Consider the following 72,089-nt stretch of genomic DNA (forward strand, 5'->3'; position numbering starts at 1 on the left):
TAAAAAGAAAGTTTGTTTTATATATCTAATTTTTATTTTCTCTGAATGATTTTTGGACAAGCTGGTCGTATATTAAATGTATGATGTTCAAAACCATAAAATATATTATAATACAATTAAATTATATATATATGACTGTTAACTATGTAATTTAATTGTGTGTGTGTATATATATATATATAGAGAGAGAGAGAGAGAGAGAGAAATGATTGATTGCAGTTTCTTATTGATAAACCAATTGCTTATGACTGTTGACTGTAGACCCAAAAGTTCCATACCCTTCAATTAAGCTACCTGAATGCATCTAATGGATCTAAAATTTCAGAGACATCGAGAGGCATTGAAGAGCTTGCCTTATCTTCCTCCAAATGAAATTGCCGCAAATGCTTCTGATAACAAAACTCATACGACCACCAACCCTCTTGCTGCACAAGAGAGCAATGTAATTAATGGCATTTCAAACTGAATAGAAAACAATATTTCTTGAAACAAAGAACGGTTTTGTTGTTATAAAATTCAGAAAGTAAAGATGTACAGATTAGAACTCAGCAAGTTTGGTTTCTGCCTGAAAATAACTACATAAAGTTGAACTTTGATGGGAGTAGTTATGGCAACCTGGGATCTTCAGGTGTTGGAAGGTGTTTTCAGAGATAAGGAAGGTCATATATTAGCTATGTTTTCAGGCCCCTAAGGTTTTGGAGACTCTACAAAGGCTGAATTAATGGCTGTTCGCTGTGGGACACAAAAAGCAAAAGAGATGAATTTAGAAAGATTAGTTGTTGAGGGTGATTCTCATGTGGTGATAGGGTGGCCCAGAGATGAGAAGATAACAGTTTGGACCTATGTAGATGTGTTAAAGCAAAACAGTTTGGACCTATGTAGATGTGTTAAAGCAAATCAAACAGTTAACAATGAATATGGTAATAATCTATCAGTGGGTACTCAGGTCGGCAAATAGCTTGGATGACTCTTTGGCCAAGCAAGGGGTAAACAGGGAACAGATTTTCTAGGCTCAATTGTAGTTGTTTTTCTCTTCTTTTGGTGAGATAAACTTATCTACATGTGGGTGCTATTAGTGTACATTATCTCCTATTCATATTAATAGAATTCATCACTGTTATCTATCAATAACAAAAAACAAAGATGTAGTCTTAAAAAACAAGCCATTTATGTGGTAGTTCCCAGTGATAGATTCTCACTCTAATGAAGCATCCCTCCTTTAGCAATTCAAGTAACTCATCCGGTGTCTTCAAGTTAGCCCGCCTCTCAGTTTCCACAATCATGTTGCTAGTATTGTGTTGGGTTACTTCTTTTCCAGTTCTGGATTTCTCAACCCTGGGCAAGAAACATTGGAATTTCTGGCCATCTTTGCTTGACATTACAACTGATTCTTGATCTTCATCCTGGAAAATAATGATATTTGGTCACAGACACTACTTTTCCTTCCTATAATCAAAATTTTGAAAAGAAACTTCATCACATGTAAGAATTTTAGAAACTCAAATAGTAAAAGGTAAAGCAACACATCAAGGTAATCGTAAGATAAGACAACTTAGCAATAAATCCACCTTAAACAAACTAGAAAACACAATTCAATGGTTATGCTTGTAAGTGATGGGAAAGGTAAAGGTTGTAAAGGATACATGTACGGATGTACCAAGAACCTGAAGCCACTGTTAAGACCTACATCTAAAAGTATAGAACATGTGGATCACTCCCACTGCTCATCCCTTTCACGAGCAGGAGAAGCAAACCCCAACCATACAACTTGAACCTCCATTGAAGAAAAAAACTAGCAGAAAGGTAAAGCTAGAAATGCCAAGACAGAGAAAGTTGACTCAACAAGAGTAGCAGAAAGCAAGTATTATGGTACATTTGGGAGGAAAGGAATGTGAGACTCTTCGAAAATAAGATTAGAAGTGTGGAGGAAATGATTGAAAATATTATAATCAAGGTGGGACACTGGGTAAAAACTCTGGAAAATTTTTCCCTGTTCACAACAGAAAATTATAAGAAATTGGAGATTAGTGGCAGATTCATCCTCAAAAAGACTATCCTTTAGAGCATTTTGGCAGGCACCTCCATCACCACATGTCAAACTTAATTTCGATATTTGCAACCTAGGAAATTGTTGTCTTTCTGGGATGGGAGGAAATGCAAGGGTTGAAATGCAAGCAGTGCTGTATGGACTTCAAAAAGCCAAGCGACTGAACTATAGGAACTTAATTATTGAAGGAGACTCAAGGGCTGTCATAAACTGGTTACAAACACAAGAAGGAACCTGTAATATACATATTTTGAGGGAGCCTAGATTTTCATTGCAAGAGTTGGGAGCTGAGGCTGTCTGGGTGTACAGATCTTCTAATTACTGCTAGATGGGCTGGCTAAACAGGGGGCAACAAGAAAACATATATTTTGGGGTGTGGTTCCTTGAAGGAGTTTGTAATTTGAGGGTTTTCTAGGGGTTAGCTGAGGCCAGCCTCCTTATTGTTACATGATCATCTTCAACTGATTAATAAAAAGTTATCTGTTACTGATAAAAAAAAAAAAAAAAGCAAGTATTAAACATAAACAAATAATTCTATATGATTCTATAAAGAGTCCCTTTCATAAGACAAAACTACTGTTCACACACAAATTAAGGTGCTTCTGGACATGTGCATTGTACCATCCTGCTTATGGAAGTACCAAAACTAAAGGATTGCCAATTGAAAACAAAGAAGGATCAAAAACAAAAGCATAGGCCAAGTGGTTGCAAAATATGGTTCGGTTGTGTAGCAACAAAGTTGTCTAAGTTCCTGATCATATTTGATGATAATTATCAAACAAACCCTAAACAACAAAAGAATTCGTCATGAAGACTAAATAAACCTACCCATCCCATCACAGAGAATTTCATCAATAACCTATCAGACTCAGTAGTTAGTACAACCCTTCAAAATACAGCTAATGCATGAATAAAAACAAATATATGTCCATGCACCAAGGAAAATATGGAATTTAAAAAGTCCACTCACAGGATGAAAGGGTGATCCCACTGAATGAAATTCAATCTTGTATTTTGGTTCACGGGAGCTATGCCCAAATGACACACCTGCTAATCAAGAGTGAGGAGCATTAAGAGAAACACATGCTTGCAGTATGCAAAAGGATTGGCATGTACCTCATCTCTACCGTAAATTGCAATTGAGGTTAATTTAATGCATAAACAACACCAAATTAGAAAACAATTGTTAGATGGACTTATGGAATATCTTCCTTTCTTGAAAAGAACATAAAGATCATACATAAGTGTGTTAATGTATTTCTGTGCGTGAAGATTGAAGATTTGGTCTACAGTGAATAGTTTAGGCCCTGGTTTTACAAAATTATTCCATTTTTTAGCTATTGGAGTCCAGATATCATCTATTCTTTCTATTTAACATCTTGCTTTTAAAGTCGCATTGAAAAGAACAATTCTGAGATTGAGACATCGAAAGTAAACAAAAATATAGTATTGATAAAAGAAAGTACCCAACAACATAATATTGTCATTCTCAAACGGTGCCCTAATTGTATTTTGAAGTCACACAGAGTAGTGCACAGACAGTGCGTTGCATCACCCGTGGATTGACTTCAAGATGAGTAAATTACAATATGGTAGTGTTGCTTCCCCATCAATGTTTTACAGAGTAAAGTTCTTCCCGAGTATTGACTTCTGATCCCTGAAGCCGCAATTGTTTTCTATAGACATTTATTTTCGATTTCTTGAGGCGAGAGGGAATTATCAAAGAATTTCCTTCATGAAATAATTTTCTTTACCAGCCTAATTTCAAAAAAAAAGAAAGAAAAAAAGAAAACACCCACAAATCCTTCTTGTCTTCAGAAAAGTAGCCAAAGTTCCCTCTAGATGCAATTTCGGGACTGCTAACGACCGTAAAATCTTAAGCAGAAGAAGAAAAACAAAGAAATATTGCTCGTAAACTAAGAAAACAAACAACCCATATAGGCATTCAGTTAAATAATACAAAATCAAGTATTTACAAGTTTGATTGATGAACTGCTTATAAATTTAACCGAGGATCCCCACAGAGCACCGAACTTTTATGTTAATTGACACAGATCAAAAAGTACCAATACGAATAGAGAACATAAAAGGTTTCAGAAAAAAATGTCGAGGCATATAAAAAAGAGATGAGACTGAGGATTTCCATACCAGGATGGGTAGCTAAGATCTGCTCGGCCGAGACATAATTGAACAGATAAAACAAAACAAGGAGAATTAGGGACGACAAGCCCATCTCCGCCTCTCTCTGTCTCTCTGTCAGCAATTCAAAACTCCAACTAAAAAAAGGAAAAATAGATAAAACGGATTACAGCTTACAGTAATCCTCCTTCCTCGGTTATAACTGGGGACCCAGTTCTATTACTTATGTGTTTTTGAGTCGAGATGGAGAACAGACACTTTCCTGGTCGGACTGGAGTTTTCGCAGAAAGGTTTGATCGGTCCAGGCCACATTATGTATTTTTGTTAGGTCAGCCCAGCCCAAAACTGATCCACAACTTCTTGTTTACTTTTTTTTGTTGGAATGACGCTCTTCGTCCAATCAACGAGTGACGGCTGTTAGCGCAGGAAGCCGAATCGGTATCGAGTTTGGATCACCTGACACCAAACACGTTCCAACCCTCTATCATCTCACACCGCACAGGCCCACCATGTATAAGACGTGTGGTGTGAGATGATATTGGTAGAGGGTTGGAACGTATTCTATTGGCAGGTGACTCGGATTTATTAGGATCTACTAGATACTCTTAATACACGGTGAGATGGGGCTGTGAGCCTGTGAGATGCCCTTGTGAGGAGCGGATTCAAGGAAGTCAGAACCTTATTCTGCAACATCTATGATGGGGTAAAGATAAGATACCACAAGAAATTTGACAAAAATTCTCCTAAAATGAATTTTGATGAATATCAATTGATTGATAATTATTTAAGTCTCATTCTTTTATAAAAAAGTTATTTAATTAGTAAGTGTATTTGTCCATATTCTTTTATAAAGGTTCAATTATGATATCAAAACAAATGAAAGTTTCGTTGTTGTCTTGTTTCTGTTAGTCTTCGCTATCAGCAAATCACCATTTAAGCTGATAGGATTCCTCCTTTCCGCCATTATAGAAGCTTCAATGCCATTTTTCTTGCCATTATAGCAAGATTCGACGGTTAATGCAACGATGCTCATCGTCACCAAAAATCTTGCCGCCTCAATTCTTTCTTTCATCCCCTCAGATGCCGACAAATCACTTATTTGGGAAGAAAATCCTTGAATCGATGAGTCTCTGGTAATGTAGGGGTTTGAACTCTCTGGAGCTCATTGATGCATCCAAGTTTTCATCAGATTTGATCGAGTGTAGTAGTTACTGGCATATGCAATACTTATTCATTTTTTTTTACAATTGAATAGTTATGGAAATATTTTTTTGTTAAATCTTCTTTTAATATTTTTCTATTCAATTTGTTATGATTATTTGAATGATGGTGTTAATTTACCATTTGTCTTTGAATTTATTGCTTTTTTATATATTTTTTTTTGAAAATTTTCTTGTAATTTTTTGGATTTTCATGTTTTTCTATAACTTTAGTGTTTTAGTAATTTTTGTTGTTTTTTAGCAATTTATACATTTTTCTCTAGTTTTATTTATTTGCAAATTTTAAGTTTTTCTATATTTTTGTCATTTTTTCCACAATTTCTATTTTTCATTTTTTCTTAATGTCTGCATTTTTGTATTTTTTTCATTTTCTATTTTTTTACAATTTTTTGTTTTTATGTGAAAAGATGCTTTAATTTTTTTATTATTTTTAATTTGCTTTATAATTTTGTTGTTTTACAAGAAATATATTTCTTATTTTCAGTATTTTTGTACATTTTTTATTTGAAAATATTTCTTTGAACATTTTATTATGTTTGGGTCAATGTGGGGTGTGATCCATTAACATCAACAAATACTAGCGGGGACCCATGCAATGCACGGGATTTGTTAAGTTAAAGATAAATAATAGGAACATGTAAGAGTATACAACTGTTTTATATAATAATTAATAATCATTTATATTTTATATACTACTTTTAATAAATTTTACAATACATAAATAACAATAATTAATTTTAAATAGGGTTGTTTATCAAACTTAGGGATGGCAATTTTCCGCATTTCCCCAATCCCCGTGGGGATCTGTTCCAAATTGGATGGGGATGGGAATGATTTCCCCCCATGGGGACGGAGATGGAGAAATTTTCGTCCTCGTTGGTGGGGACGACATGACGATAGGGAGAGCACTCTTCGCCCCACAGGGACCCCAATCCCTATCCCATGAGATTCCCGCTAATATATGTATATATATATATATATATATATGTATGTATATGTGTATACATACGTCTATATGTTAATATTTTTAAAAACATGTTTGAATAATTTCTAATAGGATTGTAAATTTTAATTGTTTAATTTTTATTTTTTAAATAAAATAAAAACAAAAATGTAATGGTTGACATTATAAAGAATCACGGGGAATGGGGATCCTCGTGGAAATAGGGATGGGGAAAGGCTCCTTGTCCTCACCCCACCCGATTGCCATTCCTAATCGAACTAATAAAACTGACCAACCCAATTTCTAGTATTTCCAGTTAGCTTTGGTTCAACAATTTCCTAATCCAAGTGGGTTGGATTAGTTTTGTCTTGGCCATTTATAAACTGACTAAAATCGAATGGCCCGACCATAAATATATATTAATATTTATATTTTAATGCAGGAAAGTGGGAAAATTCCAATATTCCCTAGGCTAAAATATTTTATATCATAAATTTAATTAAACTTATTTTTTAATAATGCCATTTTAATTTTTAATTTAAATTTAACTTTTTAAGTTTAAATCCTTTGAACCGACCAACCAAATTGAAAGTTGACCCAAACCGATATAACCTGAGTGACCAACTTCCCAACATGACCAAGTTGATTTAGTTTGCCAAACAACTTACAACTAAACCGAATCAACCCGTGAACAATAGCTTAATCTCTAATAATTATTAAACTCCAATAATTATTGAAAATTTTCTATTAAATAATAAAATAAAAATAGATTTATAGACAATTATTGAAAATATTTTTATCACAAAAGCAATAAATAATTACTAAAATATAATAAATATTAATTTTAGTATATATAAATATATAATAAATATAGATTAAGTTTTAAAATTATTATTAATAAACATTAATTTTTGAAATTTATTTTCAAGAATTATTAATTGGTATAAATGAAATAGTAATTTACAATATTATTTATTTATTAAAATAATATCATTATTTATTTTTAAAATATTAATTACTTGTTGAATTTAATAATCCATAAAATTATAGTACTATTTGTTGAAGTTTGGATTTTTTTGTGATTAATTTAGAATAGTTGTGTTATGTTAGGATTTAGATAGGTAGTGAAGACCACAATAGTTATATGAGTCCAAATCTTATTATGTTTTTGAGTCCTATTCATATTGTTATACTTTTTATTATAAATAACAAGAGAAGGGGGCGAACAGAACATTACTCTCCTACTTCTCAAAATCTTTTCTTCTCTTCTTCTCTTATCTCCCTTCTCTCTTCAATAAAACGCTTTTTTCTTTTATATTTTTTAATCCAACGGATTTCTACTTGGTATCGGAGCTTGGTTTAGGGTTCTTGAAGCATTCTCATGCAGCCATAGATCGGCTAATTGTATGAAGTAAGAAGCGGTTGATCGATTTGCTTTTGATTGCCCAATTCTTGGATTTTTTGGTGAGATCGAGTCATCAAGAAGGCGATATTTGTCTTGGCATCAAAATCAGGAGGAACTAGAGTACGAGTAAGAGTCCTAGAAAAGTTGGACTCTCTATTCTTGATCTAATCTTGGGTTCATAGGTATTGTTTGATTTCTTTTATTATTCTGTAGAGGACGGTTGGCTTTCTAGACCTTTCTAGGCCTATCGGAGTGACCATTTTAGTCTTCTCTCTCTTGGGAGACATTGGGAGGAGAGAGATTTCTCTATAGTTAGGGTTTTTCTTTTCCCATAAGGGTTTGTTTCTGTGTGTGTGCCTGGAAGCTCTCTACTTTCTTCTTTCAGTCTATTAAATTGCTTGAAGTAAGATGAAGAATTGAAATACCGAGTTGAAATCCACCGGTACCATGGGACTGGGTGTTGGAAGTGGTAATGATATTTTTGGGTTTGGAATTATTATTACAGTAAAACTGGATGGAACAAACTATTTAGAATGGGCACAATTTATCAAGATGGCCATTGGTTCTCGCAAAAAGCTAGGGTATATAGATTCCTCTCGATGGGTACAAGAGAATTACATGATGATGTCTTAGCTATGTAATTCTATGCTACCTCACATTGGAAAAAAAAAAATTTATGGGCTAATAATGCTAACGAGATTTGCGATGGAGTAATCAAAACCTATTCTCAGTAACACTGCTAAGGAGACTTGGGATGTTGTAATAAATACAGATTAATAGTTTAAAATTATTATTCATAAATATTAATTTTTTGAAATTTATTTTCTCGAATTATTACTTGATATAAGTGAAATTAGTCATTTATAATATTATGTAAAAATATTAAATTATTATTAATTTCAATATTATATTATAATTATTTTTTTACTTTTTATTTTTTTAATTTATTACATAATTTCTTTATTTTAACTAATTAAGTTTAGCTATGTTAAATATTTTGTTATTTAAAATATTAAGTTATTTAAATACTTAAATAATATGTAAAATATTTAAAAAATATTAAATATTTATTGAATTTAATTATCCAAAAAATCATAATTTATACTATTATTACATAATTTCATTATTAGTTTTGTAATATATTAAATTTACTATTAAAATATTATGTTATAATTAATTTTCTACTTTAAAGATTTTTTTAAATTTATTGCATAATTTCTTTATTTTAACTATTTAAAATCTAGTTATGAGAAATATTTAGTTATTTAAATATTTAAATAATCTATAAAATATTTAAATTTTTTTTATTTGAATTTTATTTATTTAAAGCTATTACATATTATTAAATATTTGAAAAACATTTACATTGATAATCTAGAGAAACATAATTTAAATTGTTGGTACATAATTTCGTGATATATTTTGTAAAAATATAAAATATTTTTTTATGGTTTTAATAAGTATTTTAAAGTTATTATACATATTTGTTAGAATATTTAAATAACTATTAAATGTTTTAATCCAAAATTTCTTTAGATAGATATAAATAAAAGGTAGGGGGTAGGATAAATAGGAATCAAAGATAATTTAGGAGAGAAACTCTATACTAAATTAGAGATAATTTTGAAGATAAATAGGAATTAGAGATAATTTTGGAGAAAGTGGGGGATAGTGGGAGAAGTAGTTTAGGAGATAATTTTAGGAGAAGAGATTATTTAGGTTATTGGGAAAGTGCATCTCATTGGTTGTTTCAAAAATGACATGGAATTAATAAAATAAGAAATTCAAAAAAGGAGAAAATTTCTAGACTTCCTTGTTTTACTATAGACTAACAGGGACCCGTGTGGTGCACGGGATTTGTTAAATGAAAGCTAAATAATAGAAAGGGCCATTTACTAAAATGCCCCCTATAGTTTCATGGATATACTAAAATCTACCCAATAGTTTGTATTTTACTAAAAACCAACTTATAATTTGTAATGGATTTAACTAATCTGCAGTGACTTCATCGACCTAAATAAAGCTTGTCCCAAGAACAACTTTCCCCTACCGAGGATTGACCAGTTTGTCGATGTCACGACGAGACATGAATTCTTGAGCTTCATGGATGCGTTCTCGAGCTACAATCAGATTCAGATGCACCCAGATGACCAAGAGAAAACCGCCTTCATCATCAACTGTAGATTATACTGCTACAAGGTGATGCCTTTTGGCCTCAAGAACACCGACGCCACTTACCAACGGCTAGTGAACAAGGTCTTCAAGGACCAGTTCGGCCGAAATATTGAAGCATATGTTGATGACATGCTCGTAAAAAGCAAGAAGGCTGAGCAGCACCTAGCCATCCTTAAGGAAGTCTTCGGCACCCTTAGGAAGTATAGAATGAAGCTAAACCCGACCAAATGCACCTTTGGAGTCAGCTCCAGCAAATTCCTAGGATTTATGATTACGTAGAGAGGAATTGAAGCCAATCCAAAAAAAATCCAGGCCATCCTCGACATGCAATCACCTTGGACCCACAAAGAAATGCAGCACCTCACCAGACGAGTAGTTGCCCTTAATAGATTCATGTCCAAATCAGTGGACCGGTGTCTGTCCTTCTTCAATACCTAAGCTCGCCGCCTCTCCTCACAAAACCGAGCCCAGGGGACGAGATGTTGCTTTACCTCTCAGTTGGGGACGAGGTCATCAACTTGGTGCTGGTCAAGGAGGAAGATCGGGTACAAAGACCGATTTACTACACCAGCAAGGTTCTTAGTGGCACAGAAACCTAGTACACCAACTTGGAAAAGGTGGCCTTGGCACTACTTACCTCAGTGAGGAAGCTCAAACCATACTTCGAAGCTAACAATGTCAGGGTGCTTATTGACCAGCCTCTCAAGCAAGTGCTCCAAAGTTCGAAAGCATCTGACCGCCTAGATAAGTGGAGCATGGAACTGAGTGAATTCAACACTGACTATGCTCCTTGGCCTGCCATCAGAGCCCAATCCTTAGCAGACTTTCTCACATAATGTACCTTTGCTACACAAGACCCAGCCCTAACACCACAGATATGGGCTCTCCGTGTGGACGGTTCATCCAACAGACAAGGCAGTGGGGTCGGTCTCATCCTCCTCGGCCCAAACAACACGGTACTAGAGCATGCCCTTAGGTTCGAGTTCAAAGCCTCCAACAACAAAGTTGAGTACGAAGCCCTAATCGCCATACTTCGACTTGCCCAAAACCTCGAAGCCTGATGAGTTGAAGCTTTTAGTGACTCCTAGCTGGTAGTCAACCAGATTCATGGACAATTCGAGACGCAAACCCCCACCATGGCGAGCTACTTACAGAAGGTGTAAGAGCTCACCCAATGGCTCGAGTAGTTCAATATTCAATAGATTCTCCGATCTGACACACTATCAAAGTTAGCTAGTTTGCCGCAAACCAACCTTGACTCGATAGTGCAGATGGACACCTTGGCCCAGCCTAGTATCGTGCTGACAACCCTCCTCATCCTCCCTATTTATCAAGGCCCATCCTGGATGGACCCCATCATACGGTACTTCTGGGATGACACACTTCTAGAAGACCGAATAGAAGCCAAAAGACTCCACAGATAAGCTCGGTACTGCCTCATTCAGGGACAACTCTACCGTTGCTCACATTCTCTCCTTTACTTGAAGTGTCTCCCCCCCCCCTCCTCTGAGGCTGACTATGTCCTTAGGGAGATACACAGGTATCTGTAGAGAACACCCCAGCACCCGAACCCTGGCTCATAAGGCACTCTGACAAGGGTACTTTTGGCCAACCATGAAATAGGATGCAACCTGACTCGTCAGAAAGTGCGGCAGCTGTCAAAGGCATTCGAACCTCCATCATCATCCAGCGATCCCCTTGAAGCCAATCACAAGCCCGCAGCCCTTCACATAGTGGGGGATGGATATCCTCGGCCCCTTCCCCACCGAAATCACATAGAAAAAGTTCTTCCTGGTAGCAGTGGACTACTTCACCAAATGGGTGGAAGCCGAAGCCCTGTCACGCATTACCGCACATAATGCCCGGAACTTCTTTTGTAAAGGTATTGTCTGTCGATTCAATATTCCTTGGGTTCTTATCACAGATAATGAAGCACAGTTCATTCACTGCAAGTTCGGAGCCCTTTGCACCGACATAGGAATCGATCACCAGACTACATCCGTACACTGACCTCAGAGTAATGGGCAGACTAAAGTGACCAACTGAACCCTACTACACGACTTGAAAACCAAACTTGACTAGGCCAAGGGAAGGTGGGTCGAGGATTTGTCTAGTATCTTTTGGGCTTATAGGACCACTTCCTAGATAGCCATTGGGGAGATGCCCCTTAGCTTAGCCAATGGGGCCGAAGCCATGATGCCTGTAGAATTAGGTTCGTAGACTCCGGACCGAGTTCTACAACAAGGAGCAGAACAACGAAGACCTACGCACAGAATTAGACTTGGTGTAGGAGGCACAGGACCGAGCATACATCAAGATGGCAGCACAACAACAAAGGATGGCCAATCCGAAGAAGGGAATTCAAAGCCGGCAATCTCATTCTTCGCAAAGTTATAGTACCCTCATCACAAGAAGGAAAGCTCAGATCCAAGTGGGAAGGACCATACAGAGTCACTAGAGTCCTCGGACTTGGTACCTATAGACTAGAAGACCTCAATGGCAGACCTATAAAGAGGAGTTGGAATATCAGGAACCTTTGAAGGTACTATCAGTAATTCAGTATCAATAAAAAAGTTCTTTGTTCTACAAGATGGTTGTTCGACACCTATTGCATGGCACACACCACACACACACATTGTGTATGCCACACTACACACACACACACACCACGTATACTATACGGCACATACTGCGCAATGCACATCACTCAGTTGAAAGCACAACGGATGGAGTGCCCGCACATTGACTCAACTAACGATCGAACGGCCAGAGCCCACGACACATAACTCGGTAGCGTATAGCCGACTAGGCAAACTGACTCGGTTGTCAATGGCTAGAGCCTAAAGCAGAAAAGAATGCTCCTGCCTCCAAAGGCTAGAGAGCGGTCATTGAACTCTGCACACTCTACTGATGAATTGTCAAATTGGAGCTAGCCAAGGAACGGGCCCACAAAGAGCTAAAAGCTCCTGAGACTAGTAATTGAGCATCCCCGAGAGATGAGAACTCAGACAACACTTCGGCCACATAAGCTAAAGACCAAAGATCTCGACCACTCTTGACCTCAGCCATGGTAAGACTGAGGCCTACAATTTAAAAAAAAAGGGGAGAAAAAGAGAAGTGCAACACACAAGCTTGGAACCAAAAAGCATATTCCATTAATTAACAAAGGTTTGCATATACTTTGGAGCTCAACATACCGAGCTGTTTACATCACCAAAGATAAAAAAGAAAGAGACAACATATATAGAGCAAAAAACCAGACAAGTGATAGCAATAGCAGGCAAGTACTTCAATCCTCAGCAAGGTGATCATCAGCCTCTTCATTCTCCTCAGGCACATCCACGGAAGCGATGTTATCTTTGGGAGGAGGAGTGGCAGCATCATAAGGACCCTAGCCCTGCGCGACCTTAGTGATGTCGGAAAAATTACGCAACGCCCTATTCTGAAAAAGATTGAACCTCGTCTTAAAGGAACGCACAACAAAGTCATCCATTTCATGCCGATAATCCTCCAAGCTCCTAAATCAAGCAACCACCTCCTCACTTGCTCGAGCTTCTATATCCGCGACTTCTTTTTTCAGTTGCTCTCGCACCTTTTTCAACTCGTAGATGCCCCCCTTCAAATTGTAGATGGTGTTCGTCCGCTCGTTAATCCCACTTTTCAACTTGGCCACCTCCCTCTCCAGTGTGGCCGTCCGCTCACAAGCCGCCTCGAGCTTGGCCAATTGAGCTCTTAGGCCCACAAGCTCGGTGTGTTCAGTGTCATAGAGGTGCCATAGTGACTGGAGGCGGTCGACCACTACGACCACTGAACAAGTGCTCTGTAAGAGAAACCGAGTGTCAACACAATCAACTTCAACCAAATAAGCAAGAACCGAGAATAAGCACAAACTTACTGAAGCAACTTGATGAAGGAGCACGCACTCTAGAACGCCGCTCGTGGACTCCGCGGCTTCTCACCGAATGGACTGTGTTAGAATACCGCAGAGAAGCTATTCAAGCACACCCTCCGCATCAGGACCATCCTCAGAGCGGATGTTTTATTGCGGCATGTGAAGAGCTGAGCTGCTAACCTTAGGAATGCTCATTCGCGAAGAAGGGGGAACGACAGACTAGTAACCCTCCTTCAGGTCAACCACCACAACTTCTTCTTCATCGTCCCGCTGCCTAGCCCTCTTCTGATGTTGGGAAGCCCTCTCGCCAGGCCTTGGCGACATCACTTTGGAAGGGGCTGGGCCCTTTGAGCACCTTGACTATACCTCTCTTGCCTAGCCATCATCCTATGAAGGATCTCTTCCTCGCTTTCCATATGAACACTTGCACAAAAATGAGCACTTAACCAAGATAAGTTGTAAGCTCGGAAAAGAGAAGATCAATGAGTGAACTGAAGCGAAAAAATGGACCGACCTCCCCGCTCATCAGCCTGGCGCAAATCAACATCGAGGACATATAGCATCATGTTGGCCTCCTTAAGCATGCCTATAGCTACCCGTCCTCTCCTCCTTGGTAAGCCAGGCCAGTGTGGGTTGTGACACTTTAGTCCTCGGCTCCTAGTGCACTGCCGAAAGGGGCGAACCTCTAGGGAAATGCACAAAGAAGAGTCCCTCCTTCCAGTGCTTCAATGAGGATGTGGCCCCTACAAGCACTTTAATGTGCCGCCTCACCGAAAAGTAGTATCCCTACTGGTGGTGCTTCAGTTGGAGGAAGTAAGAAACCATTCCTAGGTAAGCTTGACATTGTGGACAAAATAGTAGGACATCAACCCGATTAGGAACCTAAAGGAGTTCGACATTAGCTGCACTAGCAACACTCAGTACCAGTCAAACACTCCGACTACTCCCTCGTGCGATGGGAACCTTAGCTCGGACTCTAGACTCTTCTCGTACACACAAAGCTCGCCCATCTGAGCATCTGTAAGCCTTTCACCAACCCTTGGACACCTAAGTTCGTATTCTTCAGGAATGAAATATAAAGCTCAGATCTAAGCCATATCCCTGGGGTTCAGATAGAAAGGGGTGGTCCCAAATTGGCAGCCAACCCGCATAGGAAGCTTGACCTCTACAGATGACGGTCCTGCTTCGGCCCCCTTGGCCTCCTCTTCGAAATCTTCGGCCTCGGGTCCCTGGCCCTCGGCCTTAGGATCATTAAGCACAACAACCTCTCTGAAAGTCCTTGGCTCTGACTTAGAACAAGAAGTAGAAGAAGAGGAAAAAGAACGGAAGGACGAGGAAGACATATTACCTAGCACAAAGAACAAAAAGCTGTGAAACTGAATCAAACATCGAGCACTATAAACTACTCTTCACCAAGCTCCCCGAGTGACTTTTCTTCGCAAATGATGAAGGGGAAATGCTTTTCACCCACTTTTATAGGGCTCCGAACACTCCAGATCAAGGTAGGATCAACACTATAGATCAAGTGCCGCTTTGACAAGCTCGAAAGGCCAATCGACACAACTACTCTTTGCACGTGTAAAGTCTTGGGAAGCGAAGCGATGCCTTTGACAACTCATCTTGGGGATGGGACCAACATCGAACCAATCGGTCTAGCTTTGAGAACTGGTCCAAGTCAAACCACTTGACCCCGGCGATGTGCTCAACCAAAATCAACTTCAAGTTCCTCAGCCTAGGACCAAAGTACTCTTCCGCTATACATGTTGGCCGAGTACTTCACTCTTCAACTCCAGACCTAGGGGAGTGGTGTTCAGGTTATGGTTGAGTTGGCTCCAAACACCACGTGGACACCCTATTTCCTTGGCCCATCAGCACTGCATCATCTCTGCGGCCTTGTTTAACTCTTTGGCCATGTCAGCAATGCATCATCTTCGTGGCCCCACCTTATTCTTTCAACCGCATCATAAGGATAAGTGTGACAACTCCGTTGGGGATCAAGTCTTATTCCAAATACCTTAGCGGTTAACCTCATCCTGATAACCTCGAAAGCCTCATCCGATCAGGACATGGATCTTCGACTGTAAAAGGTATCTCTCGCTCAAGGTAAAGCATCCATCCCTTAACTTCCATACCGTTACTTTGCTCGGTCCAACACTGCTCTCTAATTGCTTGGCCCAACCACCCACCTTCTTTTACTGACTTGAGCGTCGGAGTATCTACTCAAGGATAACTCCTTGGGCCTTTGACTTCTTTCTTGGTTTTAGATCTCATTGCGCGGCTTCATCCTTCCACCTCGGCTCCGCCTAACTAGTAAGGATTATCTAAGTGTGACCTCTGTTCTTGCACTACCTAGGATCGAGCAGAATCAGTATCAACCCTAATGTTCATTTAAATAAATTTAGTAAAAACAAAATTAAAATTAAAATTCCATTTTTCCCTTAATAAGACACAGGCAACCACTTTATTGGCTATATTTGGTCAATTTTGTTTTTTGTACAAAAAAGTGTTAAGGGTATTTTTGGAATAAAAAATCATGGACCTAATGGTAAAACAAACACTCCTTAATGAAAGGTTGATTAAATAAATAAGTTATAAAATATATGGAATATTTTAGTAAAATGAAAACCATAAAATAGGTTTAAGTAAATATGTAAAACTATAAGGTGTGTTCTAGTAAATGACACTAATAGAAACACATAAGAGTATACAATTGTTTTATATTTTCAACTTTTAAAATAATTAATAATTATTCATATTTTATATACTACTTTTAAAAATTTTTATAATACAAAAATAACAATAATTAATTTCAGTTATGTTTATTCATCAAACTGATGAAACTGACCAACCCGATCAATCCAATTTAAGTCAGTTAGTTTTCTAGTCTTTTAGGTTGGCTTTGGTTCAAAAATTTTCCAATTCAACCAAGTTGGATCAGTTTCACTTCAGCCATTTATAAACCGACCAAAATCAAATGACTTGACCATTGATATATATTAATATTTTATATTTTAAATATAATTTTTAATATGAAAAAGTTGAAAATTTCTCATATTTCTTAGTCTAAAATGTTTTATATCATAAATTTATTTTTTAATAATTGCACTGTAATTTTTAAAATTTAAATTTAATTTTTAACTTCACATCTTTTGAACTGATTAACCAAACCAAAATGTTGACCCAAACCAATACAACTTGAGTGGGTTAGTTTTTACAAATTGTCAGTCGGTTTCAGCTGATGAACTCTCTAACTCGACAAGGACAATTTGGTTAGTCAAATAGCTTGCAACTGAACTGAACCAACTCATGAACACTCATAATTTCAGCTAAATTAATATTCTCAATTTTGAGAAATAACAATAGTTTAATCTCCAATAGTTATTGAAAATAATAATTATTTATCTATTTTTAGTATTTTGTTATTTAAGATATTTAGCTATTGAAATGATATTTTATTTTTTAATGTTAAATTTCTATTCTTTGAATGACATTTAATTTGAATAGTTTGGAAAATCATAATTTAAATTGATAGTAGTACATAATTTTGTAGAAAACTATTAATAATATGAATATTATTAGTTTTATTAAAAATATATTTTTTGTTTTAATAAATATTTTAAAGTCATTATATAATTTGTTAAAATATTTAAATATTTCTTAAATTTTTTAATCTAAACTTTCTTTATATATATATATATATATATATATATATATATATATATATATATTGCTTCATGGGGTTACACAAGAGGGGTAGACAGTTTAGGATGGAAAGAGGATAAATAGGAATTTGAGATAATTTGGAGAGAAATCTCTAGTAAATTAGAGATAAGTTAGGAGATAAATAGGAATTAGAGATGATTTAGGATAAAGTGGGAGAGATAATTTAGGATAAATTTTAGGAAAGATTTTAGCAACTAACTGTAGGTGAGAGAGAGATTTACTTAGACAACTTTTTATAGAAAAGGAAAGATTTGCCACCCCTAACTCTATCCGATTCACCAACGTGAAACAACCTCAACTTTATCCGAATTGAAGACTGACTCAACAATCCATATCAACATGCCAAAGACCCCGTTCTTCTCTAACTCTACTACTTAATATCTCCCTATTTCTATGACACCTGCCTATCGATGGACGTATAACATGCCTGAGGCTTGTCTCCTAGATATAGAAGTACAGAATTCTCGCAATGATGATGGCAGTACCCAATTCATAGTTGAATGTTAATGGTTTTTTCTCAATTCAGAGTTGTGACCGTTCATATAGGTATTGTGTTTTCATTTTCTGATATCTTATTATGTGCACCGGTGATTCTTCATGCTATCTATTTTGATCATTAATATCTGAAGACTCTGAACCATTCAATTCATATCCTTTATTTTCCTCATAGTTGTATAAAGCATGTTTGCTCAATCCTGAACCATTCAATTTAAATCCTTCAATTTACTGGTTTATATATAGTTGTATCAAGTATGTTTGCTCTAATTTTGAAATGATATTTTTCTATGTTTTGCTAAAATTACAGGAAACTGTATATAGGTGTATTTGTTTTCTTCGACTTTAGTTTGAGATCATAGATGTGTGGTGGTAGCTAGGTAATGAGAATTGAATTCAATGCCCCGTTTTCTATATCTTTTTGTCTACAAAATAGTTTGGCTTATTTTATTTAGTTGAGTTGTTGATGGGAAGAAAATTGAAGGGGCTGGGGAATTAAAAAGAGGGCAATGGAGAAGTATATATGTTGCATTATGGATCAAATTGCAGAGAATATAATTCTTTTGTTTTCCTAATTAAGTTCAATTCAACCTTCTGTTTGGTGGATTAGCTTTTTGTATGTCTTTTGGGTATATAATTCCTTTGGGATGGATGATCTCACATCGGGAATAAAAATGAACGTAGTACTATTCCGTCGATTAGCTATTTGTATGTCTTTTGGGTACGTAGATCAGATCACTAACTTAATTTCATTCCTTTTATTCTTTAATATTACTCAGCTCCAACAGTAGGAGATTGATGGCGAATGGTTTTTTTTATACTGTTTCTATCGGTAGCCATGGTCGCATTGTTGGTTCCTTGTTCTACGCAACCATTGATTATGCAGCAGCAGCCGGTACCGGAGATTGATATTCGGAGCAACAGTTTTTGTATGATGAAGGATAGAGAATCGCAAATAACAGGAGCAACAATTTTTGTATCGAGTAATAAAGTCCTGAGGAGGCAATCTCCTTTTCGTCGTCGTCGTCGTGCTAGTTTAGACAGCGACTCCCTTGATCCACATGTTTTATGCCACATTGTCCCGAGGCGACTTCATATCTCTGATCTTGGAAGTTTGATGATGGGGACACAGCTCCCAACTCTCCTCTCCGGCAAGTCAAATAATGTCACCAATGCTACACAAGTGAATTACACGGTCAATGACTGTCCAATCACCCACCCCAGCTTTCATATCAATAGCTCAATTGTTGTTCATGGAAAGGACGCCTTCTTCGGTTATCGTGTCCACCGTGGTGATGATCACTTGGAATTAAGAAGCGTTTCCAAATATCTTTTAATGTATTGTGCTCGCATGCCCGTTTCTGATCATTAATGATGTGTCTGTCTTGGTAATTTTCATTGCATTTAAAATCATACATCCATGATGTGTTTGTCTATTTCATGGCCAAAGTTTGAAAATCTTTTTATGAAGAGGGAATTGGCCCGATCTAGTAAATAGAGGACACATGAACACGACCTGTGAGGTAGGTTGTGATTCAGCATTTGATAACATCTCAACACCATCTATCACTTCGGTGGATTAAACCACCTTGGGTGTCTCGGGGCACCTTGGCAATGACTGAGGTCCAAATAGTTTAGGATTGCCTAACATACCGAGGTGATGCATGTCAGACCTCTAGAGGCACATCAGCTGTCTCCAAGCTCTTCGGGATTGTGCCGCACAATCATATAGCTTATTCTCATCTCGCTCAGATCAAACGGACACAATAGGCCTTATTGGCTAGTACGTTGTTCACCTCTTAGGGCGAAATGGACTCTTAACACCATGGATCGAGGATATCGAAGGAGTTTCATGAGGCTACGACAACCTATCTATATAAAGGCATCTACCAGAAGTTACATACAATTATTTGCTTACTACCTCGATTGTCATCAAGTATTTAGTTTACTTACACAATCAATTATTAATTTAAGCATCAGAATGACCACTGAATTAATCACCCCGTATTCTTTAAGCTTTCCTCTTTTTACAATTCAACTTACGAGCCAAACAATCCACGTCCAAACTACCAACCAAATGGGAGCACCAGATCACGCACAACCATCTTTTAATCTTATTCCAAAATTAAAATATTACATACTGATGGATGAGGTGAATTCTCTAGCACGCCTCCCTCCGCTTTTCTTGGTGGCCGTGTAATCCATTAATTAATTATTACACACTATGCCAGCTCTCCTTTTTCTGGGCTATAGCCTTCATCACAGAGGCTATATTCAAACAGTGCGCGCATACATTTCACGCCACCGCGCCACGTTGTCTTTGACGATATGACGAACACACATTCTTTTCTCTCAATCTCACACCCTCTACTATTGATTATTGAACTGCCACGGGAAATTCACGGTTCCACTATCACAGCTTGGCTCCCAAATATACATGGGCCCAAAGATATTATTTGGCCCAGCAAATCCCCCATCATTCACACTATTACTCCCTCAAACTCTTTGTCGAAGCAAGCCCCTCCTCAACGCTCTAGCAGCTGACTCGCCAAGGCCCACATCCGAGCCCATCATCTGTGAACTCACTACCATGTTCACAAATCGATCCCTCTGTCCCTTGATCCGTTTGACGGAGCCTAATGAGTAGAATCCTTGGATTAAATTCCTCCCAAAAATCTAACACCATTTAGTTGAAACAAACATCTTAAGTAGCGGTATCTCCTTGTTCTTTGTCAAGCCTTTCGAATGGATACTGATGAGGGCAGATTTGGCCCTCCAGTAAAATTGTGACACATGGCACCTCGTGACAACTAGGATAACACCCAGCCAACAAACTTACGAAGTTGGTGGCCCACCCAGGCACCAGTCTGGCTGGCCTGGCGCGACCTGCGCGCGGCCTGACGCACACCTGCGCGACCTGCCAGCAGCCTGCGCGAACTACGCTGCGCGCATGCGGCCTGCGCACGGCCTGTGCGACTTGGCCGACCCGGACCAGCCTAGCGCATGATCCGGCCAAGGCGCCAGCTTGACGACCTGATCTAGACACTGACCCGCCGACTGACACAGGCGCCAGCTTGACGACCTGATCTAGACACTGACCGCCGACTGACATAGGCGCCGACCTGACGACCTGGCCTAGACACTGACCCGCCGACTGACGTAGGCACCTCTCTGACAACCCGGCCCAGGCGCCGATCTGGCCGCCTGACACAAGCGCCAGCCTGACGACCTCGAGGAGTTCACCACCGTACCCCGGTTCTGACAGGATGCGACGAGTCTTACCGTTTAGAGGCTTTTCACCCACCTAACCCGCGAGGACTCCGGTATATAAAGACCTCACCCCCCAAAGGGGAAGAGGAGGAAAAAGAAAGGGAAATAACCCTACTCTCTAGTTCTCTAATATTATCTTCAAAGCTCTCTACAATAAGAGTGCTAACTTAAGCATCAGAGAGCCCCCACTGGGAAAGTACCCTCGGGACCTCTGATTCAGTTCTTGCAGGTCCTTCAGCTCCCGCCGCCTACGAAGAGGAGGAAAAGATGTAGTTCTCGGAAGTCCCTCAACTCCCCCCACCTACAAGGAGGAGGAAGAGATGGAGTTCTTGGAGGTCCCTCAACTCCTGCCACCTACAAAGAGGAGGAAAAGATGAAGTTCTTGTAGGCCCCTCATCTCCCGCAGCCTACAAGGGAAAGAAGACCACCTCATGCTGAGGGCAGTCGGATTGCGTTGCACCAGGGAGCTCCAATATTCTCTAAGGCGTCGATCGCCTAGTAGGGAGTTCGCTAGGCAGTTCGCCCCCAGGCAGTTCGCCACCAGGCAGTTCGCCCCCAGGCAGTTCGCCACCAGGGAGTTCGCCACCAGGCAGTTTGCCACCAAGGCAGTTCGCCCCAAGGCAGTTCGCCCCCAAGCAGTTCGCCACCAGGGAGTTCGCCACCAGGCAGTTTGCCACCAAGGCAGTTCACCCCCAGGCAGTTCGCCACCAAGGCAGTTCACCCCCAGGCAGTTCGCCCCAAGGCAGTTCACCCCCAGGCAGTTCGCCACCAAGGCAGTTCGCCACCAGGGAGTTCGCCACCAGGCAGTTCGCCACCAAGGCAGTTCGCCCCCAGGCAGTTCGCCCCCAGGAAATTCGCCACCAAGGCAGTTCGCCCCCAGGCAGTTCGCCACCAAGGCAGTTCACCCCCAGGCAGTTCGCCACCAAGGCAGTCCGCCCCCAGGCAGTTCGTCACCAGGGAGTTTGCCACTAGGCAGTTCGCCACCAAGGCAGTTTGCCACCAGGCAGTTCGCTACCAAGGCAGTTCGCCACCAAGCAGTTCTCCCCCAGGGAGTTCGCCACCAAGTAGCTCGTCACTAAGGCACGCCACCACCGGGTTGAATAACGAGGTACTTTGCCAAAAAATTTTACATCACAAAACATTGGTACGTGGCCGAAAACGGTTACATCAATTGGCGCCATCTGTGGGAACCCGCTACAAAAAGCTAAGTTCTCATCCTACCAAAGCTAAGTTCTCATCTTTCCAAAACTAAAGTCCTCACTTTTTAGAAATTGAAGCTATCGCTTTATAGTTTACATTTTTTATGAACTCAGAGACTATGCAGGGAGCTAACGGACTAAGTAGCTCTACCAACCTTACTTTCAATTCAGATAATGCCACATCAGTCCTCTCCGCAAGGTCCCCCCTACAAAGATGAGCTCTTCGTGGCTTCCGTGGGAGTTGGCGGTCAACTGACTACATAAGCGCCCTTACTGGTCGAGCCTTCCAAGGCTCCCGTGTGAGCTGGCAACCTAAAGTTAGTGGTGTTGCCCTTGAAGGTCGAGCCCCTAGTAGCTTCTTGTAGGAGTAGGTGACCAGCATTACGAAGCTGATGCAGGCCAAGCCTACGGGCCACCTCACTACTTAAGACCCGGTTGCCTCTCCGGCACGGGCAAAAGTCAAAAAAGAGTAGACTACAAGTCGCTCCCAAAAGTCTACAGGGCACATTACTGCTTAAGACCCAGTCGCCTCTCCGGCACGGGCAAAAGTCAAAAAAGAGTAGACTACGAGTCGCTCCCAAAAGCCTACGGGCCACATTACTGCTTAAGACCCGGTCGCCTCTCCGGCACGGGCAAAAGTCAAAAAAGAGTAGACTACAAGTCGCTCCCAAAAGCCTACGGGCCACGTTAATGCTTAAGACCCGGTCGCCTCTCCGGCACGGGAAAAGTCAAAAAAGAATAGACTACGAGTCACTCCCAAAGCCTACGGGCCATACTAGTAATTGGATCAGCACTTACTAGCTCATCGATTTACGGGCCAAAAGAAATCTACTCCCTTCGCTGAGTTACTATCAGCTCGGGAGTGGGGGGCTATTGATGAGGGCAGATTTGGCCCTCCAGTAAAATTGTGACACGTGGCACCTTGTGACAACTAGGAAAACACCCAGCCAACAAACTTACGAAGTTGGTGGCCCACCCGGGCACCAGTCTGGTCGGCCTGGCGCGACCTACGCGCGGCCTACGCGGTGTGCGTGCGGCCTGCGCGCCTGCGCGCCTGCGCGACCTGCGTGGCGTGCGTGCGGCCTGCGCGAACTACGCGGTGCGCGTGCGGCCTGCGCGAATTGCGCGCGGCCTACGCGAACTACGCACGCCCTGCGCGACCTGGCCGACCTGGACCAGCCTAGTGCATGATCCGGCCAAGGCGCCATCTTGACGACCTGATCTAGACACTGACCCGCCGACTGACACAGGCACCGGCTTGACGACCTGATCTAGACACTGACCCGCTGACTGACATAGGCGCCAACTTGACGACCTGGCCTAGACACTGACCCGCCGACTGACGTAGGCACCCCTCTGACAACCCGGCGTAGGCGCTGATCTGGCCGCCTGACACAAGCGCCAACCTGACGACCTCGAGGAGTTCACCATCGTACCCCGGTTCTAACAGGATGCGACGAGTCTTACCGTTTGGAGGCTTTTCACCCACCTAACCCGTGAGGACTCCGGTATATAAAGACCTCACCCCCCAAAGGGGAAGAGGAGGAAAAAGAAAGGGAAGTAACCCTGCTCTCTAGCTCTCTCATATTATCTTCAAAGCTCTCTACAATAAGAGTGCTAACTTAAGCATCGGAGAGCCCCCACCGGGAAAGTACCCCTGGGACCTCTGATTTAGTTCTTGCAGGTCCTTCAGCTCCCACCGCCTACGAAGAGGAGGAAAAGATGCAGTTCTCGGAAGTCCCTCAACTCCCCCCACCTACAAGGAGGAGGAAGAGATGGAGTTCTCGGAGGTCCCTCAACTCCTGCCACCTACAAAGAGGAGGAAAATGTGAAGTTCTCGCAGGTCCCTCATCTCTCGCAGCCTACAAGGGAAAGAAGACCACCTCATGCTGAGGGCAGTCGAATTGCGCCGCACCAGGGAACTCCAACATTCTCTAAGGCGTCGACCGCCTAGTAGGGAGTTCGCCAGGCAGTTCGTCCCAGGCAGTTCGCCACCAGGGGGTTCGCCACCAGGGGGTTCGCCACCAGGCAGTTCGTCCCCAGGCAGTTCGCCACGAGGGAGTTCGTCACCAGGCAGTTTGCCACCAAGGCAGTTCGCCCCAAGGCAGTTTGCCCCCAGGCAGTTCGCCACCAAGGCAGTTCGCCACCAGGGAGTTCGCCACCAGACAGTTTGCCACCAAGGCAGTTCGCCCCAAGGCAGTTCACCCCCAGGCAGTTCGCCACCAAGGCAGTTCGCCCCCAGGAAGTTCGCCACCAGGGAGTTCGCCACCAGGTAGTTCGCCCCCAGGCAGTTCGCCCCAAGGCAGTTCACCCCCAGGCAGTTCGCCACCAGGCAGTTCGCCACCAAGGTAGTTCACCCCCAGGCAGTTCGCCCCCAGGCAATTCGCCACCAAGGCAGTTTGCCACCAAGGCAGTTTGCCACCAAGGCAGTCCGCCCCCAGGCAGTTCGTCACCAGGGAGTTCGCCACCAGGCAGTTCGCCACCAAGGCAGTTCGCTACCAAGGCAGTTCACCACCAAGCAGTTCTCCCCCAGGGAGTTCGCCACCAAGTAACTCGTCACTAAGGCACGCCACCACCGGGTCGAATAACGAGGTACTTTGCCAAAAAATTTTACATCACAAAACATTGGTACGTAGCCGAAAACGGTTACATGAGATACCTTTGTATCCACATCTGAATGAGGATGATGACCACTTAGAAACGCTTTGGGATCAAATCGGATGCATTGCTTGACGTCTGCCCCAAACAGGACTCGATCAATAAAGTGGTCTGTGAAACCTACACCAAGACCAACATGGTTCTGGTTTTGGTGAGATCAAGGCCAATGTAGACCATGGGAAAGATTGTAGAGAGACACCTCACACCTGCTGTGTAATTAGGTTCATTTCTGTTTTCTGAGGATGTGGGTCTTGATGCCAACAACTGCAAGATCTTGTTCAACATCAAGCATCAGAGCCCTGATATTGCCTAGAGAGTTGACGGTCATCTCACCAAGCACTCTAAGAGGATTGTTGCCGGTAACAAGAGCCACATGTTGGGATATGCCATCGATGGGACCCTTGAACTTATGCCACGTCCATGACACCAAGCTCGTAGAGGTGTGGATGAACGATTTAATGCTTAGGTTCTCCGTAGCCTCATTAGATGATTTAATGGTTGGATTCTTGGATTCTAGAAGACAACCATTCCTCCCCAAGTTTCTTTCCTTTTTCTTTTCAAAACCCATCAACACAGCAATACCAGTCTTTTTCTCTAGTGGCAATCCATTGATCTTCCTTTGTCTTCTGTTCTCAGAAGCTAATGACCGTAGTTTTGTTTCTTTTGCTACTTTTGAGTACCACAATGACAATGGTGCCATGATTCCTATCCGCATCCACAACCCCACTCAGTCAAATGTGAGCTCATTTACAAATGGATTAGATTTGGTCCAATCTGATCCAGTCCATTGTGAGTCCACTTACAAATAGACTGGACCCAATCCAGTCCAAATCCAATCCAATACATTAAGATGTTAATGGATTGGATTGGATTGGACTCAACCCAGTCCAAATGAAATATCAAAAATTTTATAAAAGAACTTTGCATTGAAAAAGCACTTTTGTAAAAGTACTTTGATAAAAATATTTTATAAGTGTTTTTATAAAAATACTTTATTAAAAGTACTTTGTAAAAGTGCTTTTATAAAGGCACTTTTAGAAAAGTACTTCCATAGACTTTTATAAAAGCGCTTTCGTAAAAGTTATTTTATAAAAATAATTTCATAAAAGTACACTCGTAGAAGTGTTTTTATGAAAGTGATTTCATAAAAGTATTTTTGTAAAAGTGCTTTCGTAAAAGTACTTTTATAAAAGTACTTCCATAAAAGTTTTTGTAAAAGTGATTTCATAAAAGTGCTTTCGTGTAAAAGTACTTTTAAAAGTACTTTCATAAAAGTACATTTGTAAGTGATTTCGTAAAAGTACTTTTTATATAAGTGCTTTTGTAAAAGTGATTTTTATAGAAGTACTTCTGTAAAAGTGCTTCCATAAAAGTACTTTTATAAAAGTATTTCTGTAAAAATGTTTTCATAAAAATGCTTTCATAAAAGTGATTTTATGCTAGATTCGGTTTTGATTGATTTCAAATTGGACAAGGGTTTGGCTCATGATCAGATTATTGAACCGTCCAAATAATTATAATGGACCATCCAAATCCGATTTAATAAGGTTTGAATTGATCTAAACCAAAACTGATCGATTGACACCCCTACTCGGACTTTTTCTATTACAGATATTTTCTAGAGACTGTTGGAGATGATAACGGCAGTGATGACACTGGCGATGGTTCATCCTCACCGTCATAGTCCCCCGGCCGTTTCTATTCCTAGAGAAAGGGAGTGATACAAGTAGTGGGGTTGAGGGTTGAGGTTTGTACTGATGGCACTACCTCTGAAAGAAAAGGTGGGGGGAGGGAGGTCTAATAGAACTATATACGATTCTACCGTTGGTGACTACAGCGGAGGTTTCATAGAAATACGGAGTTCCTCGAAGAGTATAATAATAAGTTAATAACAGAGAAAATGCCAATTTTAGTAAATTTATATCTAAATGGATAACCGTAAGGGTGAATTTGGTATTTAAAAAAATATATGCATTACATCAACCTCTTCAGTTCGGAAAGATGAGAAAAGGGAGGAAATTGTATGTTTTTTTTTTGAAAACTATAAATGAAGTTTTTATTAAAATCAAAAGACTGGAAAGGGAGATTTATATGATTGTCAGAAAATTTAGGAGAGGTTTTTATATTTTACCTTTTTTTATTTTTTATAGAATCCCTGGGATCTTCAAACCTAAGGCATACAATACTAAATATCCTCTCCCTTCAGCCCTCACAACATCCTGAATGGCGTTCTGCCAAGGAAAAATAACTACAATCTCTACATCAATAATGGGCGTGGACCCTGATCTCTTACTGTAGTGGAATGAACCTTGCAAGTTGTGTACCACTTCAAGTGCAACCCCCGGCAGTTTTATCCATAGATTCAAAGCCCATCTTGTTGCAAAAGGCTTTCATCAATGCTTAGCAATAGATTTCATTGAAACATTCAGCCCTATGTTCAAACATATTATAACTGACCACTTTTTCAATTGGACGTCGAATGTACATTCTTGCATGATGATCTTCGAGAGGAGGTCTATATAGTCTAACCTCCTAACTATGTGAACCCCACACACCCTCATCATGTCTGCTCAAATCCATTTATGGGCTTGCCAAGCCCCTCGTGCCTGATACGACAAATTTAGGTCCATTTTTCTTGAACTTGGGCTTCACACTTCTGCGTCCGACCCATCTTTATTTATTAATCATTGTGGTGGCACTCATGTCCTATTGTTGTTGTATATGGATGGATGATATAATTCTCACTGGCAACAGCTCTACATTCATTTCCTCTCTTATTTGATCCCATCTCATCCAATCTCTCAAGAAAGACTTGGGCCCATTAACATACATTCTGCCAAAGCGAAAATTTCTCCCAAATCTCCACGGCGATGCAAACATATTGGACAAAAGCAAGAAAATAATACATCAACTAGGTAATGATTAATAGTTCAAAACCTAGTAAAAAGTGGTTTCTCTTTCTAATTAAGTGCCAAAAAACGAATAAAAAAGGAAAAAAATACAATAAAAAACAAAATTTAACTTTTTTATTTCTAACTTTATAGCTTTAAAGTTTAAGATATATTTATATATATGTTGGTTTTGATTTTTTCCTTTTTTTTTTAAATGGGAAAAATGACATCTTAGATTTTATAAAACAATTTCTTAATTTAGATTGGATCAGTACGGGTTAGACCCTATAGGGTCGGGTTGGATTCGGGAATTTCATATTTTAAGGTGGGTCAGGTCGAGTTCAGGTTGAGGCACTGTAGGGTCAGGTTAGGATTGAGGCAAACCCAACCCGTTGACATCCCTAATCAGGAGAGGGCAACTTAACACGGGTTTAAGTTGAGATTTTGTCAAAATTTGAATGAACCCAACCTGAATGTCCAAACACAAAGCAGTGTAAAATGTTAACTTGGACCAGTCCAATTTCTATCCCTATACTAACATTGAGTAATGGCCCTGCTATACATGAAATGAATCAATAAACCACAGATTTGACCAAAACCAACAACAAACAACAAGTCCAAATACAACCTCAAGATGGCCCACTAACAGGTCCATTTTATAAAGCTCAATAATCAAAACTAGCCTAAAAAAAGTCCAGCAACTTGCAATCGGATTTGAACACCTACTGAAGTAGAAAGAGGGACATAGCTTCCCCAAATGACCATTGAATGATGCACCTTTGTGAGGTTGGTAGCAAAGTAGCTTTCATCTCCATTGCCATCCTGCATGATGTACGATGAAGAAATAATCATCAAAGATTGCAACTTAGAGGATTCAATGATAAAATTGTTATTTGCATTTCAAATACTCCACTTCAAATAACAAAAAATAAATCAAATCCATAGAATTAGAAGCAAAAAAGCATGCAACAATGCTCAATCCTATAAGCAAGCCATAGACTAAATTAATTAGAAACAACATCCTTTTCAAAAAGAGATCCAATGAAGATTCCAAATTAGCAGCTTGTACGTAGATCACCATCAATCGGAAGATGATGACTGCTTGATGGATAATTTGCAAACTGGGCAAGATTGCGCTAGAGCAACTCCTCTTTTACCCACAAGCTAGTCATCCGTGCATAATCTGCAGGTTTATTTAGAGAGAAGAACTAGATTGAAATAGTGCAGCCATTATTCATTTTATTTTAACAAAGATAATTCCAACTTGTCTGGTGGGTTTTCTTTTCCTGAGATGTCTCACCCCACTAGAACTGACGTTGCATTGTAGCCATTTCGTTAAAGATTTTCTTAGGCACTAGAGAGCAAGTTGAAGCATGTAATGGGACAGCTGTTATTACAGATTTGATTAATGTCTCCTTACTCGCTCGAGATAGAAATAATTCCTGCCAAGGTTAAGGATTGGTTGAGTGGCTTATTTTGTTATGAGAAAATTCCTAAATTATTCTCACACTTAAAACAAAGCTAAGGTTATTCATCGAGAAAATGATGAACATTTTCTCTGTTAGGACATGAAACTTGTGCATAGATACAACTAAACTTTGTAATATATCTATTTTATATAAGCTATGCATTGTAAGAAACTAATGTTCAAGAAGTAAGTAGAAACATCACTTATACAAGGAAATTGACAAACCTGCACAACTAATGGTTGTATAACTATGCACAACTGTCCACAATTGGGTTGTTCAAATAGAAAGTTGAAGAGGTTATTCATGCAAAACCTCAAGGAATTAGTGTAGATTCCTTGGTAAACAAGATAGTATCTTTGACCAGGTTATAGTGCATAATAGACAAGCTTGAATCCAGGTTATGCAATCATTCAATCATATTATTAACTGTATGGTGCAATTAGCCTTCTGATTGAAAAGCTTTTTCATCTTAAATAAGTAGCTATAATAATATTCTGATATTAGTAAATTGATGTAAGAATTTCCTTGGTTTATGATTTAGGACTACAGGTTTAGCTTCTCTCTCAAAACTTTCCTAATAAATAGAACAAACAAAATTAACAAGGCAGTAATCAAGGCGCAACCACCAAAACTTGTTTGAATCAGTCCACAAATGTACAAATTTTTGGCAGTAATCTAGATGCAAAATTGAAAATATGGATTACAATAAAGAACTCTAAACTTTGAGATGAATGAATGAAACAGAGAATGAAATTTGGATTTACTTGTCTAGCTAGACTGAACAGCAGATAGTTTAGTGGTTTTGTCACATGGAGATTTGGATGGGGTAGAGTGTAGCAACTATATATCATCATTATCAATTGCTACTCTTACTGTGCAGCAAATGTGCATTTGATATGGATACTTCTCTTCAAGATGGGTTGTAAGGTGTAACGTATTCCATGGTGAGAGCAAGAACAAATTGATAGTTGCATCTTACCCTAAATTATTGTATTTGCATTGGCTAATGACTAGGTTATTAGCTTGAACTTAGGTTTCAATATTGAAAATACTAACATCCCACATGTAGTAGAAATGTAATGGAAATGCTTTACCTGGAAGCATGGTGCAAGAGTGGAAGAGGTGAGGGATTTCAATGTAGCCTTGTTAATCTACTTATATATATATATATATCTCAAGCTTAACCTTAATGAAAAGGGGAAAATGAAAAATATCTCAAGCTAAGTAAAGCAGATGACCATCAGCCAGGAATCCTTGGTTGATAGGACTTGATTGGAGCTCCCATAATTTATAACCTATATATGCAACCTTGAACATACTAATTTCTAGGAGTCCAATTGCATCTTCTTGAATCTCAACAAGTATCATAGACAACAATTCTTATGTATAGATTAAGAATCCTAATATTATTATACAACTCATCAAAATAGTTTTTTATCAGGTATGCGATTTTAGCAAATAAAATCGAAGGATACTTCAACACATAAAGATGGACAAAAGGGTGGATTTTGAATTTGTACTTTTCCTTGAAGAGAGATATCATGGAAGTAAACGCCAAAGCTAAAATTAAAATAGACTTATTTATCATACCTTATGTTCTTTTTGTAGAATATGATGCTTATGGATTAACCTCGCTAAAGATTTAAATATTTTTAATTTTGGTCATCAAGACATTCTTTTTGTTTGCAAGAGTATTGTGAATTTGTGTGGAGGACCCCGCCTAAACCCCCAATTAATTCTGAGCACCCGACCAGACCATTCCGGCCACCCCAAAACACCAAAAACCCAAAGAACTCAAATCGCCCCCCCCACCCCCCCCCCCAAAAAAAAAAAAAAAAAAAAAATCTTAAATCCACTGTTAGATCTATCCAATACCAATCTGATGGCCTTGATCAACCACTGTGTACACTTTGACCCTCAGATCAAACACCATCATCAAATTCAAGACATCCTAAGATACCTCCTCATAAAATTTCAATTCAAAATTCATTCATTTACACTCTCATCAAGATTCCATTTTGACCATTTTTGTTAACCTGAAACACCCACCACCTAGATCCCTTTGATCCAAATACATCCGAGTCAATCAAACCACACTATTAAACTCCAAACACACTAAAATACCTGCCTATAAAGTTTTAATTCAAGATTCCCCCATTTACCCTTTCATCAAACCAATATTCCATTTCAGATCATCCTATTAACCGAAATTCTTAAGATCTTGACCCCTAAACCAATCAGACATTACCACCATGTCCCAGATACTAACATATCCGCCTGAAAATTTTCCGCCCAAAACACCTCTCTTTGCCTTTCCATCGCACCTAGATTCTATTTCAAAACCCTATATTAACCAAATCAAAGCTCTTTTAAATCTGCTTGATCTAGGCCCACTGATCTTGCCAATCAACCCAAAATGCTCAAAAACCCCACCGTATAAAATTTCAACCAAAAACACCCTATTTACCCATCCATTTAAAAAAATTCTATTTTAACCAATCTCATTAATACACACAAGATCATTGTATAGGCTCACAACCATCTCAACCCTTCACATCTTGAACCAAAATCACAGCAGAATCCCAGTTTGACCCCTTAAACCTACCTAGACCAAAGTTCCCTAAAATTACCAAAATGCCGCTAGATTCCCTAAAAATTACAGAATTGCCATTATGCCCAATTTTAAAACCAACCTAATGTTATTCATCAGGGTGAGGCCGAATTCACCGAGAATCGACTGTTAATCTCCTTTCTTGACTCGACATAGAGAACAACAGCGACAACCAATCTCCCTGATCTTTTCTCTGGTTTCTTCTCTCCCTTCACTTCCGATCCCTCATTCCTTCTCTCTTTCTCTCTTTCTCTTTTCTTCCCCTCTTCCTCCGCCTCCCACTTCCTGTGTTTTTTGGGATGACTGAAAATACCACCGCCCCAACGAGCTAAGTCGTGATCTCTCTCTCTCTCTCTCTCTCTCTCTCTCTCTCTCTCCCCTCTATTCTCGTCATTTCTCTTTCTCTTCCTCGCCCCAACGAGCTAAGTCGTCAATCGTGGAAATGGCTGTTCATCACCTTCAACCCATTAACATACTGAACCAAAAGCAATGTCCATTCTCTCTTTCATTTTCACTCGATTCCAGCACGAATTTCATCATTTTCTAAACCCATTTTTCTTTCCTCCAATTCTTCCTTCATTGTTCTAACGTTTTTACTTTCCCTTTAGTCCCTTAAAACCAGTCACGGGTCCCTTGTTCTCAGCCTTAATCGCTTCAGAGGAGGCCATAGCAATGGTCATCACTCAAATCCATTATTTACTCGGTCCCTGGTTGCAACCTCCAGTCATCGTTGTTGTTCGAAGAAGGAAGTTAGGAACAATTGATATTCTCAATTCCCCTACCATGGTAATCCATCCCAGGTCATGATCTCCCATCTCTGATCACCGATCCTAGGCCGAAATTTACCCAAACATCGATTGTTGCAGCAACTCGAAGGAAGAGATCAAGATTGATAAGAAGTCGGCTCCTCAGTTCATCGTGCGATTTCAAGCTGAGAATCATCGTGCGATTTCCAGCAAGCATTTCTTCTCGCCACCCTCCCGTTTACAACCGTCAGTCTTCATATCTGGCCACATTCCTATTTTCTCTACGCCTGATTTTATTTATTTTCTTGTTTTGCTCGACTTTCTCTGTATTTGTAGTTGGGAGGAGAGAGACCGAGTTGTCTCAGCTCATGTACCTCTTGGTACCAACCCAAATTTATACTTGTTTTCTTTTCTTTTGTAGCTTTTTATAGTTATGTTCTTTATTGTTTTTCACTTCATGCTTAGGGGTAGAATCTATGTTACTTTGGAATTTTGTAATTACTCTTGTTATTTTTCTATATAAATCTAGTCTGTTACAGTATTGCATCCTCTGTTATTATTATTATTATTTTTTTGTCACCGATTGCTTTTCCTTTCCGAATTAATATTTTTGATATCATTAGCTACTTCTTTCAATTCTCTGATGTTAATGAATCGTTCTCTTCAGTTTTCTTTTATTATCGCTAGAGATTTAGATATCTCTTTAATAGGGTGCTTGAATGTTGAGAATCCTTTTGAACCAATCTATTGTCCATTTTTTCTATCAACCGGTTTTATCACTGAGTATTGGCTTCTGTAAAAAAGACTGAAAAGAACAAAGGTGTGAATAAATGGAAATCCAATGACAAAGAAACGCATAAAAAAAATATAAAAAGGAATAAAAAGAGGGAGGTGGGCTGATGGTCGAGAAAGAGCTCTAGTAGAGTGGTAAGAAAGGGAAAGGAAAATCTGTTGTGACAGTGGGAGTGATTGTAGTTAGGGGACAGTAGTAGGGAAAGCAACAAAAAAATAAAAAAATGGTAAAATCTATAAAAGGAGAAATGGATAAGTTTTACGATAGAAAAGGATAAATCCAATAAATAGCAAAAAGATAATGATAATAGTAATAATAAATTAATATATATACATATATATATAAGAAAAAAAGAAAAAAATAAAAAAATAATAAAAGAATGTGAAATTTACTTTTGATGTTGGTTTGTTTTTTTTTTGTTATTTCATTTAGGATACTATGTGAGCCCCACCTGTCGGACCCAGGAGAGGGGTGCCTAACCCCTTCCCTCTCCCCATCTAAATCTTACCCGGATTGGTTAATGTTGCCTTAGACTTTAGAGTCACTACAAATGAAAATTATTTCGATTCCATTTCACTTGACTAATGAATGGCCACTCATTTTCTAAAACAAACAAAGTGGACTTCTTTGTTGTAGAAGTATATAGTTTGTAATTGGGGTGCTAATTTTTGTTGCTTTGGTGTAGTTTTTGGTTTCCTTTCTATTTTTTCCCCTTTGTGTTTTAGTGTTGTTGAGTTGTTATGTTTAAATGCGGTCTGGTTGGTTTGTTGCATTGGTGTGTTGGTGTCATTCTCTTGCTGGTGTTGTGTTGGTTGGTTTGTTGCATTGGTGTGTCAGTGTCATTCTCTTGCTGGTGTTATGTTGTTCTCTTCTTGTTGTCTATTTTGTTTTTCTATGTTTAATAAAAATCTTTTCTAACAAAAGAAAAAAAAAGAAAATAAACTCATTTAAGAATGTCTATTTTTTACAATAAGATGAATTAGTATTGTTAACATTGATGGTTTTACTAGACTTAAATTCCTAGTGCTATCACTTATGGCAGTTGATGATAAAAGCTTAACTTCTTGGTTTCACAATTCAACACAATATAATTCAATTAATAGAGGTGTCCCTATTGTATTAGATTTATTTGATGTTGTGTCAAACTTCTAGAATCATTATCGTGTAAGCTCATGGTATGCTAAGAAAGTTGCTAGCTAGAGAGATAGCCTCTCTCTTCAAACATGACCAAGATGGAAAGCTGAGCAAACTTGGCATTAAGGATAGATGATGTTTTCTTCCATACAATTCAAAAGATAAAATTTCTTTTATTGTTTTTGTTCAAATGATTTTTCCAGTCTCTTTCTCATTTTCTAGAAGTCACTGGTTGTAATCTACTAATCTTTGCTTAACTATTTTTCAAGTGAAACATATATCAAATAATTGCCAAGCTCTATCTAACCTGGTCTTACCTACAATCCTCCACCCCAACCCCCAAAGAATAGTGACGGTTAACAAACTTGACAAATTGACCTTAATTTTCTTCTCCCTTCATGTTTGGTGTTTCTTTGTCAAAATGGTGATGCCCCATATATATATATATATATATATATATATAGCTTTTCTTTAGTGACTCTCCACAAAGAAGAGGTTGTCCTCATCAATGAAAATTTCCTTAACTGGGGTGCAATATTACAAATGCAGATAAATAGATATAGATGTTTTTGTCCTATTTGATTGGAACAAATAATAACAACCAAAGTTTAAAGGTTTGGAATTGGCTAAGCAGTATAACCGAAAGAAACTTTTCTTTAGGTGCACGTTAATCAATAGATTAAGAGGTATAGGTAAATGACTAATTATTTTGTTATAAGCCCATGGAATCTATCAAAAACATAATATGTATGTCCAAAGATTTAGAGCATTGGTAACTTACGGAGATTGTCCAGGGCAAAGTAGTAGCAGGAAGTGATACAAACATCAACGAGATAAAACCACAGACGTCGCCAATAGGGGTTTATATAGAAGACTGTAGCCACACCCAAGAACACTACAATGTAAGAAGCTACAAAGCTCACAATGAAGGCATCCATGTCAATGGAGTTATTGCTTTCATCTTGGTCATTAGAAGCTGGACCCGTTGGTGATGGTTCCCTATTCTCACTAGTGCAACTCTTCTCTAATGGCTTTCCACAAAGAAGAGGGTTGCCTTCGTAACTGCTTTCCCCAAATGTCGCAAACTGGCCTTTCGACTCTGGAATCTTTCCTGATAAGTTGTTGTGTGCCACCATGAAAGTGGACAGAAAGTATAGCTCTATCATCTGTGGAGGAATGCTTCCAACCAAATTGTTGTAAGAAAGATCCAAACTCTCTAATTGCTTTAGGTTTGAAATTGTTGTTGGGATGTATCCACTTAGGAGGTTGTGGGAGAAGTTCAGTGCACGGATCTCATATAGCTCTCCAATTTCAGGTGGAATGTCTCCCGTTAATTGGTTACACGAGAGATCGAGTCCCAACATGAGTCCGAGGACAATGCCCGTGTAAACATCATACCTGCTTTTTGTGGTGAACTCCACTTGTTCTTCGGTCCTTTCATCAGTGTTATAAAATTGACTGGATTGATCTTCAAGCCTACTCTTGTATGTATAGATAAATTGAAATAAATTTGTAACATCCATTCCATAACCTTTTTGAAATCTAGCATCTATTCCATCATGTATATATCCTTGCCCTTTAAATGTTAAGTTTTTCAAGCAAGAAGGTATAGGACCAGAAAGATTATTGTGAGAAAGATCCATTATATTTATTTTTTTCAAATGGCATATCTGGATGGGAATGTTACCTTCCAATTGATTTCTTTTCAACAGAAGAGCTCCCAATGATAAAAGATTACCAATCCATGTTGGTAGGCTTCCATTTAGCAAGTTATCACTCATGTCCAGTGTCACCAGACTGGTGCTTTTAGAAAAAGCTTCTGTCATTGGTCCTTCTAGCTTGTTCTTCTCAAAATGTGCATATCTCAGTCTCCTTGGGCTGAAGCAAGATGGAACCGCGCCACTAAAATAGTTGTTGGAAAGATCTATAACTGAAAGTTTTCCAAGTGCACAGAAGCTAGCTGGTAGTGCTCCTTCAAGCTGGTTGTTAGCCATGATAAGTACGTTTAAGTATGATAAGTTCCCAATCCACCCAGGAAGCCTACCAGTGATGTTGTTATTTCTTACATTCAATAATTCCAAGGCAACGTTTCTGGACAAGCTGTGTGGAATATTTCTTGTAAATTTATTTCCATCCAGAAATAAGTGCCTCAGACCAGTCAGGTTAGAAACTATTGGAAGCATTTGACCGTGCAAATTGTTATTTGACAGTTTGAGAGAATATAGCCTGGAGCATCCGGTGACCAAGTGCATTGGAATTTGTCCTGATAAAGAATTGCCAGAAAGATCCAAAAGTTGCAACCATCTCATGCTTCCAATGGATGAAGGAATTTTTCCTATAAAAGCATTTGATGGCATTTGCAATATTACCAAGTTAGGAAAGATAACTCCGATATTATCTGGGATTTGACCATGGAGATGATTACCGGAAACAATTAGAGTAGACAAATTCATACAGGAATGGGATGGAAGAACAAGAGTGCCTGTAAAGGAGTTATTTTTTAAATGCAATACCTCTAATCCCGCATTGTTCTCAAGCAACCAAGTGGGGAATTGTGTACTGCTAAAATTGTTGTAATAGAGTCTAACCACTCTTAAATCAAATTGGTAGTGGAGGAAATTGGGAATTAGACCAGGTGGTTTGTTGAATGAGAATCTTGCTAGGTATAAGAATTTCAATTGATATCTTGGAACTAGAAATGGAAAGTCAGTTTCCACTTGAAGAAGTTGGTTGTTATCAAATCGGAATACTTCAAGTTTGGATAAATTAGCTAATGTATTAAAGGAAAAATAACCTTGGAAGCGAGTGCTTGAAAGATCAAGGTATTCAAGTGATGAGAGACCACGAATGATAGATAGGACAATGTTTCCATCGAATTGGTTGTAAGACAAATCCAACACCCGAAGGCTCGTCAAGTTTCCCAAACATGAATCAAGATCACCTACAAAGCCATAATTATTCTCATAATTCCCATCCAGCTGACTGAGATCTAACTCCTGGAGTTTGTTCAATTTGCACAACCCTGCAAATTAAACATCATGTCATCATGTCATATATTAATCCCAAATCCAAAGACGTACAGTCCCCCACAGTACTAGGTAAGAAGTCATACCTTTACATGGTAGTCGAGTGCCATTGAGTCCTTTAATATTAGCCATCCTTAAGAACTTAAGAGAAACCATTTCTCCTATATTCTGGAGAAAATCATAGCTCAGTGTACTACCAAACAAGTCTAGGAACTCCAACTCCCTTAAAGTACCCAACTCTATACCACATTATAAAGAAAAAGAAAGGAATGTTAGACTAGAAGAAATTGATTAATCACTGATGGCGAATGCATTAATTAATGGAAACTCGAGTTGGATTAATAAATTAATCCTACACTCAATCGGCAATCAACTACATAATCTTAATTAATACATACCTTGATCGGTAATTGATCCACTCAGATCATTTCCACCGAGATACAATGTTTTAATGTTGGGTGCAAGAAGACCAATGTTCTGAAGATTTGTTGTGTTGAAATTATTGCCTGATATATCAAGGACCTCCAGCTTTCTCAACCTCCTTTCGACACCTAAGAGTGAAAACAGAATGTGCCAAAAAAATAAACCCACTCTCTCACGTTGTTCCTCAATTCACCGTTTTCAATAATGCTAACCAAATTTCTCAAAAATAATATACTCATTATTTGTATATTAATAATGTTTTGTAATACAAAAATTTATCTAAAAATAATATACTCATTATTTTATCCTAGACTTTTAGAAATCGATGATATAAACATAAAAATTGAACATCAACAGTCTACGTACCTTCCCAACGAAAGGTCCCAACCATATTATTCCCACGGAGATATAGAAACTTGAGGGATAAGAGGGCTTCCAAGTACGTAAAAATACTTGTATCGAAGGAATTGTAGCTCATGTCCAGGACCTCCAGGTTTTTCAATCTATCAAATAAATGCTTAAGGCCTGCAAGGAGTTATTGTTAAATTATTAAGGTCAAAATTAAATGGTGTAATTAGGCATACCTTACTTACCAACTGTATTAAAACGAAAGAAAAAAAAAAAAAGAAAAAAGAAATATATAGGGTATGTTGCTGAAACCTCCCCTCCCTTGAAGAATTTGGTTGTGGGTGAAACTTCTCTTAAATTTAGTAATTATAATCACCTCTTCTGAATTTTTTGATACAGTTGCATGTAAATCCTTTATGTTATAATCTTCTAAAAAAAATCGTGAAAATGTCCAAAATACTCATGCAGTTACTATTAAGGTCGGTTTTTACCGAAGAAAACAATACAAACTTTATGAACAACAAAAGCAAAGAGATTTAAAGTTATAGTTTTACCTTTGAGTGAGTAATGTAAAGGGAAATTTAAAAAATAAATCAATTTAGGAAAAGAGATTGGAGGGGTTTGAAGTAGTAATTCATATGAAGAGAAAGATTGAAAAACAGACACGTTTGTTAAAAGTACACTGCATGGGAGTTTTAGACATTTTCATCACTCTTTTTAAAAAATACTACTAATCTATTTGCAACTATATCAAAAAGTTCAGGAAAAATGATTGCAATTACCAAACTTTCGGGAAGGTTTCATAAATTTACCAAAAAACATATATATTAATCAAAGCAGAAACTCTGGAAGCAACAAAAAGAAAAATAAGAGTATATGTAACTGCTACCCATGGAAATGGATCTAGAACAAATAACACATCTATCATTAAAAGAATTCCTGTTCCTCAGCTCGCATGGAATTAAGGTAACCATTCTCAATGCTAAATAAATGTAGGGTACATACCTTTGAGTTCGATACAAGTACAACACAACAAAGTTATAAATTAAACATTCAATTGGGCTTACGTACCTTGCAGTCGTAGAGTGCCCTTTAATCCATTCCCACTCAAATCCAACATTCGCAAGTTCTCTAGACCCGCTAATTCTATAAATTTCATATTAATTAAAATTTCAGATATGACAAAAATTAAAGTAATTAACAAATTAGTAATAGAAAGCCTGACCATATATAGCCAAGCCTTATGGTAAGAAGGATCGAATTGAGAGTAAAGTTAGAATTTCAACATACCTTCAAAAGGAAAAGGGTTTGTGAAATAATTCCTAGAAAGAGACAGATTCTTGAGGGATTTGAGAGCACCCAAAGACGGCAGGATGCTGTTGTCGAAGCCATTATAACTTAAATCCAGGACCTCCAGCTTCTTCAATCTATTCAACGGTTTCAAGTCTGCAAGGATAGTCTTTGTATTACTATTACTTTTTTTTTTTTTTTTTTCAATTATATAAAATTCAAATCCTCCCACGGGCGAGTTTTCTGATCTTCTCCTTTTCACGCATTGTTCGGCTCTTTTTGACATTGCCCCTACGGGGGGGTTATATCGGGTCAGGGTCAGGTTCAGAGGATAGCTGGGACTTAAACCGATCCCTCTGAATAAAAATAAAAGTAAATAAATAAAAGTTAAAAAAAAAAAACACTGATACTGGCTGATACGCCTGCCCTATCACATATGGAACAGTATGGATACTTTGAACCTTGGTCCAAAACAGTGAAATTAGTGCATCACTATGTGCTTGACGTTGCTGTTGAACAGTGTTCTATTAAGTTGCAGAGTGGGAAAATTATTGTTGATTGGGATTAAGAAATCGGTTTGTCTTAATCCTATGGACCGGAGACAGAGCCTTGTAGACATGTTTTGGCTGAATACCAAGTTGGACGAAGCGACTGTAGGGACACATGATCTGAAGATTAAGGCTATACAAAATACAAGGATTTGCATTCCTTCCAAACTGAGCTTAACAAATTTCTGCAGGGCCAAAGATGGCTGGTCTTCACTCTTCACACTTCCGAATGGACTCTTTTGCAGAAACGGGATTGTTTCATTCTCACCTACAACAATTGATTGTCGGCTAATTGACTCTATTTATCGAAAGGGTACTTCACCTGCTCTAAGGGTGGAGAGGGGATTCAGAAATACAGGTGAAGGGGAATTGCTCTGTTTCTGTTTTCTATGTATTTGTATTGTACATATATTTATACTCTTTTCAAGCTGATTCTTAGGGATTCTAGTTTTTCAATATATATATATCCTCCAAGAATAGGATCAAAAACGTCAATTCCATTTTAAATTATGCATAAACTTATTAAAGAAATTTGTACTCTGCATTCAAAAGAGAAATTGGAAAATATTATATAAATCGAATTTATATAGTTGATGAATGGATGTAGTACCTATTTTGAATCTGTGATTGAGTATGAAGAGGCTCAGGGCAATACAAATGCAAGATGGTAGAAGAGAAAAAAGGGGGAAGGTATAATTGGTCATCATCAATTATTAATGCAATGCATGCAGGGGCGGGGCGATTCATAAAAAAATTAAATCTTTTGAGTTTGATGGAACGTCATCATCAAAGGTATAGTTGGTCAGATTATAACATCCGAACTAAAAGAAAACATTGAATTGAATTATATATTGTGTTGATGCAATTAATGCAGCTAATTGGGCGTAGGTAGGTACCTTGAAGAGTGCCGCATAATATAGTATTGCCACTCAAATCCAACATTTGCAAGTTTTCCAGACCCGCTAATTCTACCAATTTGACAAAATAAAAGTGAAGTAATTAAGAAAAGAGAGCCTGATGACAATACATTAATTAGCATATGGATTTTATATTAAGATAAATAAATTAAAACTGAAATTAAAGCATATTTACCTTGGAAGGGAAAGGGGTTTGTGAAATCATTCCAACCAAGAGACAGATTCTTGAGAGATTTGAGGGCACCCAAAGACCGCATGATGCTGTTGTCGAATTCATTCGAACTTAAATCCAGGACCTCCAGCTTCTTCAATCTACCCAACGCTTCCAAGCCTGTAAGGACATTTTCGGTCTTCATATTATTATTACTTTTTTCAAGACTAAAATTTTGGAGTCCAAAAGAGCACAGCACCACGAATTTAATATCTTACCTTCATCCTCCACAAAGCCCTTAAAATGGTTGTGTGATAGGTCGAGATGTTGAAGCTCATCAAAATGAAGAAACAAGCTCGCATTTAAACTAATTGAAACTTGATGATCCATCATATTGTAGAGGAAGAGTTGAATGATTCGGTTGGTGGTGGAATTACACACAACTCGCTCCCAGCCACAACAGTCGTCATAGTTCCGGTCGCTATCATCATCAACCCAAGATTGAACAAGAGTTGGATAATTCAAGTAAGGTTGGACATGAGCCTTGAATTCTAAAAGCCCATTTCTTTCCTCCTCTAAACACCCCAGTATCCCATGATCCAACCCAACAACCAAAACCATCAACACCCACAATGCCCACTCCATCCCTTGTTGTAAAGACTTTCAATTGGTGGTACTATATTAATTCAAGTATCTTATGGGCCACCTCTTTTATATATCCCCAATCTATATGCCCTAAATCTAATCCTTTTTCCGACTTGGAAAAATAATTGATTAGAGTTAGACGACTTCACCTGAAACTAACAATTTAATCTAAACGACTTGACCAAAAAGGTTCTTTCTTTGGTATTTTCTTCAACGGGTCCACAGGGGCTGAAGACTGTTGACTTCCACGGCTCCACCATTTAGAAAATTTTCTCTACTAAGATCTACTTTTTTTTTTTCTTCTTTATGTTGTTTTCCCTCTGCAGGTGGTATCGCATGTTCCTATTATGTGATTGTTTAATTTTTTTTTCTGAAATTTTAAATTACCCCTTTTTAAACATTTTTTTTTTCATTTCCTTTTATTACTAGTTTAGTTTGTATTAATTGAATGTTGTACTAGTTGTAATTCCAGGTTTTCATAAAAGTTTTCCGTTTTTTTTTTTTTTTTTTACAGTTTCTTGACTGGGTATTTTGGTAAATTAAATTCTTTCATCACTCAACTTAATGGAGAAGGAATCGAATCTGAAAGTTTAGGGATCTTTATTACAAATGAAAGTTGAGAGGAGTAATTACAAAAGAATTAAAACATTTCAACATAAACGGATTATGCGATTTTTGGATATCTTGCCCTAGAGATACAACCCCTACAGGCTACAGGCTACACAGGCTACAACAACACATACGTATTGACTGGGAAGTAATGAAAAATAGCAATAAACGTTGGTCTATTACTCTATTCATAACAAGGCCAAGGCTGTGGAATTAGTTGCAAGCACTCGGGAAATTTCATGCGATTAGACATCTTGGCAACATTAATATGGGCTGTTTAAAGCTTAATTTCTATTTGTATAGCATGATGTTTGGCTGACAGCGTTGGACTCTAATGGCTAATCCTTTGGCCCAAATTGAACCCCGACAACAAACACACAAACGTGACGATCCCGAGGAAATGAGAAATGAGTCAAAATGACAATCAATTGATACATTCTCTACCTAATTATATGCTTCCTTCTATCTTGACATGGTGTCAACGGGTCCATTTACAAGGCTGTAGCGACGATGCTTTTAATTAGTGGGTTGTTGCAAGTTCTCTCGTGATCATCACTAGATTTGTTCATGGGCCGGTAGTCTGTTGGCCCGCCCCAGTCTGATTTAAGTTGGGTTTGGATAAGATTTTAAGCTTGTAGGTTTGAGTTTGGGTTTTTTCAAAAAAGTTCGGCTTGAATTTAAGTTCAATTTGATAATGCATTATATAATAAAAATATATTTTATATAATATATATATAATATTTTTTATTATTTTTTATAAATTTTCAAGTAATAGACGAGATCTTTCATTATTTTTTTTAGGTTTTGAGGTCTTTTAATATAAATAAAACAGTTTTTATTAAATAAAAGAAAGAAAAAAAAATCTTTTTTTAGTTTTCTGGCCAGGCTCAGGCTTGGGACTAGGCTTTGGATTTTATATAAGGACCAGGCTAGAGTTTTAAGATGTAGCCCCAATGATGGTCGCCCCTGACTCAGGCTTGGGCCTGATTATATTCTATTAATACAGAAACAAAGCCTAGTCTGGCCCAACCAATGAACAGGTCTACTCGTCACAAAGTTAGAATGGTCTTTAAGTTGGATCAATTATTGGGTGTACTTTTCTACTACCAAACAAGATTATGAAGAAGGGAAAATAACCAGGAAAGAAAGGTTTGCGTGCTTGACTTGCTTGGAAACAATGAGTCATCTACTAAGTCTGTGATGGGTCGTTCGATTTGTATTTTTCTGTTTGGATAGGCAAATGATCTTAAAAAATTTAGAGTTCCATGAAATAGCATCATCCACTAGAGGTGAAAATGAATAGAGCTTTTGATGAGCTATTTGAGTTTGGCTCATGAAAAACTCACCTGATATATAGGCTAGTTTGCTAATGGAGCCAAGCTCGAACCAAGTGAAACATGAAAAATGAAAATAAAAAATAAATTAAAAGATTACAACTTTGCAAGAATAAAATGAAAAGAAACATCTTAAAATTTTATTCCATATAAATAATCATTTCATACAATAAAATAAATAAATGAACTTAAAAAATAAGATTGAAATTGGAAAAAGTATTACAATAAAATTGGAAAAATTACAAATAAAATTGAAAATCTCAAAATTTACAATAATATAAAAAATATAGGAGGTTGAATAGTAAATACTAGGAAAAGGCTTGTACAGTCATTAAATATTTGTAAAAAAAAATCTTTTATACTAATTTTCCTATCCCAATCAAAATTAGTTAGTATATTATTTGGCTCTTTCATTATAAATGCTATTATTTTGTATATAACTTTCTAACATAGCATTGGTACAATTCCGCCTATGTTAGACATCTAATCTAATGGAAAAATCTTATAACTTTTACATATTGATGACATAAATTTTCAAAATCTTGTTTTCTCAAACCTGAAAACTTAATATAAAATACAATTTCTATTTTTTGAACTTGTTGTGAAATAATTTTTAAGCCATCTTGTACACGTAAATTTAAAATATGACAAGTATATTTAATATTAAACAATTTCCTTTTTATTATTAGTTTTACTTTAGATTTTAAAATATTTGTGGCTAGATCGTTATTACTAACATTATCAAAAGAAAATGAAAAAATTTTTACCTTCTATACCATAATTATATATAGTATTTAGAATGCTAGGAGAAAATTCCTGAACAGAATATGAAGGGCAATTTGATTATTTCACTTGGCTGTTGATGGTCTACTAACTACAGGGGCGTGCTAAACACAAAATGAAAATTCAGGGTACTGCAAAGACACATTTGAAAGTTCGGGGACTAACTAGACATAACCCCTGAAATTCAAGGTACTATTCAGGAATCTTCTCTTGGGCCCTAAATGAAATGGAGTTGAATAACAAAATTTGGGCCCAAGAAAGATGTTGGATGGGATCCAATGTGAAGTATAATTAGAAAATGGGCCCCCTAATGTATTCCCACAAAAAGAATTGAGTGGAGAGGTACCATTAAATCCAAACCCAAGAGTGTATTCGGTAGGGCCTATTACAAATCAAATTGAATAAGAGCAATGAATACGAAGAGGCTTGAATTTTGAGACAAAGCCCACTGTTCATGGCAATTACAAATACTTTCTTAAACAGATCTCAAATCAATTAAAGAGATTTTCTCTAATCAATTTTAGTAGGGCCCAATTGATTAGCAACCATTAACAATTTGGTTAAAAGAAAATTTTGGTTGATTGATTCAAGGAGGATTAGCTTAATTCAATTAATGGATTTCCTTCCTTATGTGGGCCATAATTTCTTGACAAGTGGCACCTTTACAATCCTCTTCCAATCAACCTTATTTATACAATGGTCACTTATTTGGTAATTCGATATCTCAAACCAGCAAATTTTCCTAAATAATACAAAATTGTAATTAAGAGAATCCCTATCAAATCAATTGTGGGTCTCATGGCAATTAGCATTAAATTGCAACAATGATTGATGGATTTAAATCAATTTAAATCCTTTGGACCAGCTCTTCGTCTAAGGGAACCTCTATAAATTGAGGAGAAAACAAGAGGAAGCTCTAGCTCCCCTTCGGTCCTTTCTCCGATGCTCATACTTCGGCTTCTCAAATCTTTTACCTATTCTTATTTCTTTCGAAGAAAAGAAAGGGGAAAAAGAAGGGACAGCTGCACCAAAATCAAGGGAAGAAGAATTGGAATTTTGGCTCCTCAACCGTTAAAGCTCCGAAACTGTGACAACTTCGTGCAATGTCGGCTGAAGGATTCTAGCCTTTGAATTGTTGTAATCAAAAGGTTCATCAAATTAATACAACCAAAATGAACGGAAGAAAATTCTCATATCTTGCACGCATATAATTGATCATTGCAAATTCTTTCTACAACAAGCTTTTTGGATCATGTTTGTGACAAGCTATAAGTACAAGTTCGAATTGTATTCATGACAAGAGAATCGTAGGGTTTTCTTTGCAAAATAATAAAAAAAAGAGTTTGTATCCCACTTAAATTTCTACAAAAAAAATTAAATTTATTTGAATTTATTCACATTAATTTTTGTACTCCAAATTTATTACCAAATTTGTATCAACAAATATATTTTCTTAAATTAAATTATTCAATGTATGTGAAGTCAAGACTTATAAGAATTCCAGCATATCTTATAACCAGTAATCATCATCAAACTGGCTTTTACTCAAATTTACCTAGGGTTTCTCATTGGTTAAAACTACGTATTTTATAGTTTTGTCGTATATAGAAATATAACTGCCTTTAGGGTAAACTATGATTCTCATTGATTAAAACCACATAAAATAATGTAAATATCAAATACACATAAAATTGGCCGTTCAGTGTTGAACTCCGAGTCTAATCCTTTTTTCCATGGTTTTTAAAATCGGATCAGACCAGATGGTGGGATTGGAAAACCAGGAACCGGTCACTTGATCAATTCCGTTTTTCTTCAAAATCGTTGATTTTGGTCAATAAATCACTGAATCGGCTGGTTAATCATTCAAACCGTTTAAACGGTTTTGACCGTTTCTCAATTTTTTTACTTTTTTCTCAGAACAAGCCGATCATTCAGGTCGAACGGTCAAACGTTCGAACCGATAACCAAACTCCTAACCGATTCAGTCACTGGTTCATTTTTAAAAACCATGTTTTTTTCCGACCACAGTAGACTTAATTTTCCAATGGAAATGGAAATGAAAAGTAATTGCAATTTTGTTTAATTAGATGACTTGACTTGAACCCCGACTACAACACACGTATTGACTGGGAAGCAATGAAAAGTAGCAATCAATTGTTGGTCTATTACTCGGGAAATTTCATGCTAGAAACTATACTGAAGCGTGGTTTACTTCTATTGAGCAAGGACAAAGGACATTGACGCTGTAGAGACAATGCTTTTAGTGATTGTTGTGGTTCCCTCGTCACAGTTATTAAGAAAATTGAAGTCTAGTATCCTCTACTTCGGATTTACTCTCATTTTGATTTTCAAATTTCAAAACATGCTAATTCTGTATCTGAGTTTTCAAAACGTATCAATTTACTCACTGCCGTTAATAGTTCATCAGTTTCTATGACGTGATGATATGTGTAACTTAATACTTTTGAAAAAATCAAAATTACCTTTCAACACTGTTTATCATTTTGTTTATCAAGAATCAAGATTGAATCAAAGTAATAAATCAGTTTTTGACAAATTATTTTTCTCTTTTGGATGGTTGATAAAGAAAACTAGATGATACCTGAAGGATATTTGTAAATATATACTTTGACATGTCATTTAATGACAATTAACGATTTTGTACTAAATTAGAACATTTTGAAATTCAGCGACCAAAGTGAAACTAGACCTAAAGTGTAGGATACTAATCTGTAATTTTCATTACAATTAATAATACTAGCAGTGGTCTATCTTTGAGTCCCTTGGTCTTCACAGTAAGACAATAGACATTTAAGGGTCTATGTATCAATGAACATCATGAATTGAAATATATTCTTTTTTTTTTTTTTTTTTTGAAAATGCACGTAGGCATCACATTCATCAGCATCATTTTTGTCAAGTTACATTTTCTTGTTAATCTAGTGGCACATTGTCTTCCTTTATTTTGTGACCTATTTTTTTTTTTCATCCAATCAATCTTTTAGACAAATGCACATGTCCAATGTTTTGTTTGTCACCGGGCTCTTATTTTCATCAAAGAGGTTAGTAGACCACATGTCACGGCGACAAGCATAGGATAATTATTTTCCTATGATTTCCATTAGGCTAAAATGTCAAAATTATCTATTTTCTCAAATTTAAGAAAACTTTAAAAAGTTATTTTGTAAATAAAAATTATATTTATTTAAAGATGGACCTAAATTATAAGAATAAAATGAGAAAACAATGCCTCTATTTATTAAAGACTACATCTTAGCTCTACTTGATGTGGTACTACTACCACTACTAGCAACATATAACACTGAACTCATTTTTCTAATTCTGGATTCATATATATTATATATAGGGTAAATTTCTTAAACTACCCCTACTTTTTGCGAATGGATGAAACCCAATGTGGGTCCACTTACAAATGGATTAAACCCAATCCGGCCCAAATCCAATACAAACCAAATTCAATCCAATCCATTAAAATGTAAATAGATTAGATTGGATCCAATCCAAACCAAATGAAATATAAAAAATTATATAAAAAAACAGAACATATAAAAAATTACAAATTATATTGAAATGAAAAAATAAATCTAAAAATTAAAAAAAATACACTTTTGGCATTGAAAAAGCACTTTTGTAAAGTACTTTCATAAAAGTGCTTTCATATAAGTACTTTTATAAAAATACTTCCGTAGACGTGTTTTTGCATAAGTGCTTTATACTTTTATAAAAGTGCTTTCGTAAAAGTTTTTGTAAAATTACTTTTATAAAAGTGCTTTTGTAAATGTTCTTTCATAAAGTGCTTTTATAAAAGTACTTCCACAAAAGTGCTTTTGTAAAAGTACTTCCATAAAAGTTCTTTTGTAAAAAAGTGCTTTCGTAAAAAGTACTTTTGTAAGTATTTTTATTAAAGTGCTTTTATAAAACTGCTTCTGTGAAAGTGATTTCATAAAAGTACTTTTGCAAAAGTGATTCCATAAAAGTATTTTTGTAAAAGTATTTTCATAAAAATGCTTTATAAAAGTCTTTTCGTAAAAGTGTTTTCATAAAAGTGATTTTATGTTAGCTTCAGTTTTGGTCGATTTCAAATTGGACAAGGATTTGGCCTCATGATCAAATTATTGGAAATTTGCTTTAGGTCCAATTCAAACCAATTAAAATATGGACCAATTTATTTTAGATTTGCCCAATCCAATAATTATAGTGGACCGTCCAAACCCGATTTGACAAGGTTTGGATCGGATTGTATCCAATCCGATAATCAGACTTTACAGATTATTCAAATGCTTCTCTGTGTCCGACTTGAAGAAGAAAGTCATGGCTGGCCTTTGCAAAAATTGTGAAAAGGAAGGCTAGTGGAGATAATTTTTAGAAACATTAAAATCTATATTTTCCTCTTTTAGGGTAAATTGCTGAAACTACCTCAGAAGTTTCTGGTTGTTGACGAAACATTTCTTGAAGTTTGGTTATTGTAATCAAATTTTCCAAAATACCTTCTGAATCCTCTAAAAAAAGAGAGGATTCAGAAGAAGAAAAATTACATGGTTATTGTAATCAAACCTTTCTTGAAGTTTGGTTATTGTAATCAAATTTTCTTGAAGTTTGGTTATTGTAATCAAATGTCTTTCTTGAAGAAGAAAGACATAGTTGTAAGTAGATACCTTCTGAATCCTCTAAAAAAGAGATGAAAATGTCCAAAATACTCATGTATGATCAAAATTTTTATTTTTCATTTTTTTTCCTACATGTGAATTGATACCCCAAGCCCTTCCCATCTCTTTTCTGAAATTGCTTTATTTTTCAAATTTGTCCTTCAAATCAACTGTTCAAAGATAAAGTTGCAAGATTAAATTCTCTCTCTCTCCCTCTCTCATTTTTTTTTTGAAGTTTGTATTATTTTTTAAATAGAAACCAGCCTCACTAGTAATTGCATATTTTGGATATTTTCATACATTTTCTAGAGAATTCCAATAGAGAAGGTCTACTGCAACTGAGTCAAAAAATTTAAAGATGATTGCAATTACCAAATTTCAGGAACTGTTTTCATAAGAGCCCAAAACTTCAGGGGAGGTTTTCAATAATTTACTCTTTTTTTCATTTGTCTTTTCTTTGAAAAGGATGTGTTGGGTGGAGTGTCTTGGGGTTAAGTACCCTTTTTTCTGGGTATTGGACAAAAGAAAACATGACTTATTAAGACCTCTAATCCACTCATCATCAATATAATTTTTTTAAGGTGTCAGCATATTGCATGTAAAAGATTAAAACAAAAAACAAGATTTAATAAATTACAATTGAAACTCAATCCATTTCTATATCCAAACAAACCAAAATACAGGTTAATACATTCTTTCACAACGTTTCCATCCCGTACGTGGAACGACTTCTCACCTAGTCAGATTTCTTAGTCCGTTGCACCCCGGGACGACTTGTTTTATTAAAAATCAAAACCTTTCAACATATTTTGGATATCTTGCCCTAGTATCCGTCGAGACCCAATTCGCCCAAACTTGTTGACAATCAAGCCATAGATTTTATGTCTGTATCTATAGATGCTTAACTTATGGTTCTTTCCATCTTGACTTGGTGTCGACGGGTCCATTTAATTATAAGGCTGTGTAGATAATGCCTTTAGTTTCAGTGGTTGTTACGAGATCACAAAGTTAGAATGGTGTTTCTATCTTGACTTGATAGATTAATTGGTGTTGTTTCCCGCTAACAAACAAAGAAAAAGGAAAACCAGCAGGAAAGTTAGGTTTGCATTCTTGATTTGTTTGGAACAGAAGATTGTGATCCATCTCTTGACTTGACTATATAACCACAAATATCCATCTCCTGGGTCGTTTCTCCTATTACAGTATTGCATCAACAAGTGCAAGTCATCAAATGATTGTGACCATTGACTTCACTAATAACCACAAATATCTCATTCAAATGGAGTGCCCATGGGAGACGGTTGTACCACATAACATTATTTCCAAGTTACTAGTACCATACTAACAACGTACGTATTGTCTGGTTTCAAATCTTATTCTTCTTCACTATGAATTTTCCTCCAAGCTGGTATATATTTCTGTTCATGGCTTGTGACCTGATGGGCTCATGGGTTACTTCTCTAGTCTCGAAAAACTTGTTTTTCACTTACTTTACATTGACACAATTAAAGGGAGTGGGGGCATCTTGTGTTGGTCAGGCAGGGTTTAGGACTGGCCTAGGCCCAACCTAAGACAGGACCTCAGGCTTAAGTCCAATCCAACCTGAGTCAACACCTTAGATGGCCAATTCAAGCCCAGCCTACATTACATTCAACACATCTTCAACTATGCTGAGCCTTATTCATGTTTTGCACTACTGTCCTTCACTTGGGTTTCATACTTTTACTTAAAAACACAATAAAACAAAAGGTTTTGATTGAATGACTATTGGCATGGATCGATGAATGGAAATTCTACCTTGGAAGAGGTGGATACACACCTTGGCTAGGCAGGCTAGAAATTGATCCATTGATCAATTTATTGCATAGTTTCTGTGGTTCCTACTTCAACTAATACGTACATCTCTTTTTCTGATCCACAGTTTGTGATTCATATATAGTTTGTAGACTGAATAATCCGCATACTAGGTCCTAGGAATCTGATTCAGCATTGATTCTTCCTGCTCACAAAATTGAATCATTAAAAGTTCATAAAGATGCTAGTCTTCCTAGTTAATAAAGGCAAAATAAAAGTACATAATGAACGCAAGAAGTTGGATGTGTTTAAAGATGTAGAAAGTGCAATTATCCTAAAGTTTGAGTACAAGGATCCAACTGGCTAGTACCCACCAAATTGTCATTAATTTCACCTTTCCATTCAATAGGGTTCATTTTGGTTGGGATTCTGTGTTGGTTTTGTTAGAGTGAATATGCTTATAAGCAGCAAGCCATGATATTCCAACCCTAGCCAATGTTCTTTAACCTGGATAAGAAGCAAATATAAAGATATTTATCTTGTACCAAACTCCAAGGTGATCAGATCGTTTTCAATGGATCCGAATGCATTCCATGATGAGCAAAACAATGACATCTTTTTCCAAGTTGAATTACTTGGCATAGTTTTTTCATGGAAATTAATCTTCCCATAAAGAAAATGAACAACAAGAGCTCAGGCCTGTCCACTTGACTTGCATCTAGAAATTTTAAAATAACATTCGCTTATAAATTCCCAAATAAATGTTGAGGTTCATTCCATTCTAATTCTAAATGGTTATAAGACAAGGTCAACACAGTTTTTCAACGAAATTAATAGGGCTATATTCATGGATAGAGTCAGTTAGTACATGCCTACCTGATGTTTCAATTATAGACAATATTCAATATAAAGACCCCATTGGACTTTATATATTTTGATATGGAATAGTCGGGTTAGTGAGGACGGGCAGGGTGCATATGCGGTCCATTGGCCATGTCCAACATAAAAGAAATTCAATTGCATTGGGCTCAGATTAGTTCTTGGCTCATTAAGAGCTTAAATTAGCATTTTAACTCCACTAAATTTAAGAAAGGAAATGAATAGACGAAGTTAATTAAGTTTGCGAGCTTACACATGTTTAGAGCAACAGGTTATTTATTGTGTAAACAGTGAATGTTTTTTTTTTTAGGGCAAAGCCTGTTCCAACAGCCTTTGAGAATATCTCTATACTTATGTGTTTTATTTCATAGAGATATATTTTTAATACAAAGTTACAAGAGGCTGTTGGAATCGTGTGAGCATGGGTTTACCCAAGTCAAACTTGAAATTTTAATAAAAATATAATGTGAGTAGTTGTTTGACTATTTCCTCTCGTAAATTGAAATTCACATCTACATGCCCGATAAAATATCCCAACCATGTATTAGAAATATCACTCACTCACACAACTTTGGGAGATGTTCCCAATACATGCTGAGACATGCATGTGGAGCGTTTGTGTGAGGCGCCCTCTGGGGTAACCTCCATGGGGCGCAGATGTTATCTCGATGAAGTGATGTACTAGTTTCTTCATCTGGTACCATGCAGCAACTCTTTTTGGAAACTGGGGACAACAACTAACTATAGTACATGATGAGGGGTAAGTTGGCCCAACATAACAACCGAAGTAGATGTGGACACGATCAGTCACTAGGATGACAATTCAGCAAGGGAGCCTCGCCAGCAGTTCAGGAGCTTGGGGCCTTGAGCACCTCGCCATAAAGGCACCTCGGTACCTAATCCAGTTCGGTGCCAAAGAAACCAAGGTGCAAGTTTGGGACCAAAGAGTCGAACCACCACGTAATCGATTCTAGAAGTTTTCCCAACGGATTCCGAATCTCCCGAAATCACGACATCTAATAACAAGGTTCATCCTCACCCGTCCGAATCGGAGGAAAGTGATAAACCTTATCAACTAGTGCATTGTTCTCCTTCAAAAACGGAATGGATCTTATCTATGCACCCCGGGGATCCCATAGCCTTTTTATAAGGATCACGACTATTCAACTATATAAAGGCATCGATCTTCAAGGCAAAAGTATGCGCGGTTATTAGCTCATTAGCATTCTAGCACTCAAGTATTCAGCTCGTATCCACAATATAGTATTGACTTAAGCATTGGAGTGGCCTCGTCGGGTTAACCACCTTGGGTTCTCTGATTCTTTATCTTGCAGCTTGGTCCAACTCGCCACGCGATTAAGGTCCAAATCATCTTCCAGCTAGGAGTATCCAGATCGCACTATCAATACATAAGTAGAGCTAGAGCTTAATTTGCTCGTTCCTGAGCTAAATGCATGGGTCCGACTTAATTTATGTATATGTTATATATAGAGTAAATAACCTGTATCTTGTAGTTTGTCCCTGTACCTTGGGGGTGGTGATAACTGAGGGCCTTAATTTTCAATTGTGACTATTTGGTATCGTATGCTTTCAGAAATATGCACTTAGGCTCAGTTTAAAAGGAGTACAAGTACAAATATGTATAATACGAATACATACAAAATATATGGTTTGTACCGTGCATAGCTATATTTGTATTTCTTCCAAATTGAGGCTTAGGCTGTGTTTGATTGCAATGTAAATAAATTTGTATTGATGCAAAATCATGGTAGTGCAAATAGTTTGAATGTAAATTTTGACGTATTTTTATTTCAAATTTTAGCTTATTTTGTTTGAATGCATACAAAGTAAATTAAAAAATAAAGTACAATAAAAATTAAAATCCAAAAAAAAAACAAGAATTTGCATTTTTTACATTTGCACTCCCATACATTTGTACAAATAAAATTATACTTCAACAAACACAGCCTTAAGTCCAATTTGGGTAGAACTGAAATTGAGAATTTGAGATAAAAATAAATTTATGAAAATATTTATGTTTAGATTTTCTTTTTCAACTTTTTCTCCCTGTGTCTGGATGACCTACCAACAAAATACATTCCAATTACCTACCAACCTGATCTCACACTGCACACCTCATACATGTCGCGTCCCACTTTCTTTGTTGGCTTGTGTACAAGGCTTTGAGTTAGATCAACTGGGCCGTGGGCCCATGTTCTTCAAGTTGGATCTCTTGGTGTACTTTTCCAGTAAGAAAAGAACAAAGAACACAATTAACAATTATCTTTAGAGATCACCACTTTACTTTCATTTAGAAATATACAAGTAACAGAGTCTAATAGAATTAAATGGGAGCCATGAAGAAATCACGTTAATTGGTCCAAAGTCACTCTCACCAGTCATCACATGTTACAATATTAGTAGGAATTGTAGGAACGTTAGAAACGCATGGGCTTTAACTTTTTGGCAAAAGTACCCATTTGGTAAAGTCAGTGGTTAAGAAGGTTGTAAAAGTTAGCTAGGTTTGCGTGCCTTGACATGGTTGAACTTGGAGCAGTCAGTCAATAACTCATTATATTGTGGGAATTATGAATGGTCTTCTGATTTTAGAGAAGGATGAGTCTCACCATCCACCATGACTTTTTGGTAAAAATCAATGTTTTCAAAATCGGACCGAACCGGATGGTTGGACCAGATTTAAATCGGGAACCAGTCACTCCGTTTTAAATCTGACCTGGGCGGTCACCATTCACCATGACTTTTTGTTAAAAACCGTTAATTTGGTCAGTGAATCACTGACCTGGGCGGTTGAACTGTTAAACCATTTGATCCGGAAATGGTTTTTGACCATTTTTTATGTTTTTAAATATTTTACTTTTTTTTGTCAGAGAGGATTGTTTGTTTGGACCAAATGGTCAGACAATCTAACCTAAGAACCGGACCCGGAACAATTCCCTGTTCGGTCCAATTTTAAAAACCTTGATAAAAATATTGTATGAGTGCTTGTTTGACGATTTGTGCATTAGACGCTTTGTTGCATCATTTCTTCTTGTGGAATGATGAAGAAGTTTCTTTCATTATTCCAGTTATTACTGCAAATTGGGGAAGTCCTCTCCACAATTTTTACTCATTTTGTTTCTAACTAGACATAAGAATAATCTCAAGTTCTCAAAAACGTGGCTCAAATTAACAGTGAGATGGCTGATGATCTTGTTTCTAATCTTAATTGGATGGGCAGGGTTCAATTTATGTTCATTTAGTTAAATGAGCTTCCACCCAGTGGTCAATGTATATTTCCTCATCTAAATAAATCAACGCAAGCTTTACATAATTATAACAGTGAAAATAATTACATAATTAATGAATTGAAACTTTATTATGCAAAGTCTAAACAACTATTAATGAGTATCGAGAGATGAAACATTTGAATTTGACACTTTTATAAAATTCAATTATGGATAATTTTATAAGTGGTATTTTAAAATTTAATTACACATAATTTTGGAAGAAAAAATGAATAAATGTCTATTATATAAGTACTTAAGAAATTCTGGAAATTTGGGTTTAAAAAATATTCCCTTATTTTTAAAATAAGCACTAATTTTGGATTTATTTCCCAAATACCATTAAGTGCTTAATGGTCTAAATAAGCAATTATTTTGAATAAGCACTCCCAAACATAGCCTAAATATCTCTCTCTCTCTCTCTCTCTCTCTCTCTCTCTATATATATATATATATATATATATATATATATTTTAGGATGGTAGAAGACTATAAGTTGTTCATTAATTGTTTCTTTCTCTTTTAAGTCTGGTAATCTCACATTGGGCTTGCCAAGTTAGAGGCATTTTTTGAAAATTTGGATCTATTGAGTTTTATTTTGAAACTTTGAAGAATAATGGAGGGTAAACCATAAAGGGTAATTTTGGGATTTATAAAATTCTATGTATCATATTGTGTCACATGTGAATAGATTGGGGCAAAGTGCTAACAAATGCTAACAGTAGGAGAGGATTTAGTGAATGGTCAGAAGAGTAGATGACACTTGAAGACAATTGCCAAACAATAGATGTAGAGTAAATCAATTTCTGTTATAGGTACTTCAAATGGAGCCTTAGGGATGGTTTTTGTTAGGGTTAAGATACAGCAGACAAGGGGAGGTTATTAAGAGTGTCAAAAAAATATAATATATTAAAAAAGTAATGCGTTCATTTTATCTAAGATTTTTAAAAATTCATATTATTCACGTACTCGTCCCTCAACGAAAATTTAGATCTCTTCATAATTTCATATCTAAAACCTTTTAGCAAGGTTTTATAAATTGGCCTGTATGTATACATACATACATACATACATACATCTGTATGAATGTATATTAATGAGAAGAGGTTGTTGGTTGACTAAAAGAGGCGGCTGTCGGCTTAGAAAGAAAGAAAGCAGTGACGACAATCTTTCTCACTCTCTCTCTCTCTTTCTGAATGAGATCGATCTGAAATGTTATTTCTCACTTACCATCAGTCTCTCTTTTCCCCTTTACAGGTCTTCCGGTTGAAATCTGAAAGTTTTCTGATGCTTGATTTTGGATGGACCATTATTATTTGAATGCTTTGAAGAATTGTTGTATTTAAGGCTTTGAGCTATTAAATTGCTACTTTTGGATTTCTATTTGAAAATTATATGAATTGATGTTCTTTAAGGATAAATAGGCAGATTCAAATGAAAAAAAAAACATAAAAAATAGGTTTATAGATAGGAATATCTAGAGTTCAATTATTGTAAACAACCTTTTTGTATGTATACGAGTAAGGCTGCATACATCTATCCCTCCCCATACCCCAAATTGATGGGAGACTCATGCAGTAGGCTTCCCTTTAGATAACAATGGCTAGGTGGGTCATGAAAATTTAGGGATACTCATTCCTTAAAGATTGAGACTGGGCTAGCATTTCCAGCCCCGCATATCGGCTGATATGTACCATATGAGGGACCCTCCGATATGCTCTCAAATTAAGTGTTTCAGGGGCCCACCAATTTCATAGGGTAGGCGGGCCTTAAACCAACCTCCCTGAACAAGTTTCAAAGAGAAAAACTAAAAATAAATATAAGGGCAAGACCGGTATGCCTAGTCCAGCGTATCGGACTGTATCGATACTTTAAACCTTAGTTCAGGGTTAATAATGATATACAATAATTGATCCTACCTTGCTTCATTGCAATTCCTATCTACAAGTACCATCTATGTTCAACTTGACTGTAATAAGGCCTTGTTTGTTTGGCAGTAAGTTGCTTGTCTCAGTAAATGCACTGAATAAGTGTTACCTGGAAAGTAGTAAGTACATTTAGCCATGTTCCTTTGTAAAGAAATGTTAGTTAGGTAAGTGATCGATTTGAAAATTTTTTAAGATCTCTAAGTTTTACGTGTTGATAGAGGCATTTTAACCTTGCATAGTTTGGCCAAAATTTTCCTCCCATTAATAAGTAATTGATCCACTCGTAAGATGAGTAAAACTTTTTCACGTAAGTTGCCAAAAACATACCTGAAGGAAGTTGATATACTGTGAAACATACACTTACCAAACTGAGCCTTAAGTTGCAAATAAAATGTTGTTGAAAGTGGTTTTGCCCAACACTTTATTTCTCATACTACCATGAGTCAAATGGACGCTTTTGTAAATTAGGGTATAGGAGCTAGCCAGCTAAGTAGGGATAATTCTTACTCGATTATCTCTAACAATGGTGTAAACAAGTTATTCAAGCTCATCTGCCTAAATACTCAAACTCAACTCGGAGATAATCACGTCCAAATCAAGTACCTATTTAGTTGAGCGAGCTCAAGCTTTAAAATACCAAGTTTGTAAGTCTAATCAAATTTATAATAAAATATTATTATTTAGAATATAAATAAATAAATTTATAATCAAATTTCATAATATATTTTTATTTATAATGTATAATATTAATTTATTAATAGTCAGTTCGAATCAAGCTGAGAAAGTAGCTCAAGAGTATCAATCCGAGTCGAGTTCAACTAGGAAATTTGGGATTCAATCAAGCTCGAATTGAATTTCGAGTTATGAGTTGTTGAGTCAAGTTGAGCTTAAATAGCTCAATATTCAACTCAACTCCGCTTGATTACAACCTGAGTTGCAAAACAATATAAGAAGATTTCGATCCTTGAGGATATCCATGGAATTCTATGTCGTTTCATGTTCTCATTTTCCTTCATTTTGATAATGGCTCATAAAATGTGCAAGGTGGCCACCCCTTTACCTTTCGTAAAGTTTTTTCTTCTTTTTTTCTTTTGTCTTTTGATAATCGACTTGGACCTGAAGTAAAGCTTGGGGATTAAAAAAACCTTCACATGAAGCAAATTAATACAAGATTTATTTTGGTAGAAAAAACAAATAGAAGATTCATGTCCAAATATTTAAAACACTGAAAACTTATGGAGATTATCCACAACAAAGTAGTAGCAGGAGGTGAGACAAACATGAATGAGATGAAACCATTGACGTCGCCAATAGGGGTTTATATAGAAGACTGCAGCCATTCCCAAAAGCACCGTTATATAAGAAGCTACAAAGCTCATAATGAAGGTGTCCATGTCAATGGAGTTCTTGATGCCTCTTTCCTGGTCATTAGAAGTTGGTCGTGCTGAAGACGGTTCTCTAGTCTCACCTGGGCAACTTTTCTCTAATGGCTCTCCACAAAGAAGAGGGTTGCCCTCATAGCTACTTTTCCCAAATGTTGCAAACTGTTCCTTCTGCTCAGGAGTCTTTCCTGATAAGTTGTTGTAGGCCACCGTAAAAACTGACAAAGAGTGTAACTCTGTAATCTGTGGAGGAATTGTCCCAACCAAATTATTGAAAGAAAGGTCCAAGCTCTCCAATTGCTTCAAATTCGAAATGGTTGTTGGAATGCTTCCACTTAAACGATTGTGGGATAAGTTCAATGAATCGATCCCATGTAATTCTCCAATTTCGGGTGGAATGTTACCTACTAATTGATTACATGAGAGATCAAGTCCAAATATGAGTTCGAGAACAATTCCCTTGTAAATGTCATACCTGCTTTTTGTAGTAAACTCCACTTGTTCCATGATTGCTTTAAAAAAATCAGAATTCTGGGAAAATGTAAATTCCCGAAGTGAACTCTTGTAGACATATGATGAATAAAATGAATAAGACATAGTTATACCAGGCCCAGAAACGTAAAATGGATCACCTAGTTCATCCATATTAAATCTATGAGTTGTTCCGTCTAGCCTTTGAAATGTTAAGTTTTTCAAGCAAGAAGGTATAGGACCAGAAAGATTATTGTGAGAAAGATCCATTATGTTTATCTTGTCTAGATGGCATAACTGGATGGGAATGTTACCTTCCAATCGATTTCCTTTCAATAGAAGAACTCCCAATGATGAAAGATTACCAATCCATCTTGGTAGACTACCATTTAACATGTTATCACTTATGTCCAATGTCACCAAACCGGTGCTATTAGAAAAAGCTTCTCTGATTGGTCCTTCAAGCTCATTCTTCTGTAGATGTACATATTCCAAACTCTTTGGGCTAAAGCAAGATGGTATCAAGCCATTAAGATTGTTCATGGAAAGATCCACAAATGTAAGTTTCCCAAGTGCACAGAACTCGGCTGGAATTGGTCCTTTAAAATGATTATTGGCCATGATAAGTACTTGTAAGTCTGATAAATTCTCCAACCATCCAGGAAGCCTACCAGCGATGTTGTTATCACTTACATCCAATACTTTCAGACTCAAGCTCTTAGATAAACTGAATGGAACGTTTCCTGTAAAATGATTTCCATCTAGGTGTAAGTACATCAAACGAGTTAAGTTAAAAACTGTTGGAAGCATTTGGCCATGCAAATTGTTGTTCGACAACTTGAGGAAATGCAACCTTGAGCATCCCATGACGATGTGCTCAGGAATTTTTCCTGATAGAGAATTGTTAGAAAGATCCAGTACTTCTAACCATCTCATGTTTCCAATTGATGAAGGAATTTTTCCTCTAAAAGCATTTGTTGACATGCTCAAAATTTGTAAGTTAGGAAAGACAACTCCAATATTTTCTGGGATTTGACCATGAAATCGATTATGAGAAATAACTAAAATAATCAAATTTGGACAGGGATGAGATGGTAGAACAGGAACGCCCATGAAGGAATTATTCATTATATTCAGTACCTCTAGTCTTGCATTATTCTCTAGCATCTGAGTGGGAAATTGGGAACCATTAAAGTTATTGTGGGAGAGGTCAACTACCCTCAAATCAGATTGGTAGTGAAGGAAATTAGGCAATGGACTAGGTGGATTGTTGAGTGTGAAGCTTGAAAGGTGCAAGATTTTCAATTGGCGAAAGATTGGTATCAGAGCTGGGAGGTCGGGTTCCACTTGAAGCTGGTTATTCTGAAGTTGGAATACCTCAAGGTTGGAAAGGTTAGCCAACGAATTAAATGAAAATGGACCTTGGAAGTGATTGTTTGAAAGATCGAAGTACTCAAGTGAGGTGAGACCATTAATGATACACGGATCAATGTTTCCTTCAAACTGATTGTAAGATAGATCCAAGAGCCGAAGTCTTGTCAAATTTCCTAAACATGAATCCAGATGACTCATAAAGCCATTATTAGAGTTGAAATTTAGCTCCTCTAGTTTATTCAGTTTGCATAGCCCTGCAAATGAAATGATGCATGTAATTTAGTTAGTAATCTTAGCTTGCAATTCTCCTTACCAAATTAATTAAATTTAATATTATGAGCTAGCCATTTATACTCGGGCTCCTCAACAAGTGGGTAAATCCAACATACAAAACCAAGAAACTGTAGGAGAAAAAATGGTAATTATAATTAGAACTAAGGATCCGTTTGGTTTGCAGAAATAGGAGTCCGGAATTCAAATCGGAATGGATCATTCTGATTCCAGGTGTTTGGTTGGGCGGAATCCGAATCCGATTTCCATTCTGAGCGGAATGACAATCCCCCATTTGAGGTAATGGCCATTCCCGACCCACTCCCTAGGAATCGGAATCCCATTCCTGTTTCCTCAAATAGCAAAAAAAAACAAAATTACATTAAAGCCCTCCAAGCCTTTTTCCTACTTGATTCAACTTTTCTAACCCTGTCTACTCATCTTTTCGTCTCTCTCTCCTTATAGCTAAAGAAGAACGGATTTGGACTGAAACTCCAGCGAAGGCAAGGTAAGTCACTGTCAATTTTGCTCTCTCTCCTCTCCTATTCTTCTTCTTCCTCTACTTCTCTCTCTCACACTCTTTTTCATTCCTCCCTTGTCTTTCTATTGTAGATCAGACCAGACCACGATGTATTTCTTTTTGCTATTAGATTTCACACACTCTCTCTCTCTCTCTCACTCTCTCTTCATTACTCCCTAGTTTTTTAGTTGTAGATTTGACCAGACTACAGCAAGGTAAGTTTCCTCCATTTTCCTTATAGATCTTAGTAGAAAGTTTGAAATGCATGCTAAATTTGGTTGTTTCTACTAGTTTGCTACCTTGCTAAAGTGTAATTTAATCTGTACTGATGCAAAAATATGGGAGTTCAAATGATTTGTTTGTAAATAGATGTTTATCTTTTTTTTTCAGAATGTGATTTGCACATTTAGAATTCCGAGGATGGTTTCTTTGTGGTTATCATCCCAACTTCCATCTGAAATTTAATCTCCTTACTGTCTCTCTGTGGTTATCATCCCTAGGACACTACTTCTGGCCTTTAGATAGCCATGTTGTTAAAGAATTTGATAAAATATGGTGCAAAATCATCAATAAATCTGGAGGAAGGATTAGTGCTACTACCATTCCAGTGATGTTTGGAAGGTAACACATTCAATCTGAACACAATTTACTCCTAAGATAGGCTGATTCCAATTGATGGTTGCATTATGTTTTAAATCAAAACTTTGGAGGGTCCTGAGAGGTGTAATGGGGTAGCAAGATTCACAGTCGAATATCTATGTGGTCGCCCAGTAGTATGTTTGACCCTGTATGATAAAATAGTATTATAGTTAATCTAGCTCTTATTTTGATCTTGATCTAATGAGTTATTTAATCATTGATCTTATAATACTAGTGCTAATAGTCAGTAATCAGTATTTGTCATGAGTAATGACTAAATAGCAATCAGAGAGATCTTAACTTTTATCAGTCTTTTAATATTTGATAATAAATTATTATCATCATTATGTTCGTTTTGACTTCAACATTTAAGCCCACCCTGTGCCACACTTCGTTTTCTAAGAGTTAGTTTTCATTCTTCCATGATATCAGGAAGAGAGGCAGGCCACATCGAAGCATCTTATCTTCATACATACTAAGCTCTATTCAATGTATTGGCTTCTTACTTTATGAAACAATCTTGCCTAAAGTACTTGCTTTGTATATGTTTCGGCTTATAGTAATCTTGATTTTCTTCAGGTAGGGGCAGCAGATTATATTGCAATAGCTAAAAACTATCACATAGTCTTCATATCTGACATTCCTGTGATGAGTATGTGCAATCGCAACAAAGGTATTTTTGCTGCTAGTGAATGTTAATCCTTTTGTCAAATATTTTTTTTATCAGCATTCTTTTGTCAAATACTCCATTAGTATCGAATTTATGAAAAATTGTAGGACCCACCTAAAGTTGATCGGAGCTTTTAATAACTGGGAGCAATTTTTAGACCATGTCAGAAGATCTTGAGATGGAGCTCAATCTAGCTCAGATTGAAGATGTATCTTGCATTGAGAGAAGACCTCAGGCGACTAGATTGAATATTACTACCAGGAAGATGCAGGGTTGGGACATTGGGTTGTGGCCAATCCAAGGATGAGTGGGGTTAATGGCAGCAGCCATTTCCATAACAGAGACTGAAGAGGGTGAACCAAGCAAGAGGCTCATGGCAGCAGCCATCTCCATAGCAGTAGCAGCTGAAGCAGTTGAGCGAGGAGAAGGAACAGCAGAGCCCATGGAGACATACAGGATGCGCAGCTCCTCAGCTGTGGGCAAAGAAACAGCTAGTGGAGCATAGATAGAGGCATCTGCTGGTCAAGCTCTTGTTTTTGGGGCAGATGTTTCGGAAGAAGAAGTGGAATCAATGATAAAAACTATAAGATGAAGTTCCTTGTGCTTATTGATTCAGTGAGTGGCCCATGCAATTATTGTGGTTGCATATTTAAAGCTAATTCCTGGTATTATCATGTCTTCAGGCAGTAGATACATGTGAAACAGTTGACATATTGATAAATAATGCAGGTATCAAGAGTTTGTACATGGTTCATTAGAATTAAGCATTTTTGTTTATTGTCTCTTTTCCCCTGACAGTTCCACAATGGCTTTAGGTTTGCTGATGAGAATGAAGAAACCTCAGTGGCAGGAGGTCATTGACTTGAATCTTACGGTATATTTCTGTGTACACAAGTAAGTATGCTGAAATATCTAACTACTTAGGTTTTTTTTCTTAATTTATGTCTTTTGTAACCAAGGCTGTCTACTTTCTATAGGCAGCGACAAAAACTATGATGAAAAAGAAAAAGGTAATTGTAACCATCCAATTGAGCTGATTCCTCAATTTTGATTTCCTGATTCTTCTAGAATTAACAACACAAAGAGAGGTCTTCGTTCTTAATTATGGTGGATCAGCCCTAGCAGTCATTGGTAATTAACAGAGGCATCGGAAGCAAGATACATTGCAAAGATCCCTGAAGTGTACCTTATACAACTAAGGGCCTTGAACCACTTTGTCATACCTTAACCCTTATAGATGCATATAGATGGTCATTTCCCTGATGGATGTGGTAGACTGTCCCTTTATTCTACTGGTTGTATGATCCTTTCTATTATTGCTTTGATAGTTGATGTAGGCCCTGTTTGATGATTAAGTACTTGTTAAAAGAAGTACTTGATAGAAGTACTTATTTTAACAACCCTTTAGGCTGTTTGGTAATCCCCTTTTCAAATCACTTATTATGTTTTTAAGTACTTATTGGGGTGGTAATGTTTAGTAAGCTACTTTTTCCATAAGTGCTTTTACTTATACAAATGAAAATTTTAGCCCAGGTTAAATTTATGATCATTTGGAGGCTGCTTTAAACGTTTCTCATGCTTTTGCAGTGAATTGAACAAGTAGCAGTAACTATTTGTATTGAATGAATGAATGTGATTCAGAATGTAAGACTGATGTGCCTATAACCAAATATAATTTCAGGGATGAAAAAATTGCAAAGCTTGTATCTATAAAATCAAAAAATACATTTGCACTACATATCAGTCAATCCATATCACGAATATCAAAAACATATCAATGAGTTGAGTGCCTATACTGTTTCAGATTTATGTTTCAGAGATCTGAGATGGAGCTCTGTTTCAGAGATCTAAGGTCGAGCTCTGTTTCGGATTTCAGACTTCACACAACCAACAGTAGATTTCACAATAGTAGATCTATGTATAGAGAACTAACCTATTGTCGTTGGTCGCCGTTTGAACAGTAGATTTACAAAGAATAGAGTTCATGTTAGAAAAAAAAAATGATTAAATGAGAAGAAAACCTCAAGACATAGAGGAAAGAGGCCAAATAGCAGGTCTGTCGACCACGGTTCCTCACCGCCAATCGCTGCCGGTGGACCTGCAACTGGTGTGCCACTGCTGCTAGGGTTTGAGGGTCGAATGAGTGGAGAAGGGGGAGGTATAACCTCATGGGGGTATTTTAGTCATTATAAAAATTTGCCAGGGACCGGTTCGTCCTATTATTAAAAGAAAAAAAAAAACCAACTTGAAGTCACTTTTTCGAAGAACTTTTTTACCAAACACCCATAAATACTTAAAAACCACTTAATGTGTGGTCCCATGTCTTAAAAGAAGTACTTCTTTTAAGTGTTCTCAAACAGGGCCATATACATGTCTAATTGGTTGGTTCCTTTGGTTTGTTTAATTTGTTTTTGCAGGCCAAGTTGGTTTAGTGTTGTAGAAAATGTTCGCTCAAGGGATTGATCTTAATCTTGACTTCGGATTTTAGAAGTGAAGATCATGGAACCCAAATGTGTCTTTCAGTTAATGCACTTTCTTACTTATCTCAACCCATAATTGGTTCATGAGGTCAGATGGTTCAGATGGAACTCACTGTAAGAAATACGGGTTCAGTTGCAAGAAGGCGAGGATTTATTCATCAATCACCAAATTATGTGCAAGTTCTAGCCTTTTGAGCTGAAGTTCAATTGTAGAAGATGAAATGTAGGAGTGACATCGTATTATAGATGCGGGATTTTTGTTTTAAACATTCATGTCGTACCAGTAATATTTCTACCATTATGAGAGATTTTTGTTTATTTATGTATTTTTCTTTTCATTTTTTATGGAGAATTTTTTTTTTGTGATTTTTGTTTATTTTTTCATATTTTCTCCATATATGCGATAGCTGGTTGCCAATGTGTGTATATGTTGAAAATATATAAATAGTGGTGTTTTTGATGTTGTTTTAACAGGGGCAGAATTGAAAACTTTGGTTGATTCCAATTCCATCTTCTAGTTGAACCAAGCAGCAGGAATCCGATTCCAATTCTGATTCCTGACTGAACCAAACAGATGCTAGGAATAGGTGATTCCGATTCTGGTTCTTGGGGATTCTGTTTCTGATTCCGGTCCTGTCCGTGAACCAAATGCACCCTAAGGTGCCATTCGCTGTTTGGTAAGTTATTTACCTGGGTAAATGCACTTACCAAGGTAATTGTTTCCTAAGAAAGATTTACTCCGTTAAGTGCATTTACCCATGTTCTTTTATTTCCCATGTAAATAAGACAATTACCATTTTATCTATGAAAATCCATTATTAAAAGGGGCATTTTTGTCCCTTTCAAGTGTTGGCAACTTTCCCCCAAGGTGGAAAAGTTATTTACCCACCTAGGAGATGGCATCACTTACCTTGAAAAATAAACTTTTCCTGTACCCACATAAATCTTAAAAAAAAATGGAATTTTTGGTAATCAAAATCCCATTAACCAACTTTCCTTTTCTAAAAATCCAAAAAAAAAAAAACACCTAGAAATCCCAAAAAAAAAAAAACATCCTCTAAACGTAATACCTGCTTCAATTAGTAACGTCTTTGGAGGGTTATGGGCAGTAACTAGGTTGTGGAATTATCAATTATCAAACCACACCCCTTTATGTTTTTCTCAAAAAATAAAAACTAATGTAAAAAAAGCAACGATGAGAATTAGGAAGTTAATTTTCAATGCATGCATTAATTGCATAAACCCATTTAAGTCATACCATTAAATGATAGTTGAGTGCCATTGAGTCCTTTAATATAACCCATCCGTAAGAACTTAAGAGAAACCATTTCCCCTATATTTTGGAGAAAGTCATAGCTGAGTGTAGTATCAGACAAGTCTAATAACTCCAACTCACTCAAAGTGCTCAAATCTATATCAAATTAAAGAGAAAGTAAACAATGTTAGATTAGAAGAAATTAATCAATGGTGGTGACTGAATTAATTAATGCAAAAGTGAAATTGAACCAAATTAAATATACATTCGATATCAACTTTTCTTATAATACATACCTTGATCAGTAATTGGTCCACTCAGATCATTTCCACCGAGATACAATGTTTTAATATTGGGTAAAAGAAGACCAATATACTGAAGAATTGTTGTGCTGAATTTGTTATTTGATATGTCAAGGACCTCCAGCTTTCTCAACCTTTTAACACCTGAGAGTGAAAACATAATGCGCCAAATAAGATTGTGAAAACAAAATGTTCCAAGAAAATAAACCCCATCTCTCATGGTTGGAAAAGTCTAATTCATCTCAGAACACACCACACTAGCATGGTGGGTCATAAAACATAATACATGATAATTTAATAATTAATTAAATATAATAAAAATAATGATTATTCATTAAAAATCAAAGATTAGAACTAAAAGAGTCACAGGTCTAAAAAAGGAGAAAGAAGATGGCAGCAATAGATCAATGATCAACTAGTAGAAGCTTGGAATAGGGGGTTGAGAAGCATGGAACCAAATAGAACATTGAGCATAGGTATAGCTCATTCCAAAACACGAAAAGTTACAGAATCGCATTTGGTGGTGTGGTGGCTTGAAATTGAAGGAGAATGTCAAAAAAGAAAAAAAAAAAAAAAAAAGAGAAATTATCTTGGCTTGAATGACATGCTTAAACAAACGTCAGTTTCTGTATTACATTTTAAAGTGGGCTAGAATGCTGCCCAAATTTCTCAAAATAGAAGTTGGAATTCTAACCAAATAGTAGAGTCATGAACAATTAAGTTTCAGAATTTGATTTGTGAAGGTCATCACTTGTTTTCATCATCTTTTAGGTGGGATTATATAATATTACTAGTAGGAACCCGTGTGATGCACGGGATTTATTAAGCGAAAGCTAAATAATAGAAATGATCATTTACTAAAATATTCCTTATATTTTCATGTATTTAGTAAAATCTACCTTATAGTTATCATTTTACTAAAACACCACTTATAATTTGCAATGGATTTAATCAATCTTCCATTAGATGACAGTAGAAAATGATAGTATTAATCCTAATTTGATCAAAAGAAAATAAAAATAAAAATAACATTTTTGCCCTTAATAAGACACATACAACCACTCTATTGGTTATATTTGGTCAATTTTGTTTTTTGTACAAAAAAATGTTGAGGGTATTTTTGGAATAAAAAATCATGGGCCTAACGAACAAAAGAAACACTTCTTAATGAAAGGTTGATTAAATAAATGAGTTGTAAAATATACAAGATGTTTTAGTAAAATGAAAGCTATAAGGTAGGTTTAAGTAAATATGCAAAACTATAAGGTGTGTTCTAGTAAATCACCCTAATAGAAACACATAAGAGTATACAATTGTTTTATATTTTCAACTTTTTAAATAATTAATAATTATTTATATTTTATATACTACTTTTAATAATTTTTTTATAATACAAAAATAACAATAATTAATTTCAGTTGGGGTTATTCATCAAATTGATGAAATCGACCAACCCGATCAACTCGACCCGAGTTGGTCGATTTCTAGTATTTTAGGTCGGCTTTGGTTAAAAAATCTCCCAATTCGATCAAGTGGGATCAGTTTCACTTTGGCCATTTGTAAATCGACCAAAATTGAACAACCTAACCATGGATATATATTAACATTTTATATTTTAAATACAAGTTTTAATGTGGAAAAGTGGGAAATTTCCCATATTTCTTAGTCTAAAATGTTTTATATCATAAATCTAATTTTTAAATTTATTTTTTAATAATTGCATTATAATTTTTAAAATTAAATTTAATTTTTAAGCTTAAATCTTTTGAACAAAGTGACTGAACCAAAAAATCGACCCAAACCGATACAACTTGAGTGGGTCAATTTTTACAAATGGTTAGTCGGTTTCAATCGACCAACTCCCCAACCTGACCAAGTCAATTTGGTTGGCCAAATAGTCTACGAATAAACTGAACCAACTCATGGACCCTCATAATTTTAGTTAAATTAATAGTTTCATCTCTGATAAATAACAATAGTTTAATCTTCAATAATTATTGAAAATTTATAGAAAAGTACACAATTATTGAAAATACATTGATAATGAAAAAATACAATAATTACAATAATTAAAAAAATACCATATGTACTAAAAATATATAAACTTAGTCAATAAATAGTATAATCTCTAATAAATATTAATCAATTTAAAAAGTTCAATAATAGTAGTTTAATCTCCAATTATTATAAGTCTTCTATTAAATAACAAAACCAAATAAATTTATGAATAATCATTGAAAATACATTTATCACAAAAAGCAATAAATAATTACTGAAATACAATGAATATTAATTTTAATATATATAATTATATAATAAATGAAAATTAAGAGTTTAAAATTACTATTAATAAATATTAAATTTTTTGAAAGTTATTTTCTCGAATTATTACTTGACATAAGTGAAATTAGTTACTTACAATATTATGTAAAAATATTAAATTATTATTAATTTCAATATTATGTTATAATTATTATTCTAATTTTTAGAAATTTTTTAAATTTATTACATAATTTCTTTATTTTAACTATTTAAAATCTAGTTATGTTAAATATTTTGTTATTTAAAATATTTAGTAATTTAAGTGCATAAATAATATGTAAAATATTTAAATTTTAAAATATTAATTATTTATTGAATTTAATTATCCATAAAATCATAATTTATACTATTAGTACATAATTTCATTATTAATTTTGTAATATATTAAATTATTACTAATTTCATTATTATGTTATAATTAATTTTCTACTTTGAAGATTTTTTTTTAATTTAATACATAATTTTGTTATTGAAATATTTAAATAATCTATAATTTTTTTTTGTTATTTGAATTTTATTTATTTAAAGCTATTACATATTATTAAATATTTGAAAACATTTAAATTGATAATCAAGATAAACCTAATTTAAATTGTTAGTAAATAATTTCCTGATATATTTTGTAAAAGTATAAAATTATTTTTATATTTTTAATAAATATTTAAAAGTTATTATATCATTTTGTTAGAGTACTTAAGTATCTCTTAAAGTTTTTAATCCAAACTTTCTTTAAATAGATATAGATAAAAAGTAGGGGAGAGGATAAATAGGAATTAGGGATAATTTAGGAGAGAAAGTTTTTACTAAATTAGAGATAATTTTGGAGATCAACAGGAATTAGAGATAATTTAGAAGATGAATAAGAATTAGAGATAATTTTGGATAAAGTGGGGGATAGTGGGGGAGTAGTTTAGGAGAAGAGATTGTTTGGGTTATTGGGAATGCGCATCTCATTGGTTGTTATGTTATATGGGTCGACGTGAGCAGAGTTTGTGTGGGCAAGAGATCCGGACTCGGGTGGGAGAGGTAGTTTAGGAGAAATTTTAGGAGAAGAGATTATTTAGGTTATGAGAAAGTGCATCTCATTGGTTGTTTCAAAAAATAACATAAAAAAAAATAAAATAAAAGAAAAAAAAATTCTTCATTGCCTTATTTTAATATATACTAGCGGGAACTTGTGCGGTGTACATGATTTATTAAGCGAAAGATAAATAATAGAAAGGGTCATTTACTAAAATACCCTTATAGTTTCATGAATTTACTAAAATCTACCCTATAGTTACAATTTTACTAAAACACCACTTATAAATTGCAATGGATTTAATCAATCTTCCATTAGATGATAGTGGAAAATGACAATGTTGACCCTAATGTTCATTTAAATAAATTTAATAAAAAGAAAATAGAAATAATAATACAATTCTTGCCCTTAATAAGACATGAGCAACCACTCTATTGACTATATTTGGGCAATTTTATTTTCTGTATAAAAAAGTGTTAAGGGTATTTTTGGAACAAAAAATCATGGGCCTAATGGCAAAACAAACACTCCTTAATGAATGGTTGATTAAGTAAATAAGTTGTAAAATATATGGGATGTTTTAGTAAAATGAAAAATATAAGGTAGGTTAAGTAAATATGTAAAACTATAAGGTGAGTTCTAATAAATAACCTTAATAGAAACACATAAGAGTATATACAATTGTTTCATATTTTTAGCTTTTTAAACAATTAATAATTATTCATATTTTATATTCTACTTTTAATAAATTTTTTATAATGCAAAAATAACAATAATTAATTTCAGTTAGGTTTATTCATCAAACTTATGAAATTGACCAACACGATCAACTTGACCCGAGTTGGTCGATTTTCTAATATTTTAGGTCGGCTTTGGTTAAAAAATTTCCCAATTTGATCAAGTTGGATCAGTTTCACTTTGGCCATTTGTAAACCGGCCAAAATTGAACAACCTAACTATGGATATATATTAATATTTTATATTTTAAATATAATTTTGAATATGAAAATGTAAGAAATTTCCTATATTTCTTAGCCTAAAATGTGTTATTTCATAAATCTAATTTTAAATTTTATTTTTTAATAATTGCACTATAATTTTTAAAATTAAATTAAATGTTTAAGTTTAAATCTTTTGAACCAATTGACCTTTTATAAAAACCAACCCAAACCAATACAACTTGAGTGGGTTGATTTCTACAAAAGGTCAGTTGGTTTCAGTTGACCAACTCCCCAATCTCACCTGGTCAATTTGGTTGGCCAAATAGCATATGGCTGGACCAAACCAATTCATCAACACTTAGAATTTTAGCTAAATTAATAATCTTATCTCTAATAAATAACAATAGTCTATTCTCCAATAATTATTAAAAATTTGTAGCAAAAATACATAATTATTTAAAATATATTGATAATGAAAAAATACATTAATTAAAATAATTACAAAAATACAATAAGTACTAAAAATATATTAGCTTAGTCAATAAATAGTATATTCTCAAATAATAGTTTAATATCTAACAAATATTAATTAATCAATAAGTTATAACAAACATACAATAAATACAATAAGTACAATAAATTAAATTTAAAAATTCAATAATAGTAGTTTAATCTCCAATAATTATTGAAAGTTTTCTGTTAAATAACAAAACAAAATAAGTTTATACATAATCATTGATAATGCATTTATCACAAAAAACAATAAATAATTACTGAAATACAACAAATATTAATTTTAGTATATATAATTATATAATAAATACAAATTAAGAGTTTAAAGTTTATTAATAAATATTATTTTTTTGAAAGTTATTTTCTTGAATTATTACTTGATATAAGTGAAATTAGTTAATTATAATATTATGTAAAAATATTAAATTATTATTAATTTCAATATCATGTTATAATTATTTTTCTACTTTTCAGTTGTTTTTTAATTTTATTA

At 36.1% G+C, this 72,089-nt stretch overlaps 3 protein-coding genes and 3 long non-coding RNA genes across 11 annotated transcripts in view; 3 read left to right on the plus strand and 3 right to left on the minus strand.

The window, feature by feature from the left end:
* OS9 (ER lectin-like protein) overlaps nt 1–4,540 on the minus strand; it is a 9,575-nt gene extending 5,035 nt beyond the window's left edge. Inside the window, exons 1-4 of one of the 2 annotated variants that reach the window (XM_088957773.1) lie at nt 4,196–4,540; nt 3,018–3,097; nt 1,200–1,403; nt 354–425 (exon numbers count right to left, since the gene is read on the minus strand). In XM_088957773.1, the coding sequence (XP_088813899.1) occupies nt 354–425; nt 1,200–1,403; nt 3,018–3,097; nt 4,196–4,280 (441 nt within the window). In that variant the 5' untranslated portion in view covers nt 4,281–4,540. The remainder of the gene's footprint in view (nt 1–353; nt 426–1,199; nt 1,404–3,017; nt 3,098–4,195) is intronic. The other variant, XM_088957774.1, reaches the window with a different exon arrangement.
* Nucleotides 4,541–18,354: 13,814 nt separating this feature from the next.
* LOC148843090 (uncharacterized) lies at nt 18,355–19,475 on the plus strand. Its single transcript, XR_016103630.1, has 2 exons — nt 18,355–18,760; nt 18,876–19,475. It is a non-coding gene; the product is annotated as an uncharacterized LOC148843090 (long non-coding RNA).
* Nucleotides 19,476–28,549: 9,074 nt separating this feature from the next.
* On the minus strand, nt 28,550–42,169 carry LOC148843091 (cuscuta receptor 1-like). The gene is made up of 10 exons (XM_088956955.1): nt 41,792–42,169; nt 41,538–41,693; nt 41,342–41,413; nt 39,898–40,053; nt 39,679–39,753; nt 38,626–38,784; nt 38,235–38,387; nt 37,923–38,075; nt 35,592–37,832; nt 28,550–28,879 (listed from the first exon to the last, which is right to left on the minus strand). The coding sequence occupies exons 1-10, from the start codon at nt 42,156–42,158 to the stop codon at nt 28,863–28,865; spliced, it is 3,549 nt and encodes a 1,182-aa protein (XP_088813081.1). The 5' UTR covers nt 42,159–42,169; the 3' UTR covers nt 28,550–28,862.
* Nucleotides 32,236–36,370, plus strand: LOC148843092 (uncharacterized). The gene is made up of 2 exons (XR_016103018.1): nt 32,236–33,129; nt 36,126–36,370. It is a non-coding gene; the product is annotated as an uncharacterized LOC148843092 (long non-coding RNA).
* Nucleotides 42,170–58,572: 16,403 nt separating the features above from the next.
* Nucleotides 58,573–72,089, minus strand: part of LOC148843093 (cuscuta receptor 1-like) — a 21,586-nt gene continuing 8,069 nt past the window's right edge. For all 3 annotated transcript variants that reach the window (XM_088959595.1, XM_088959593.1, XM_088959596.1), the window contains 3 exons: nt 66,794–66,943; nt 66,501–66,653; nt 58,573–60,917 (listed from right to left, as the gene is read on the minus strand). In XM_088959595.1, coding sequence (XP_088815721.1) covers nt 58,654–60,917; nt 66,501–66,653; nt 66,794–66,943 — 2,567 coding nt within the window. In that variant the 3' untranslated portion in view covers nt 58,573–58,653. The remainder of the gene's footprint in view (nt 60,918–66,500; nt 66,654–66,793; nt 66,944–72,089) is intronic.
* Nucleotides 61,380–65,747, plus strand: LOC148843094 (uncharacterized). 3 transcript variants are annotated; one of them, XR_016103611.1, is made up of 6 exons: nt 61,380–61,441; nt 62,525–62,583; nt 62,672–62,765; nt 62,870–63,491; nt 63,578–63,656; nt 65,180–65,747. It is a non-coding gene; the product is annotated as an uncharacterized LOC148843094 (long non-coding RNA). The 3 variants fall into 3 exon arrangements; XR_016103610.1 differs by having other exon boundaries at nt 61,422–62,074; XR_016103612.1 differs by lacking the exon at nt 61,380–61,441 and adding an exon at nt 61,487–61,668.

This window comes from Nelumbo lutea, chromosome 8 (genome assembly GCF_056320005.1).
Source record: "Nelumbo lutea isolate HS-2025 chromosome 8, American lotus-T2T, whole genome shotgun sequence".
Taxonomy (NCBI): Eukaryota; Viridiplantae; Streptophyta; class Magnoliopsida; order Proteales; family Nelumbonaceae; genus Nelumbo; species Nelumbo lutea.

Excerpts from the sequence above, each read along its gene's own strand:
- LOC148843091 (XM_088956955.1), bottom strand. The coding sequence starts at position 42,158 with ATGGAGTGGGCATTGTGGGTGTTGATGGTTTTGGTTGTTGGGTTGGAT. Across the intron at positions 41,694-41,791 it reads GGGCTTTGTGGAGGATGAAG|GCTTGGAAGCGTTGGGTAGA; the intron begins GTAAGATATTAA and ends ATGTCCTTACAG. Across the intron at positions 37,833-37,922 it reads CACTCGACTACCATGTAAAG|GGTTGTGCAAATTGAACAAA; the intron begins GTATGACTTCTT and ends TTTAATTTGCAG.